General features: G+C 38.3%; 1 pseudogene; it reads left to right on the plus strand.

The window, feature by feature from the left end:
• The first annotated feature begins 33320 nt into the window (after positions 1 to 33320).
• On the plus strand, positions 33321 to 34146 carry LOC103232245 (acidic leucine-rich nuclear phosphoprotein 32 family member D-like; annotated as a pseudogene).
• The last annotated feature ends 37943 nt before the right edge of the window (positions 34147 to 72089 follow it).

The following is a 72089-nucleotide window of genomic DNA, read 5'->3' on the forward strand; positions in this document are numbered from 1 at the left end:
CTGAGAAAGGTTGAAAAACTTACCTGAGATAAAATCCCTAGTAAGTTATAAACCAGAGATTAGATTTGAATTTGAGTCTATTTGGTGAAGGATATTATGGCAATCAATTCATACTGGATTGTTCTAAACTATTCTACTTTTATAACTGAAAGTTCTGTATTCTGAAAATTCTATTGGTCCCAGATAGACTGGGATGGTTGGCTACTGTAAGAGAGGCATGATATTATTTGCTAACTCTGGGAAAGTCACATAGCTTCTTTAAACCTCAGTTTTCTCCCATATGAAATACTGACAGCAATCTCTGCTCTGTGTAACTCAACAAGACTGTTGTAAAAATTCAGTGGATAATGAGTGTAAAAGACATTTGAGTATCATAAAGAACTAGACAAATAAAAGGAATTAATATTCTTTTCTTCCTTACTTTCATCAGATATGAGTAAAAACAACTGTTAAAATTTTAAAGAGGATTCTGAACACATGCACACACACACACACACACACAAACACACAGAGTATCCCTTTTCCTTTTAAAATGTTGGCATTATGAATTAATAATATCCACTTTACAGCCTTGGATGTTGAATCAGGTTTTGCCCATATAAAATGAAGCATATTTAGGGAAATTGAAGCCTATAAAACTAAAGATTCTACTCAATGTGATTTATGATCCAATCTTGGCTCCACACTTTTTTCATTTCTGGACATTTTATTGACATTTTGAACAACTGAACAGAAAGAAATTCACATCCCATAATTTATCTTACTTGAACTTCAAACTTGTATTTATAACTGCCTACTGGGGTTCACCACCTGAAAAATCTACAGGCAATTCAACATTAACAAGCCCCAAGTTGAACTCTCTCTCACTGCTTCCATTTTCTCTCCATTCCAACTCCCTTTCCACCAAACTAAAAGACCTCTTCTGGATTTCTCAGTGCAGTGAATTGCAATCTGCACTTATCTCTCTCCTTTAATTTTCCTAAGATGTGATATCTAATAACTCACCACTATATCCTACAGCTTCAATCTCCATAACATGTGTCATTGCTATCTCTCCTTTTCATCCAGTTCAGGCCTTCAACGTTTCGTTCTGCTGCCAGAATGATTAGAATAAACCACTACTTCCCTGTCCAGGTACCTTCACTGGCTTCCTGTTGATGAAAGCATAAAATTTTTTCTCTTAAAATGGCATTCCCGGCCTTTCATAAGCTGACTCTTGCCCACCTTCAGCCTCATGCTTCTTCAGTTTTTGAAATAAATTATGTTGTTTCATATATCCATTTTATGCATTTATGCCTTGGGTATGCTGTTCCTTCTATCTATAATTCATTTTTCTACTTATTTGCCTGGAAAATCTCTACTTATCCTTCTAAACTCAGCTTTAACATTATCTCCTCTATAAACCTTTCTTGACTCTCTTGATCTGCAAAGCAGATATGATTGGTCGCTCTTCAGTGCTAGCACAGAACGTGGAAGGTCTCACCAACTTTTTGTTGTTTGTATCTATGATGAAACTGTGAATTCCTTGAAAGAAATAATTTTCTTGCTTACCATTAATTCCCAGGGCTGAGCACAGAATCCGAAACAGAATATATGTCTAGTAAATGTTTGTTGCATTAAATTTTAATTAAAAACAATATACAACATTGTTTTATTAGGAAAGTACCTTCTAAATTCCAACTTTAAAAGTCAGAAGCATATCTTCATCCCAACCTTGCCACAGAGTGGAAATTTCTCAGGTCATCCCTCCAGAAATAACAGAGTAGCATTTTTGTTCAATAGGTGCAGGGACTCTATTAAGTGGGCCAAACCAGAAATAGATATCAAGGCACACACCCACATGACCTTTCTCCATCTATAGTGGAAAAATCACTTGCCAAGATCAGTCATTCCTGGAATTCTAATTTGGAAACTTAAAAAACACAGTTTGGGGAACATCCAGTTTCCAGGCTATAGGATCAAAGTGGCTGACACTATAAATATCAGCTGTAAGTAGAAACTGGCTAGGTATCTATATTATTTGATTACGATTGAAATCATGTAAACCCTAGAGTAGTATCACCATATATTCCAACAATAAATATTTATTGAATATCTTTTATTTTCAGGCTGTATTCTAGATGCTGATGATTCAGTAGTGAATAAGACAGAAAAGAAACCTACCTTATATAACTTATATTTTAGAGAGTAAAAAGTAAAGATTGGAGACAAATATAAAAGCTCCCTGGTGGCCAAAATCACCAGGCTATAGCAAAAAGCATGGTGAGATACTTCCATGTTCATTGCAGCATTATTCATAGTAGCCAAGATATGAAGCAGCGCTAATGTTCATGAACAACACAAACAGATGAATGGATAAAGAAAATGTGGTATATACATACAATGGAATATTATTCAGTGTCATAGAAAAAGGAAATCTTGCCATTAGAAACAGCATAGATGAACCTTGAAGGCATTATGCTATGTGAAATAAGCCAGTCACAGAGGGGCAAATAGTGCATGATTCCACTGATTCGAGATACCTGTAAATAGTCAAACTCATAGAAGCAGAGAATACAATAGGGGTTGCTGGGGTCTGGAAGGTGGGGAAAATAAGGGATTCTTGGTCAATTGCTACAACATTTCAGTTATGCTCTATGAATAAATTCCAGAGACCTGCTGCACCCTCATCTACCACTTATTAGCTATGTAACTTTTGTAGTTAGTCACATAACCTCTTTAAAACTTAAATTTCTCTTCAATAAAATACCTACCTAGTTGGATTGTTGTGAGGATTAACTAAAATAATCTGGACTTTTAAAAAGGAAAACGGAGTCTTACATAGGCTTCTAAGATTTGCTATTTTGTCAAGTTGGTCAACTATCATCTATTATAACCATCATTTTATTTAAAAATTACAATTTTGGCACAAAAAATTTGTGAACATAAACCCAGATTTTAAATATTAATTATTTTCTTTCTGTTTCATTTTATTTTTAACATATTAATTAAGGTATAATTGATTTACAAAGAATTGCACAAATTTAATGTATACAATTTTATGAGTTTGGACAACTGCATACACTGTGATGTCGTCACCATGTTTAAGGTAATAAACACATTCAACAACTTCCAAAAGTGTTTGGGTCCCTTTACTTCACTTCATTTTGTTCTGTTTGTAGTAAGAACAGTTAACATATGATCTACCCTCTTAAAAAACTTTGATGTGTGCAATACTGCACTGTTAACTACAAGCGCTATGCTATATAGCAGATCTCTGGAACGTATTCATATAGCGTAAATGAAATGTTGTGGCCATTGATCAAGAACCCCTTATTTCCCCCACCTTCCAAACCCTGGTAACCACTCTTGTATTATCTGCTTTTATGAGTTTGACTATTATAGATACCTCAAATCAGTGGAATCATGACGTATGTTCCCTTCTGTGACTGGCTTATTTCACTTATAATGTCTTAGAAGTTCATGTATGCTGTTTCTAATGACAAGATTTTCTTCTTCTATAAGGCTGAATAATATTCCATTGTATATATACACTACATTTTTTATTCATTCATCTGTTCATGTTGTTCATGAACATTTGGGTAGTTTCATATCTTGGCTATTGTGAATAATGTTGCAATAAACATGGGAGTGTCAATATTTCTTCGAGATTCTGGTTTCAATTCTTTGGGTAAACATCTAGTGGTGGGATTGTTGGATAATACAGTAGTTCTATTCTTAATTTTCTTTGAAGAATCTACATACTGTTTTCCATATTGGCTTCACCACTTTCCATTCCCACCGGCAGTGGACAAGGGTTCCAGTTTCTTCACATCCTCATCAACACTAGTTATCGTTTTAAAATGATAGTCATCCTGACAGGTGTAAAGTGTTATCTTATTGTAGTTTTGATTTGCATTTCCATGATAATTAGATGTTGAGCATGTTTTTATATATCTGTTAAGTATTTGTATGACTGCCTTGGAGAAATGTCTGTTCAAATCATTTCCCTATCTTTAATCAAGGTGTGTGTGTGTGTGTGTGTGTGCGCGCGCGCGCGCATGCATGTGTGTCTGTGTGCTGTTGAGTTGTAGGATTTCTGATAAATTTTGGAAATGAACTCCTTAACAAATATATGATTGGAAAATATTCTCTCTAATTATGTAAATTGCCTTTTCACCCTGTAAATTATTTATTTTGCTGTGCAAAAGCTTTTTAGTTTGGTGTAGCCCCACTTATATATTTTTGTTTTTGTTTTGTGTGGTGTTCATGTTACATTCAAGACATCATTGCTAAGATCAATATGAAGAGAATTTTTGCCTATGTTTACTTCTAGAAGTTGTACAGCTTCAAGTTTTATGTCTTTATTTTGAGTTGATTGTTGTGTATGATGTAAAGTAAAAGTTCAATTTCTTTCTTTCTTTCTTTTTTTTTTTTTTTTTTTTTTTTTTTTTTTGCATGTGAATATCCAGTTTTCTCATCAACATTTATTGAAGAAACTACTCTTTCCCTCTTGGGTATTTTTGGCACTCTTGTCAAAGACCAAATAACCATATACGTATGGATTTATTTCTGTGCTCTCTCTTCTGTTCCATTGGTCTATACATCTGTCTTTAGGTCAAACTAATACTGTTTTGTAATTACTGTAGCTTTGTAATAAAATTTGAAATGAGGAAATACGAAGACTCCAGCTGCATTCTCTTTTCTCTAGTTCACTTTGGCTATTCTCAGTCTTTTGGTTATTGTTGTTCTATACACATTTTAGGATTTTTTTTTTTTTACTATTGCTTTAAAAAATGACATTGAGATTATAATGGGGATAACATTGAATCTGTGGATCACTTTGGATAGTATGGACATTTCAAAATATGAAGTCTTTCCATCCACAAACATTGGATGTCTTTTCTTTGATTGGGTCTCCTTTAATTTCTTTTTTCAATGTTTTGTAGTATTCAGTGTACAGGTATTTTACCTCCTTGGTTATCTTTATTCCTAAGTATTTTTTTATCCTATTGTAAATGAGATTGTTTTCATAATTGCCTTTTCAGATAGTTCACTATTGGTATATAGAAAAGATTCTGATTTTTGCTATTGATTTTTTATCCAGAAACATTACTGAATTTGTTTATTAGCACTAATAGTTTTTCTGTGGAGTCTTTATGGTTTTCTGCATAAAGAAATAAATGAGAGGACAAGAAAGAAAATTACCTTTCTGTTTCGTTTTAGATAATTCCCATTGACCAGAAAGTTGATTGATTATTTCCTCAGCTGTGTCTTATTTGATGGTAAGGCTACTGAAAGAACGAATCTATAATATCATGGAATTTTGTTGTTTTGTTTTTAGCACATTAATTAATTTCTTATAGTTTCCTACTTTCTACTAAAATTCACCATCTGACAATGCATGTGATCCGCTTTTCCACTAAATGCCTTAATATATATTCATCATTTCGTTTCATACAATTTTTAGGTGAAAAATAATTCACATCCCATAAAATTCACTCTTTTAAGATGTGCAATTCAGTAGTTTATATTCACAAAGCTATACACAATTATTACTATCTAATTCCAGTATATTTTCATTATCCCCAAAAGAAACTATGTAATATTTAGTAGTTTCTTCCCAACCCACCCTCCCCTCAGCCCCTCACAGTCTCTAACAGACTTTGACTCTATGAATTAGACTATTCTGGACTTTACACATAAGTGGAATAATGCATTATGTGGTCTTTTGTGTCCAGAATTTTTCACTTAAAATGGATTAGCACTTCATTCTTTCTTATGATTAAATATGATTCTACTATATGCATATACCATATTGTATTTATCAATTCATCTGTTGATGGTAATTTTGATTGTATCTAATTTTGGTCATTATGAATAATATTGCTACAGAAATGTGTGTAAAAGTTTTTTGTTATTGTTGTTTATTTGTTTTCTTCTTCTTTTTTTTTTTTAAAAATTTTGAGACAGAGTCTCACTCTGTCAACCAGGCTGGAGTGCAGTTGCACAATGCCCAGGTTTGAGCAATTCTTCTGTCTCAGCCTCCTGAGTAGCTGGGACTACAGGCACATGCCATGATGTCTGTCTAATTTTTGTATTTTTAGTAGAGATGTAGTTTCACCATATCGGTCAAGCTGGTCTTGAACTCCTGACCTCAGGTGATCCACCTGCTTTGGCCTCCAAAAGTGCTGGGATTACAGGCATGAGCCACCGCGCCGAGCCCTAAAAATTTTTTGGTGGACTAATATATTGAATACCTTGGGTATACACTTAAGAGCAGAATTGCTAATCACAAGATCACTGTATGTTTAACTTTTTGAGGGGCTGAAAAATGTTTTTCCAAAGTAGCTGCACTATTTTACATTTATGTCAGTAATGTAAGAAGGCTCCGATTTCTCCGTATTCTTTCTCTCTTTCTTTCTTTTTTGAGATGGAGTTTTGCTCTGTCACCCAGGTTTGGCTCACTGCAACCTCTACCTCCCAGGTTCAAGCGATTCTCCTGCCTCAGCCTACCGAGTAGTTGGGACTACAGGCTCGTGCCATCACACTCGGCTAATTTTTTGTATTTTTAGTAGAAACGGGGTTTCACTATGTTAGCCAGGATGGTCTCGATCTCCTGACCTCGAGATCTGCCTGCCTCAGCCTCCCAAAGTGCTAGGATTACAGGTGTGAGCCACTGCACCTGGCCTCCATATTCTTTCTAACACTTGATACTGCATGCTTTTCTTATCATAGCTATCCTAATGGGTCTGAAGTAGTATCTCATGGTGCTTTTGGTTTCCATTTCCCTAATGACTAAAAGATACCCTGCATATTTTAATATGCTAATTGGATATTTATATGTAACCTTTAGAGAAATGTCTATGCAAATTATTTTCACATTTTGGGTTTTTATTGTTATATTGGAATAGTTTTTATATATCTTGAATAACAATTTCTTGTCAAATATAGAATTTACAAATATTTCCTCTCATCCTGTGGGTTGTCTTTTTACATTTTCTTAGCATCCCTTTGATAAAAAAAAAAAAATATTATTTTTTTAAGATGGAGTCTCGCTCTGTCCCCTAGGTTGGGGTGCAGTGGCGCCGTCTCTGCTCACTGCAAGCTCCTCCTCCTGGGTTCACGCCATCCTCCTGCCTCAGTCTCCAGAGTAGCTGGGACTACAGGGGCCCGCCACCACGCACGGCTAATTTTTTTTTGTATTTTTAGTAGAGACGGGGTTTCACTATGTTAGCCAGGATGGTCTCGATCTCCTGACCTCGTGATCCGCCCGCCTTGGCCTCCCAAAGTGCTGGGATTACAGGGGTGAGCCACCATGCCCGGCCAAAAAATATAATTTTTATAAAGTTATATTTATATATTATTTTTATTTTGTCATTTCTGCTATCTAACAAACTATTACCTGATCCAATGTAATGAAAACATTATTCCTAGGTTTTCTTCTAAGATTTTTATAGTTTTAGCTTTTATATTTGAATCTTATATCCATTTTCAGTTAATTTTTGTGTAATGAATGAGACTGAGATAAAAATTTATTATTTTGCATATGGACCAATTATTCCAGAATCATTTGTTATAAAGGCTATTTTCCCAATATAATTAACTTGACATTTTTGTCAAAATTAATTTACCATAATCATATAGCGGTATTCTGGACTTTCTTTTTTTATACTTTTATTTTAGGTTCAAGGGTACACGTGCAGGTTTGTTTTATAGGTAAACTTGTGTCACGGGGGTTTGTTTTACAGATTATTTCATCACCCAGGTACTAAGCCTAGTACCCACTAGTTATTTTTTCTGCTCCTCTTTCTCCTCTCTCTCTCTTCATTCTCAAGTATGACCCAGTGTCTGTTGTTCCTCTCTTTGTATCCATATGTTCTCTTCATTTAGCTCCCACTTATAACGGAGAACATGCAATATATGGTTTTCTGTTCCTTTTCTAGCTTGCTAAGGATGATGGCTTCCAGCATCATTCATGTTCCTGCAAAGGACATGATCTCATTTTTTTATGGCTGCACAGTGTTCCACAGTGTGTATGTATCACATTTTGTTTATCCAATAGGCCATGGATGAGCATTTAAGTTGATTTCATTATTTGCAATTGTGAGTAGTGCTGTGATAAATATATGTGGGCATGGGACTTTATGGCAGAAAGATTTATATTCCTTTGGCTCTATACCCAGTAACGGGATTGCTGGGTCAAATGGTAGTTCTGTTTTCACTTCTGTGAATTGCCACTCTGCTTTCCACAGTGGTTGAACTAATTTACACTCCCACCAACAGTGCATAAGTGTTCCCTTTTCTCTGCAACCTCACCAGCATCTATTACTTTTTGACTTTTTCATAATAGCCATTCGGACTGGTGGGAGATAGTATCTCATTGTGGTTTTGATTTGCATTTTTTCCAATGATCAGTGATATTGAGGGTTTTTTTTTCATATGCTTACTGGATGCAGGTATGTCTTCTTCTGGAAAGTGTCTGTTAATATCCTTTTCCCATTTTTTAATGTGATTTTTTTTTTCTGGTAACTTTTTAAAAGTTCCTTTAACTGGATATGAGAACTTTGTCAGATGCATAGTTTACAAATATTTTCTCCCATTCTGTAGGTTGTCTGTTTACTCTGTTGATAGTTTATTTTGCTGAACAGAAGCTCCTAAGTTTAATTAGATTCCATTTGTCAAATTTGCTTTTGTTTCTATTGCTTTTGGTGTCATTGTCATGAAATCTTTGCCAGTTTCTATGTCCAGCATGATATTGCCAAGTTGTCTTTCAGGGTTTTTATATTTTTGGGTTTGCATTTAAGTATGTTTTCCATCTTGAGTTAATTTTTGTATGTGGTGTAAGGAAGGGGCCCAGTTTTAATATTCTGCATATTGCTAACAGTTATTCTAGCACCATTTATTCAATATGGAAGTCTTTCCCTATTGCTTGTTTGTATCAGTCTTGTAAAAGATTGCATGGTTGTCGTTGTAGGTGTGTGGCCTCATTTCTGGACTCTCTATTCAATTCCATTGGTCTATGTGCCTATTTTTGTACTGGTACGATGCTGTTTTGTTTATTGCAGGCCTGTAGTATAGTTTAAAGTAGGGTAATGTGATGTCTTCAGCATTGCTCTGTATGCTTAGGATTACCTTGGCTATTCAAGCTTTTTTTGTCCCATATAAATTTTAAAATAGTTTTTTATACTTTTGTGAAAAAATGTCATTCACACTTTGATAGGAGTAGCACTGAATCTGTAAATTGCTTTGACATATGGCCATTTTAATAAGATTGATTTTTCCTTTTCATTAGCATGGAATGTTTTTCCACTTGTTTGCGTCATCTCTGATTTTTTAAGTAGTGTTTTGGAATTCTCGTTGTAGAGTTATTTCACCTCCTGCTTAGCTGTATTCCTAGGTATTTTGTTCCTTTTGTGGCTATTTTGAATGGGATTACATTCTTGATTTAGCTTTTAGCTTGGGTGTTGTTATTGTATATGAATGCTACTTATTTTTGCACATTGATTTTGTATGCTGAAATTTTGCTGAAGTTATTAATCAGACAAAAACCACATGATTATCTCAATGGATGCAGAAAAGACTTTCAATAAAATTTAACATCCCTTCATGTTAAAAATCCTTAGTAACCTATATATTGAAGGAACATACCTCAAAATAATAAGAACCATCTATGACAAACCCATGGCCAATATCATACCAAATGGGCAAAAGCTGGAAGCATTCCCTTTGAAAACTGGCACAAGACAAGGATGTTCTCTCTCACCACTGATATTCAATATAGTGTTGTAAGTCCTGCCCAGAGTAATCGGGCAAGAGAAAAAAATAAAAGGCATCCAAATAGGAAGAGAGGATGTCCAACTACACATATTTGCATATGACACGATCCTATATCTACAAAATCCCATAGTCTTGGCCCCAAAGCTCCTTTAGCTTATAAGGAGAAGTTCTCAACCAGGTGAGAATTTCCTGGATTACCAGGCAGAGACTATTGCTTTCTTTCCTTACTTTCTCCCAAACAAACTGAGTATATTTTTTTTGTGCTGAGCTGCCTGGGGTTGGGGAAGGGGTGACACAAGCCCCTTATGACCACACCACTTCAACTGTGCTAGGTCATACCTGAAGCCAGCACAGCACTGGATCTTGTCCAAGGCCTGCAGTGACCACACTGGAGGAACATCTTGAGGCAGGGGTTTCCAGGTCATAGGTAGATAAGGTTCCTTGCTATTGCCTATGTTCAATCAATGCACAAGTACTCTACAGTCAGCAGGTGGTGAATCCAGCCAGGCTTGTGTCCTTCCATTCAGGGTAGTGATTTTCCCTTGGACCTTGCCTGATCTATAGATGCCATCTGGGAACAAGGGCCATGAGTCTGAAACCCTAGGAATCTACCTGGCCACAAGTCAAAGTCTTTCCTATTTTCCTTCCTATTTCCTCAAGCATAGAAGTTTCTTCCCTTAGCCACCACCACCCCAGGCTTACAGCAAGTACTGCTCGACTACCACTGATGTTCAATCAAGGCCCAAGAGTTCTCCTGTCAGGTTGGAGTAAATGCTGCCAGCCCTGTGTCTCTCATTTCTGGGCAGTTGGCTCATCTTTGGCCCAAAGCAGGTACAGACATGCCATCCGGGAGCCACAGCCTGGAACTGTGGATTCCAGGAGCTCTCTCAGTGTTCTCTACATAACTATGGCCAATCTGGTATCCCAAATGCAAGACAAAGTCCTCTTTATTTTTCCATCTCCTTTCCTCAAGCAGAAGGAGTCTCCACCATATCTTCCACGGCCATAAATGTGCTGGGTCACACCTGAAGCCTGCATGACTTTGTGTCTCATCCAAGGCCCACAGCAAATACTCCCTGGCTACTACTGGTGATTATTCAGGGCCCAAGGGCTCTTTGGTCAGCAGGTGATGAATTCTGTCATGGGAGGTAAGTCCTGGAATGAAGACCTCAGAACTCTGCCTGGTACTCAATTTTACTGAGACTAAGCTGATTTCCAAGTTGTAAGACAAAGTCCTTCTTACTCTCCCCTCTCCTTTCCTCAAGCTGAGGGAAGGAATCCTGGTGTTTTTGAACCAAAAGCTGTCTGAGTCAGGTCTCAATCAATTTAGAAAGTTTATTTTACCAAAGTTAAGAATGTGCCTATGTCACAGCATCAGGAGGTGCTGATGACATGTGCCCAAGGCGGTCAGGGTAAAACTTGCTTTTATATATCTTAGGGAGAGATGAGATATCGTTCAATAGGTGGAAGATGTACATTCTTTCAGTCCCGTAAGGTGGAACAACTTGAGGCAGGGACTGCCAGGTCATAAGTAGATATGAAATAAATAGTTGAATTCTTTGAGTCCTTGATCAGCCTTCCACTGATTGCACAATTTAGTCTGGCTCAGTCAATCTACATTTTTACATAAACAATTGGGCAGAGGAAGCAATCAGATATGCATTTGTCTCAGGTAAGCCTCAGAGGGATGACTTTGAGTTCTGTCTGTCTGTCGTTTGTCCACAAGGAATTTCCTTGTGGGCAAATTGTGAAGGAGGTGTGCAGCTTTTTATCTTTGTAGCTATCTGATTTAGCAATAAAATGGGAGGCAGATTTGCCTGATGTAGTTCCCAGTTTGACTTTTTCCTTGGTTTAGTGATTTGGTGGTCCTGAGATTTATTTTCCTTTAACAGGTTCAGGAGGGGTGACACAAGCACTCCTTCAGCCTCCTCAGCTGATATCTCACTAGGTTATGTACACTGCAAGTCCATTGGCTCTGAGCCTAGCACAGCACCCAGAATTTGCCTAGAATTTGCAGTCCTTGTGGCCTACCCTGCTTTTCAAGTTTATTTACAACCCAGACCACTTTAGTCTGCAGTAATGGGTCATCTTCTGACCACAGGGATGAATGATTAGCCTCTGGCTACGGCTTAGCTAAATGCTCTCTCTGTAAGTATCAGCTGAGTTCTACCTTGTGCTGCTTTCTCCTATAAGAGGGCAACAGAGTCCCAATGCAGTGTCCCACAATCACTGCACTCTCCCTCCCCAGAGCACACAGATTTTATCTTCCTGTGCCATGCCATACTGCTAGGGAATAGAGAAGTAGTGTAGACAGTTCAAAACTGTCTTTCCTACCCTCTTCAATGCCTTTGTTCTTAATATGATATTAAAGCCTGGTATTGCAATTGCTCACTATTTTTGGTTCTTATGAAGGCACTTTCGTGTGGGTAGTTATTTAATTTGATGCTCTTACAGGGGAAACAATTGCTGTAGTCTTCTATCTGGCCATCTTGCTCCATCTCCAGCATTCTTCAACTATTATTGTTGAACTGCCTATTTCTCCTTTCGATTCTTTCAATTTTTGCTTTATATATTTTGGAACTTTCTTATTAGTCCATTATGTAATCTCAATGGACTAAAATTTTCTCAATATATAATGTCTATTTTTTTTTTTTTTACCTCTGGTAATACATTTTTTTGTCTTAAATTTCTATAACCACTCAAATTCTCTTTTAGTTATGGTTTGAGTCATGTGTATTTTCCCATCATTTTTATTTCATCCTTTTTGTACCTTTTAATCTACAGTGTGTCAATTGCGGACAGCACATATTTGGGTAATGTCTATTTTTTCTTTGTGTTCATTGGCCAATCTCTGCCTTTTCATTGATGTGTTTCTTGAAGTGGAACAAGACCATGGAAAGAGACTCCTTTCATAGCATAGGTATGCAGAGACTAATAAATGCTAAGGGTAGAATAAGAACCATGAGAAAAGCCTTCTTGAACTACAGATCTATGCAATGATACCTAGGATCAGCTCTCACAGAAGTACAGTAAGTGAATTTATAGGATGCGATTAGAGGGGTCAAAAGTTTGGCACCTTAAATAAATGCTCAAACTCTGTTCTGAATTTTACAGGATGGAGCATACTAGTCCCTTGTATACTCTCTGTGATGGGGAGGGGAGTGAGGTACTATTTGCTCATAAACTCTTCTTCAAGTATCCCTCCATTTTTCACCTTTGGATCCTTACTTGCAAGAAGCAGTTATAGTCTGGTTGCAGTGGCTCACACGTATAATCCCAACACTTTGAGAGGCTGAAGTGGGCAGGCAGATTGCTTGAGCTCAGGAGTTTGAGACCAACCTGACCAACATGGTGAAACCCAGTCTCTACCAAAATATGCAAAAAGTAGCCAGGTATGGTGGTGCGTGCCTGTACTCCCAGCTACTCAGGAGGCTAAGGTGGAAGAATCGCTTGAATCCAGGAGGCAGAGGTTTCAGTGAGCCAAGATTGCCACCACTGCACTCCAGTCTAGGTGACATCATGAAACCCTGCCTCAAAAAGAAGAAGAAGAAGAAGAAGAAGAAGAAGAAGAAGAAGAAGAAGAAGAAGAAGAAGAAGAAGAAGAAGAGAAACACTTATATTCCACCACATAGATAAACACTATGTGACTTTAGTTTTAGTTATATCTGATGTGTACTGTGATCCCTTTGCTATTATAATACCAGATAATGATGGAAGACTTAAATAATTAATACAAGTTTTCTTGAGGGTGTGAGACTAGAGGTCTTGCTTTGGGCAGGAAAAGAGGGGTAGTCAAGGGAGGGAAAATAGTGTCATGGACATAGTCATAATTAGAAATTGTTCATATTATAAACAAATTCACTAATTCATTTTATCTTTATTTAGGCTCTAGGAATCCAACTGGGCTTGTATTAGCCCGTATGGTCCTTACTAGATTGAGAGCCTTCCATGGATGGGGATAGCTATTTCTTACCTATCTGTCTCATCTGCATTGCCTTCCCCAGGGCTTGGCATAAAGTATGCAATCAGTAAGGGCTTTCTGAACTGAACTTGTTTGATTCACAAGGAATTTATAATTGAATCAGTCTTCCAATTAATGCATATAGCCTTTATCTTATGTAAGGCTCACCAAATATAAAAAAATAAAAATATGTTTTAAATATCAGATTCATATACTATGTCTTTCATGAAGATACAATAGAAAGAGATCTGAGAGGCTGAACCCGTAACAGATGTATAACTTCTCTCTACCACAAGTGGCTACCAAACTTCTCTTTAATGCCTTCAAGAATGGCCAACTTAGTACTTCTCATAACTCTAATTGTTAGAGACATTTTTGTTCTGTTTGTTTGTTGACTTGCTTGTTTAACTATTTAGGTCAAATGTCTATTTCTGTAATGAAGGCTCACTGGCTTTACTCCTGCCCTTTAGGAACATACAAATTAAGCACTATTATAAAATCATAGTCCAAGAGTGATATTCAGTGCTGAAAGTCAAGGTAGAGAAAGGGCAGTAATACAATCAGCATCCCCAGAGTAAATAAATTCCGTTTAGGGGGCAGCACCCAAGATGGCTGAACAGGAACAGCTCCAGCATCTAGCTCCCAGCCTGAGCAACACAGAAGACAGGTGATTTCTGCATTTTCAACTAAGGTACCAGATTTGTCTCACTGGGGCATGTCAGACAGTTGGTGCTGGTCAGTGGGTACAGCCCAACAAGCGAGAGCTGAAGCAGAGTGAGGCATCACCTCACCTGGGAACTGCAAGGGGGAAGGGAATTCCTTTTCCTAGCCAAGGGAAACTGAGACACACAACACCTGGAAAATCGGGTAACTCTCACCCTAATACTATGCTTTACCAAGGATCTTAGCAAATGGCACACCAGGAGATTATATCCCACACCTGGCCCGTATGGTTCCACACCCATGGAGCCTCCCTCATTGCTAGCACAGCAGTCTGAGATCTAACTGAAAGGTGGCAGCCAGGCTGGGGAAGGGGCGCCTGCCATTGCTGAGGCTTAAGTAGGTAAACAAAGCCCCCAGGAAACTCAAATTAGGTGGAGCCCACCGCAGCTCAACGAGACTTACCTGCCTCTGTAGACTCCACCCCTGGGGACAGGCCATAGCTAAACAAAAAGCAGCAGAAACCTCTGCAAATGTAAATGTCCCTGTCTGAAAGCTTTGAAGAGAGCAGTGGTTCTCCCAGCACAGAGGTTGAGATCTGAGAACGGACAGACTGCCTGCTCAAGTGGGTCCCTGACCCTTGAGTGACCTAACTGGGAGACATCCACCACTAGTGCAGACTGACACCTCACACCTCACATGCCTGGATACACCCCTGAGATAAAGTTTCCAGAGCAAGAATCAGACAGCAACCCTCACTGTTCAGCAATATTCTATCTTCTGCAGCCTCCGCTGCTGATACCCAGGCAAACAGAGTCTAGAGTAGACCTCAAGGAAACTCCAACAGACCTGCAGCTGAGGGTCCTGACTGTCAGAAGGAAAACTAACAAACAGAAAGGACACCCACACCAAAACCCCATCAGTATGTCATCATCAAAGACCAAAAGCAGATAAAACCACAAAGATGGGGAGAAAACAGTGCAGAAAAGCTGGAAATTCAAAAAATCAGAGCACATCTCCCCCTCCAAAGGAATGCAGCTCATCGCCAGCAATGGAACAAAGTTGGATGGAGAATGATTTTGGCGAGTTGAAAGAAGAAGGCTTCAGTCGATTGAACTTCTCAGAGCTAAAGGAGGATCTACATACCCAGCACAAAGAAACTAAAAACCATGAAAAAAGAATGGAAGAATGGATAACTAGAATAATCAATGCAGAGAAGACCACAAACAAAGTGATAGAGATGAAAACCATGACACGAGAACTATGTGACAAATGCACAAGCTTCAGTAACCAATTTGATCAACTGGAAGAAAGAGTATGAGTGATTAAAGATCAAATGAATGAAATGAAGTGAGAAGAGAAACGTAGAGAAAAAAGAATAAAAAGAAATGAACAAAGCCTCGAAAAAATGTGGGATTATATGAAAAGACCAAATCTACGTCTAATTGGGGTGTCTGAAAGTGACGGGGAAAATGGAACCAAGGTGGAAAGCACTCTGCAGGATATCATTCAGAAGGACTTCCCCAACCTAGTAAGGCAGGCCAACATTAAAATTCAGGAAATACAGAGAATACCACAAAGATAATTCTTGAGAAGAGCAACTCCAAGACACATAATTGCCCAATTCACCAAAGTTGAAATGAAGGAAAAAATCTTAAGGGCAGCCAGAGAGAAAGGTCGAGTTACCCACAAAGGGGAGCCCATCAGACTAACAGCAGATCACTCAGCAGAAACTCTACAAGCCAGAAGAGAGTGGGGACCAATATTCAACATTCTTAAAGAAAAGAATTTTCAACCCAGAATTTCATATCCAGCCAAACTAACTTTCATGAGTGAAGGAGAAATAAAATCCTTTACAGACAAGCAAATGCTTAGAGATTTTGTCACCACCAGGCCTGCCTTACAAGAGATCCTGAAGGAAGCACTACACATGGAAAGGAACAACAGGAACCAGCCATTGCAAAAACATGCCACAATGTAATGACCATCGATGTTAGGAAGAAACTGCATCAACTAGCGAGCAAAATAACCAGCTAATACCATAATGACAGGATCAAGTTCACACATAACAATATTAACCTTAACTGTAAATTGACTAAATGGTCCAATTAAAAGACACAGGCTGGCAAATGGGATAAAGAATCAAGACCCATCAGTTTGCTGTATTCAGGAGACCCATCTCACATGCAGAGACACACATAGGTTCAAAATAAAGGGATGGAGGAAGATCTAAAAGCAAATGGAAAACAAAAAAGGAAGGGTTGCAATCCTAGTCTCTGATAAAACAGACTTTAAACCATCAAAGATCAAAAGAGACAAAGAAGGCCATTACATAATGGTAAAGGGATCACTTCAACAGGAAGAGCTAACTATCCTAAACATATATGCACCCAATACAGGAGCACCCAGATTCATAAAGCAAGTCCTTAAAGACTTACAAAGAGACTTAGACTCCCATACAATAATAATGGGAGACTTTAACACCCCACTGTCAACATTAGACCGATCAACGAGACAGAAAGTTAACACGGATATCCAGGAATTGAGCTCAATTATGCATCAAGCGGATCTAATAGACATCTACAGAACTCTCCACCCCAAATGAACAGAATATACATTCTTCTCAGTGCCACATTGCACTTATTCCAAAACTGACCACATAATTGGAAGTAAAACACTCCTCAGCAAATGTACAAGAACAGAAATTGTAACAAACTGTCTCTCAGACCACAGTGCAATCAAACCAGAACTCAGGACTAAGAAACTCAATCAAAACTGCTCAACTACATGGAAACTGAACAACCTGCTCCTGAATGACTACTGGGTACATAACGAAATGAAGGCAGAAATAAAGATGTTTTTTGAAACCACTGAGAACAAAGATACATCATACCAGAATCTCTGGGACACATTTAAAGCAGTGTGTAGAGGGAAATTTATAGCACTAAATGCCCACAAGAGAAAGCTGGAAATATCTAAAATTGACACCCTGACATCACAATTAAAATAACTGGAGAAGCAAAAGCAACCACATTCCAAAGGCAAGAAATAACTAAGATCAGATCAGAACTGAAGGAGACAGAAACACACACAAAAAAAACCTCCAAAAAATCAATGAATCTCAGAGCTGATTTTTTAAAAAGATCAACAAAATTGACAGACCGCTAGCAAGACTAATAAAGAAGAAAAGAGAGAAGAATCAAATAGATGCAATAAAAAAATGATAAAGGTGATATCACCACTGACCCCACAGAAATACAACCTACCATCAGAGAATATTATGAACACCTCTATGAAAATAAACTTGAAAACCTAGAAGAAATGGATAATTTCCTGGACACTTACACTCTACCAAGACTAAACCGGGAAGAAGTCGAATCCCTGAATAGACCAATAGCAGGCTCTGAAATTGAGGCAATAATTAATAGCTTACCAATGAAAAACAGTCCAGGACCAGATGGATTCACAGCCGAATTCTACCTGAGGTACAAGGATGAGTTGGTATCATTCCTTCTGAAACTATTCCAATCAATAGAAAAAGAGGGAATTGTCCCTAACTCATTTTATGAGGCCAACATCATCCTGATACCAAAGCCTGGCAGAGACACAACCAAAAAAAAAAAAAAAAAAAAAAAAAGAGAGAGAGAATTTTAGACCAATATCCCTGATGAACATCGATGCAAAAATCCTCAATAAAATACTGGCAACTTGAATCCAGCAGCACATCAAAAAACTTATCCACCATGATCAAGTGGGCTTCATACCTGGGATGTAAAGCTGGTTCAACATATGCAAGTCAATAAACATAATCCAGCATATAAACAGACCCAAAGACAAAAACCACATGATTATCTCAAAAGATGCAGAAAAGGCCTTTGACAAAATTCAACAACGCTTCATGTTAAAAACTCTCAATAAATTCGGTATTGATGGAATGTATCTCAAAATAATAAGAGCTATTTATGACAAACCCACAGCCAATATCATACTGAATGGGCAAAAACTGGAAGCATTTCTTTTTGAAAACTGGCACAAGACAGGGATGCCCTCTCTCACCACTCCTATTCAACATAGTGTTGGAAGTTCTGGCTAGCGCAATCAGGCAAGAGAAAGAAATCAAGGGTATTCAGTTAGGAAAAGAAGAGATCAAATTGTCCCTGCTTGCAGATGACAAGATTGTGTATTTAGAAAACCACATTGTCTCAGCCCAAAGTCTCCTTAAGCTGGTAAGCAACTTCAGCAAAGTCTCGGGATACAAAATCAATTTGCAAAAATCACAAGCATTCTTAAACACCAGTAACAGACAGAGAGCCAAATCATGAATGAATTCCCATTCACAATAGCTTCAAAGAGAATAAAATACCTAGGAATCCAACTTACAAGGGATCTAAAGGAACTCTTCAAGGAGAACTACAAACCACTGCTCAGTGAAATAAAAGAGGACACAAACAAATGAAAGAACATACCATGCTCATTGATAGGAAAAATTAATATTGTGAAAATGGCCATACTGCCCAAGGTAATTTACAGATTCCATGCCATCCCCATTAAACTGCCAATGACTTTCTTCACAGAATTGGAAAAAACTGCTTTAAAGTTCACATGGAATGAAAAAAGAGTGCGCATTAACCAAACAATTCTAAGCCAAAAGAACAAAGCTGGAGGCATCATGCTACCTGACTTCAAACTATACTACAAGGCTACAGAAACCAAAAGAGCATGGTACTGGTACCAAAACAGAGATATAGACCAATGGAACACAACAGAGCCCTCAGAAATAATACCACACATCTACAGCCATCTATTCTTTGAAAAACCTGGCAAAAACAAGAAATGGGGAAAGGATTCCCTATTTAATAAATGGTGCTGGGAAAATTGGCAAGCCATAAGTAGAAGGCTGAAACTGGATCCTTTCCTTAGTCCTTATACGAAAATTAATTCAACATGGATTAGAGACTTAAATGTTAGACCTAAAACCACAAAAACCCTAGAAGAAAACCTAGGTAATACCATTCAGGACATAGGCATGGGCAAGGACTTCATGTCTAAAACACTAAAAGCATGAAGGGCTGTTGAATTTTGTCAGAGGCCTTTTCTGCATCTATTGAGATAATCACGTGGTTTTTGCCTTTGGTTCTGTTTATATGCTGGATTACGTTTATTGATTTGAGTATGTTGAACCAGCCTTGTATCCCAGGGATGAAGCCCACTTGATCATGGTGGATAAGCTTTTTGATGTGTTAGTGGATTCGGTTCGCCAGTATTTTATTGAGTATTTTTGCATCGATGTTCATCAAAGATATTGGTCTAAAATTCTCTTTTTTTGTTGTATCTCTGCCAGGCTTTGGTATCAGGATGATGTTGGCCTCATAAAATGAGTGAGGGAGGATTCCCTCTTTTTCTATTGATTGGAATAGTTTCAGAAGGAATGGTACCAGCTCCTCCTTGTACCTCTGGTAGATTTCAGCTGTGAATCCATCTGGTCCTGGACATTTTTTCGTTGGTAGGCTATTAATTATTGCCTCAATTTCAGAGCCTGCTATTGGTCTATTCAGTGATTCAACTTCTTCCTTGTTTAGTCTTGGGAGAGTGTAAGTGTCCAGGAACTTATCCATTTCTTCTAGGTTTTCTAGTTTGTTTGCATAGTGGTGTTTATAGTATTCTCTGATGGTAGGTTGTATATCTATGAGGTCGGTGGTGATACCCCCTTTATCATTTTTATTACATCTATTTGATTCTTCTCTCTTTTCTTCTTTATTAGTCTTGCTAGTGGTCTATCAATTTTGTTGATCTTTTCAAAAAACCAACTGCTGGATTCATTGATTTTTGTAGAGGGTTTTTTGTGTCTCTTTCTTCTTCAGTTCTGCTCTGATCTTAGTTATTTCTTGCCTTCTGCTAGCTTTCGAATGTGTTTGCTCTTGCTTCTCTAGTTCTTTTCATTGTGATGTTAGGGTGTCAATTTTAAATCTTTCCAGCTTTCTCTTGTGGGCATTTAGTGCTATAAATTTCCCTCTACACACTGCTTTAAATGTGTCCCAGAGATTCTGGTATGATGTATCTTTGTTCTCATTGGTTTCAAAGAACATCTTTATTTCTGCCTTCATTTCATTATGTACCCAGTAGTCATTCAGGAGCAGGTTGTTCAGTTTCCATGTAGTTGAGCAGTTTTGATTGAGTTTCTTAGTCCTGAGTTCTAGTTTGAGCACCAAAAGCAACGACAACAAAAGCCAAAATTGACAAATGGAATCTAATTAAACTAAAGAACTTCTTCAGAGCAAAAGAAAGTACCATCAGAGTGATCAGGCAACCTACAGAATGGGAGAAAAATTTTGCAATCTACTCACCTGACAAAGAGCTAATATCCAGAACCTACAAAGAACTCAAACAAATTTACAAGAAAAAACAGCCCCATCAAAAAGTGGGCAAACGATATGAACAGACACTTCTGAAAAGAAGACATTCATAGAGCCAACAGACACATGAAAAAATGCCCATCATCACTGGCCATCAGAGAAATGCAAATCAAAACCACAATGAGATACCATCTCACACCAATTAGAATGGCAATCAGTAAAAAGTCAGGAAACAGCAGGTGCTGGAGAGGATGTGGAGTAATAGGAACACTTTTACACTGTTGGTGGGACTGTAAACTAGTTCAACCATTGTGGAAAACAGTGTGATGATTCCTCAAGGATCTAGAACTAGAAATACCATTTGATATTTGATCCAGCCATCCCATTACTGGGTATATACCCAAAACATTATAAATCATGCTGCTATAAGACACATGCACATGTATGTTTATTGCAGCACTATTCACCATAGCAAAGACTTGGAATCAACCTAATGTCCATCAGTGACAGACCAGATTAAGAAAATGTGGCACGTATACACCATGGAATATTATGCAGCCAAAAAAAACGATAAGTTCGTGTCCTTTGTAGGGACATGGATGCAGCTGGAAACCATCCTTCTCAGCAAACTATCACAAGAACAGAAAACCAAACACCGCATGTTCTCACTCTTAGGTGGGAACTGAACAATGAGATCACTTGGACACAGGAAGGGGAACATCACACACCAGGGTCTATTGTGGGGAGGGGCTTGCGGGGAGGGATAGCATTAGGAGATGTTCCTAATGTAAATGACGAGTTAATGGCTGCAGCACACCAACATGGCACATGTATACATATGTAACAAACTCGCACGTTGTGCACATGTAACCTAGAACTTAAAGTACAATAAAAAAATTCCATTTGTATCTCTGATAACTGAGCACAAGCATTTTTCTTACTCTGTCCTTATGTCTTCTTTGAATGTGAATTGGAATGCACAACAGACAAGATTTCTGTTTGATTCCACTCCAGGATGTAGAATGCACAAATATATTTTTATTCATCAGATGATTAACTAGGTCAATAGTCTAATATCTGAAAATACCCACTTCCTTCTTCCTCTTTTTCAGGTCTCTTGAGCACTGAAATACAGAAGTAAACAGGATTGAGTTTCTACCTAGGGGGTGTAAATTATGTCATTTCCTTCTCGGGGAGTCCAGGCAGCCCTCATTTACACACTACATTTTACTGGTGAGTACATATTATTAGTGAAGTTACTGAAGCTCAATGGGTTAAATGAAGTGCTCAGGTCACAAAGCTGGAGTGGTTGTTTTTCCTAAAATCCAGAATTCTTTTTAAGTGGATGGTGTAAATTGAGGAATGGGAAGGCATTGTACAAGACAAGGAAAGAAAATTAAATGGCCAATTTTACAGTAAACCAGCCATAATCAATAAGCTGCTGACCTTGAAAATTTGTCCCAAAAACTTTCCCCAGTCTTTGTTACTCTTTAATTTTTAGACAAATTAAACCTGAGGAAGAGTGGACTCCCAACCACGCTAACATTGGGCAGATAAATCAAATTTGATCTTCTTTCTAGATGCACCATCCTATAGATAGGACCCACTGGCTCTTCCCCACAAAAGTTGTGCATTCTATGTTGTACACCTAACCTTAGCCTGCCAATCTAGTACTTACTTTTCCTCAAGGATTACTATTCCATTAAAGGAATAAAAGGCATGCTCCTTTGGTCCCTTGCTTGCTTTCTTGCAGGCACAGCAACCATCAACAGAGACTTAGTCTATTGGGTCACCAGCTGTTCCATCTATATTAGTCATTCTCTCAAAAAAATGATAATATCGTATAGCAGTACTGTGTTTTCATGACAATTTATAATAATAATCATTTGTGGCTTTAACTGGGTATTCAATAATGTAATCAAGTTTGGTAACTTTTGAACTCAATGCCTGCCTGGGTATCAAATAAAATAACAGATCAAGATTATTTTATTGCTATCCACAGGAAGGAAGACTTAGTTCTTGCTTGCTACTGAAAACCATTCTCCCCTTTCCCTAGTCACATTTCCATTTTATTTATATATTCTTTATGGGTTTTGTCAACACACTATAAAGAAGAAACTTTAAAAAATCAGCATTACATGATTTCTAAGAGACATTTGCCGAATAGTCACAGAGGTCAAGATAAAGTATTCCATAACTTTTACATTTCATTTGAGGTTATATGAAATCCATTTCATGAAATGAGAATACCAGACTGGGGGCATAATCAGAATACTCATCCTCAGAACAATAACACACAAAATTAGGCCATTGAAGCTTCTTTCTACAGGAGGATTCGATGGGACTTCTTGGGGAGGGGAGGAAGTAATTACGAAAATTTTGGCACTAAAAGTTAGACCATAGTACACTAGAATTTTAACTGTAGAACTGAAAGGAGAATAAGATAAACAAAACACCTCAGGAGTTTATTGCTGTCTGGGAAGATCACATTGGGTTGATAGTATGTTGTATTACGCAAATGTTTAGTCCAGGGACTTCTTTTCCTAACTTCCTCAAAAATATTCCTATAATAAATAAAGGTAGCAAAGCCACTTTTTACAAGAGCCCAATAAAAGAATTTATGTAGTTAGATGATATAGCAAACTAGAAGAAAGTCTCTCCTCATTCTTTAGGGAGCCTAGTAAGGTTTTAAATTTGGGTGGAAAGATACTCTTACTCTTTCTATAAGAAAGTAACATCTCTAGTAACACAGCCAGTGACAAGAAGTCATGGACAGGGCCATCAACATGAGTAGCAGTAACAAGGTTAAATCCCCACTAACAATGTCAAGATCCAATCACCAGGTACAAGTATCAGATCCTAGAAAATCCACAAGATAACAAAGCAGAGATGGCAGAAGTAGCCATAACAGGAGAACTTGTCCACACTGAGTTACATTAATCTGTCTGTGGCACTACCATAGAAGGGATGAACTTGAGAGCCTTGGACATGCAAAAAATTATATGTGGAAACTCAGAGATAGAAATTCCTTTTGTTCCTAATAATATGTTTAGTCACATCTCCTTGTTCTTGCCCAGGTCTTCAGTCCATCTAATGAACATATGTGTACAAATTCACTTCTCAAGAACAACCCACATCCTAATGACAGCTCTTTGCCAAGAGACCACTTTGTGATTCTTTATACCAAACGATATAACATCATGGTATAGCACCACCTAAAATCTTTGGCAATTTATCTAGGATGACATCAGAGAAAAAAAGTGAGACGAAATGTCAATTCCATCATTTTTACTTAAAGGCATCTCCATTTGATATATTTTGTACATTTATTTTTAGGCAAAGTTTGTTTCAAGAGAAAAAATCTGCTTCTAAAAGTTTAAGACTACTAGACTAGTAAAACTCTTCTGGGCATCAGTCTCTTTTCTAGTAAAACTGTAATAATAATAATACTTGCCCTACAACCTAAAACATATTACATTATATATTTTTACTAACCTGCCTCTAACCAGGAAAAAAAAAAAAAAAAAAAAGAACTCCCTTAGAGGAGGTAACTGTCATTCATTTATAAGACAAGAACACATTGAATATATTTTTGTATCAGGCACTGGTAAGAGACAATATGGGATTCACATGAGCAGATTAGACATGACCCTTGCCTTCCAGAAGCTTACTCTCCAATCATTCCAAAGACCTTACAGCAGCCTAAAAAATCCTGTATGATAGTCTACTCAATCTTTCTGACCTCATTTCCTGACACTCAACCCATTGTTCTTTGTGTTCTAGCCACACTGGCCTTTTTGCAAACTGAGAATCTCATTCTCATTATCTAGCTGACGGAATCATTAAGTGGAATATTTTCTTTGGCTTGGTCTCCCGTGTTAAATTCTTCAAAATTACTTCAGAGTACATTATAGCCTTCAAATGAGTAACAGCTACAGTGAAACTATGTCCACCTGGTTCTCTAGACAGGCTGCATATCCTCTTAGTGGGCTCTATCTTCCCTCGTCTATAAATTACTACCTGCTTGGATCTCTAATTTACCAAAAAATTGCAAAATTTACCCTTATTTTCTTATAATTAAATTTCATTCATTCACTTACTCATGTAACATACACTTAATAGGCATTATATGCCATGCTGTGGAAATGAAAACACATATGAAGCTCAATGATTTCCAAGTGAAAAAGGAGTAGGAAAGAGCATTCCAGATATAAGCACTAGCAAATGCAAAGGCTCAGAGACATAAAACCTTTAAGTTGTTTTGAAAGGCTGAATGTTGCCGGAGAGCTAGGCAGAGGTTTGTGTAAATCATAATAGGAAGCTGGAACTTGTGGCTATATAAAGTTATCAATGAGCTTTATGTTTGGTTAGATACTGTAGAATTGTTCATTGACAAAGTTACATATAAGATATCATTAGGTTAAAAATAAAATTATGAAATAGTAGATACAGTGTGATCCTATTTTATAATAAGAATGGCTGTGTATTTTGACACGGAGAGATTCCTAAAAGAATCCAAATTGTAAATAGTGGTAGGATAAACCCTGGATTATTGATAATATTGTATTTTCACTGTACATCCATACTATCTGAATTTTTAAAGTAATAGCATTTATTTGATTTATTATTTTCTAAGTAATCATTTTTATTTTAGAAAATATCAAATGGACATTAAAACTACTATTTTTCTGTCACAAAACTTCATTTGAATAACTACTTTTGGCCTATAGTATCCAATTAAAAAGCATTAGAAGCAAACTTGACTTGTAAATGCAAATAAAAATTTTTGTTTATATGCACTTGGATGCTATTTCCAATCATAGTGGGCCGCTAACAAAAATGATTTTAATTATCTTTCATTTCTGTGTCACAATATTTTATTTTTCTGCTCATGGTTGCCTATTAAACTATTATCTCTCCTCTTATTCACTTTCAGACACAAGATACAGAGAATGAAATAATTCTCATTTTTTTCTGTGTTATCCTTTTTTAGCTGAAGGTCAAGAACATTAAAAGGCAGCAGATGTCTGAATGAAAAAAAAAAGTCAGATGTTGATAAATTTAAATACCTATCTTCCTTACATGAAATAAGTTTACTAACGTGTTTCTTTCCAGCAAAACACCAAAATATTACAATTCTAAAAAGTTTGTTCATTATCAACAAACCCCTTTAACGATCTTACTGCTTGTAAAGCTGCAATTATTCTGTATGATTAGCTCATAGGTTTTCTGTTTAAAAAACATTAATTTGTGTAAGATACTTGTTGATGGTCTGTAAATAGTAAGAATATTCTCCAGTATATCTTAAAAGATAAGCATAATTTAACTTATTTTATAAAACAGTTCATGATATTTGGGAAAAATGGGAAATATTATTTTATATAAATTCACTTTCCCTACTAAGAATAGTTGAAAAAAAAGTTTTGTTAAGAGTTAGTTTTAGCTTTTATTTTATATTCAGGGATACAAGTGCAGGTTTGTTACATAGGTAAATTTGTGTCATGGAGGTTTGTTATACAGATTATTTTATGATCAGTTATTAAGCCTAGTACCCATTAGTTATTTTTCCCGATCTTCTCCCTCTACCCACACTCCACCTTCCAAAAACTCCCAGTGTGTGCTGCTCCCCTTTGTGTTCATGTGTTCTCATCGTTTAGCTCCCACTTAAAAGCAAGAACACGTGGTATTTGGTTTTCTGTTCCTGAGCTAATTTGATAAGAATAATGGCCTCGAGCTGCATCTATATCCATGCATAGGACATGATCTCATATTTTTATGGCTGCATAGTATTTCATGGTGTTAGGAATCCACTTTAAAAGGGAGGGAAAAAGCTATATTTCACTAGCTTTTAATAACATTAATTTTGTTACTCTTGCTAGTTTCAATTCATTGACATAGAAACCTCAGTACCATATTAGAAAGTCTAACTCTGACCTATTCAATTTGAAAACCCTTGGAGTATTATTGGACCATCATTCATTTTAAGTAAAAAGTCTAAGACAAGAATGATATTATGAAGTAGAACTTTACAGAATGGGAGAAAATTTTTGCAATCTACTCATCTGACAAAGGGCAAATATCCACAACTTACAAAGAATTCAAACAAATTTACAAGAAAAAAAACAAACAACCCCATCAAAAAGTGGGCAAAGGATATGAACAGACATTTCTCAAAAGAAGACATTCATACAGCCAACAGACACAGGAAAAAATGCTCATCATCACTGGCCATCAGAGAAATGCAAATCAAAACCACAATGAGATACCATCCCACACCGTTAGAATGGCAATCATTAAAAGGTCAGGAAACAACAGGTGCTGGAGAGGCTGTGGAGAAATAGGAACACTTTTACACTGTTGGTGGGACTGTAAACTAGTTCAACCATTATGGAAAACAGTATGGCGATTCCTCAAGGATCTAGAACTAGAAGTACCATATGACCCAGCCATCCCATTACTGGGTATATACCCAAAGGATTATAAATCATGCTGCTAAAGACACATGCACACGTATGTTTAGTGTGGCACTATTCACAACAGCAAAGACTTGGAATCAACCCAAATGTCCATCAGTGACAGACTGGATTAAGAAAATGTGGCACATATACACCATGGAATACTATGCAGCCATCAGCCATAAAAAAGGATGAGTTTGTGTCCTTTGTAGGGACATGGATGCAGCTGGAAACCATCATTCTTAGCAAACTATCACAAGAACAGAAAACCAAACACCGTATGTTCTCACTCATAGGTGGGAACTGAACAATGAGATCACTTGGACTCGGGAAGGGGGACATCACACACTGGGGCCTATCATGGGGAGGGGTGAGGGGGGAGGGATTGCACTGGGAGTTATACCTGATGCAAATGACGAGTTGATGGGTGCTGACGAGTTGATGGGGCAGCACACCAACATGGCACAAGTATACATATGTAACAAACCTGCACGTTATGCACATGTACCCTAGAACTTAAATTATAATTTTAAAAAAAAGAACTTTAATCATAAGATACAAATAATTTATATTATAAATTGTTATAAAAAATCTGTACCTGCATAATTAAATTTTGCATATTCTTTAGAAGACCCCCAAATTCCAGGTGTGTCATCAGTCTTAATTTCAGATATAGTAGCATAGAAGCTGGGTTTTCTAAGTAGGATTTCCACAATTTTGAGAAGTGGGACATTGATGAGCTGACCAATTCGCTTTATCTGTCTGTGCTTTGTATGTTTCCCTTTTCTTGTTAAATCTGAGAAGAGCATTTCAAGAGTCCTAATTGCTACTTCAGTTAGCAATATCACTGGTTTGGCATAGGTAACAACACTCAATTCAATGTTTAACAGTTTAAATGGAACAATCTGGTCATTTAGTGCAGTAGTTACTTTTAACAACTAATGTGAATATCTATACTTGAATGAAAGATAGCTGAATAAACACACACATTTTGACTCTAAAACATGAATACTGCTGCATACAGTCAGCCCTCCCTACCTTCCAGTTCCACATATGTGTATTCAACAAATTGCAAATCAAAAATATTCAAAAATAAAAGCAATAAAAAATAACAATGCAACAATTGAAATAATACAAATTAAGAAACAATACAGTATAACAACTGTTTACATAGCATTTACATTATATTAGGCATGACAAATGATCAAGAGATAATTTAAAGTGTACAGGAGGATGTGCATAGGTTATATGCAAATACTACACCATTTTATAAAAGGGACTGGAGCCTCTGAGGATTTTAGTGTGTGCAGGGCTCCTGGAACGAATTCCCCACAGATACTAAGGAACCAGTGTATTTGAAAATAACTGATACGAATGAGTTGCTACAGCTCCAGCTTCTCATCACTTGCACTTCATCCGGAAGCTTTAAACAAAGAAACAGTAAGGACAAATTTGCCATCTCTCATTGGAGTTGCCTAGGAACTAAACAGAATTTATATCCAACTCTCCTTTTACCTCTGCACACTTGATTTTGGTATCCTATTTAGATTCTCAAGAACCTCATCTAAGCCTTTCTGTTTGAGACTATGTATGCTTCCATCTCAGAATTGACAGCTTGTCAGGTTTATGCCCAGCTATAAGGCCAGATAAGAATCTGTTCTTCTAGACCACATCTGCTTCCAGGATGCCAGAGAGCACCAGGGAAATCACAGAGCTGTTTTACACTATAGGCAGAAAACCCCACCTTCCAACAGGAGAACAGGGAGTATTGTCCCAGGTGCAGAACTAAGCAGATAAAAATGCTGCAGGCCAAAGTCACTCAGTTAGCAGGCACACCCACTGCCCCACCTGGTATTTTCCTTGGTGTTTATGGAGCCCCAAAATCACTGGAAAGGATCCCAATAGTTATATGACACGTTTAAGGTATCCTTTCTTCTCTTTTCTTTCTTTCTTTTTTTTTTTTTTTTTTTTTTTTTTTTTTTTTTTTTGACAGAGTCTCACTCTGTCACCCAGGCTGGAGTGCAGTGGCGCGATCTCAGCTCACTGCAAGCTCCGCCTTCCGGGTTCACGCCATTCTCCTGCCTCAGCTTCCCAAGTAGCTGGGACTACAGGAGCCCACCACTACGCCCTGCTAGTTTTTTGTATCTTTGGTAGAGACGGGGTTTCACCGTGTTAGCCAGGATGGTCTCGATCTGACCTCGTGATCCGCCGGTCTCGGCCTCCCAAAGTGCTGGGATTACAGGCGTGAGCCACCGTGCCCAGCCAGGCATCCTTTCAAACAAGTGGTCTCTCAGATAACTGGAAGAAATAGTCAGCTTTATATATATTTAAACTGTGGAAGTCTTCTAAGCAGGCCAAAAAGAAAGTCAGGAATAATGGACAAAATATCTCTGCTTATCATGGACATGATTCTAGCTGCACATACTCCATAGTATTACTCAGACTCAGAATAGAGCATAGCTGCGTTCTGCGGCCAATTGCATGCCACCATTCCTAAGCATGCCCTTAAATCACAACTGTCTTTTCCTTTGTCTATCCTTCTCTATGTCTCCATGAATTTGAAGGCCTCTGCAAACTTCACCTAGTGATTTGATCTTTTAAAGCATGTGACTTCTGGGGTTAAGGCTGTTTTTGTCTCTAGGATATTAAAATACTATCACTGGAATTTCTCATTGGTAGAGTCCATAACCTTCAACTCCCAAGTATGGAAAGTCGGGATGCATGTAAGACACTATTGAAACTCTCCAATTTAACTTCTTGCTTTTCCTTTATCTCCCCTTTTGTTTTCAGGATTTGGGCTGGAAACATATGTAGAACACTTGGGCTGTAGCATTTGCATATTACTAATGCAATCATAATGCCTGTATACAGTCTAAATTGGGACAACTAAGGGGAAGCCTTCCAGTATCCCCTTTTTTCTGGTCTGCTCTACAAGAATGTACATTTCAGTGATGCTTTCAGCAAGTGAGAACATGATTTTCATTGCACCATCATCGTGACTCCCTGAGTATAGATCTTTGCCAAACTGGTTTGATTCTTTTCCAAAGCCAAAACACAAGCATTTTCAAATTTTCCTAAGTATGCACTCCAGGGAGCAACATTTTGAGAAAGAAAATATTACAAACACCTAGGGCCATGGATAGCAGAACCTTCTTTCCTACTGTCAGAACCCCAGAAACTTCATGCTATCTGTATTTTTTCTACTTATCATGAAAATTGCTTTCCTAGTACCATTCCTCATAGCTGGCATTATTGATCTAGGTGACCTCTGATTTTGGCACTACTCCTCATTCCTAGAAGGAACCCTCCTTTTCCCAAATAAGCAGGATCTTGATGAACAGTGGGCAGCTTTGTGCTCTGTTTCTATCATGGTGGAGATGTGATGATTACCTGTTGGCTATAGGGAATTTTAGTAAAATATATTCAATGGGAAGGAGCAACCTCTGCATTCCTCAGTTATCATGGCATTCTTCACCCATGCTATCTTCTCAGATCTCAAGCTATGCTTCAGTGGAGACAGAGAAAGGTAAAATTTGTCATAGGCAAAATTTTATAAAATTTTACATTCAGTGTTAGCAGAGGAACCTCACTACCACTATCACTATCAGCACCACAGCAGGATTCCATCTACAGATACTTGTAACTGTTCCAAATTCTTTTGTTGAGCTCCCTCCGAAACCCCTGCTGACTTGGGCCACAGGCTTGCCCACAACCTTTGACTCTTTGACCACACTGCAGTTTGTCATCTCCTTCTCTGCTAGACTGGTAGCTGAGACGGACCAATCTTCAGAAGCAAAAAGCAAATGATCTTTTACAGACCCTCTTAGAACAAAGAGTATTTTAGGAGAGAGAGAGATTAAACTATTACATATTTACAGTAAATCCAAAAGTTTGAAAACACCTTATTTGTTGTCAGAACCCCTGTACTTAATGCAGTCTGCTATGGATTTATAGAATGTTTTCTGACTGCTTTGTCTATTCTAAAACTCACAAAATCCATGAAGGCAGGGGTCATGGTGGCCCACATTTATCTTACTAATTTTAGTATTTGGATCCATTATTGTACAATTCTCAATCTCACGCATAATTACTTTAGAGTAATTAACACAAATTATCACACCCTCCTCCTGGGAATTGTTACTTTGATTTCTGTGATATCAATCCCTTTGGTTCTTTGCATCTCATTCTGAAAAGTCCTTCTTTATCTCCTTTAATGGCTCTTCTTCCCTTGCATATCCCTGAAACATTTTGTTCTTTTCACTCTCGTTTTTTAGTACTGTACTATTGCTCTAGGTGTTCTAATTTATGCTATGGTTTTAAATACCACCAACACACAACTACCTCCTATATGCAGCCAAGAGCTCATTTCCAAACTTCAGATCTGTTAAACTGTCTACTGGACATCCCCAATTGTTTGCTCCACAAAAATATCCAAGTAAGTCAACATGTCTGAAGTTGAATCCATCAGCTCTTGTTCCCATTCCAAATTAATCCCCTTTTGGGCTTTTCTTTAATATGAAGTAGCAACTGCCATTAATAAACACAAGCCAGAAACCAATGATTCATTCTAAGATTTCTGTTTTAGTACAGTGTAGAATTTGCTTCCTTCCTTCCTTCATTCCTTCCTTCCTTCTTTCCTTCCTTCATCTCTCTCTTTCTCTCTTCCTTCCTTCATTTCTTTCTCCTTCCTTCCTTCCTTTCTTCCTTCCTTCCTTCCTTCATCTTTCTTTCTTTCTTTCTTTCTTTCTCTTTCTTTCTCTCTTTCTTTCTTTCTTTCTTTCTTTCTTTCTTTCTTTCTTTCTTTCTTTCTTTCTTTCTTTCTTTCTTTCTTTCTTTCTTTCTTTCCTGCTTTCTTTCTTTCTCTTTCTTGAGACAGAGTATCTCTCTTTCACCCTGGATAGAGTACAATGGCACAATCCCAGCTTGTTCACTGCAGCCTCCAACTCTCAGGTTCAAGAGATTCTCCCACCTCAGCTTCCCAAGTAGCTGGGACTACAACCATGGACCAGGACGGCTGGCTAATTTTTGTACTTTTTGTAGAGATGGGCTTTTGCCACATTTCCCAGGCTGGTCTCAGACTCCTGAGCTCAAGTAGTCTGCCCACCTCAGCCTCCCAAAGTGCTGGGACTACAGGCATGAGCCATTGCACCCAGTGGGATTTTCTCAAACAGTTTTATTGAGCTCCAATGGACATATAATAAGCTGCACATATTTAAAGTGTATAACTGATTACATTTTTTATGTATAATACACCAGTTGAAATATTACCATAATAAAAATAATGAACATGTCCACCAGTCCCAAGTTTTCTCATGCCACTTTCTTCCCACTCCTTTCCACATGCCCACAGTCCTACCACTAATTTACTTTCTGTTATGATACATTAGTGTCATGGGTTAAACTGTGTCCCCCCAAAAATGTATATATCAAATTCCTAATTCTAGAACCTCAGAATGTGACCCTGTTTGGAAATCTGATCTTCACAGAGACAATCAATTTAAGATTATGGTGGCCCTTAATCCACTATGACTTACATTACAAAAACGGAAATTTGGACACAGAAGCACACGAAGGAAAATGCTATGTGACAATTAAGGCAGAGATCAGGGTAACCCTTCTACACCCAAAGGAACACAAAGATTGCCAGAAAACTGCCAGAAACTAGTGAAGAAACATGTAACCAATGCTTCCTCACATACCCCAGAATGAACCAACCTGCCCACACCTGAATCTCATATTACTAATCTCCAGAACTGTAAGACAATACATTTCTGTTGTTTAAGCCAGTCACTTTATGGTACTTCATTATGGTAGCCCTAGAAAATTAATACATTTAGTTTGCATTTCCTAGGCTTTTATATAAATGGACTCATACAAACATGTATGCTTTTTTTCTGGTTTCTTTCACAGAAAAATTATTTAGAAATTCTACTATGTTTTGCGCTCCCGTGAGTAACTTGGCTCCGGGGGCTCTGCTCGCCTGCCCATAGGCTGCCAGCCACGCAGGACCACGCTGCCGGCCTCCGCCGCAAGCAAACCCTTCAGACGACCTTCGCTGCACAGGCAGGGACGCCTCTCCCCTCTCTGCCCCGCCGCGGAAAGGTAAGTTTGAAGAGTGGGGAAGAGGGGAACATGGGCATGAAGAGGAGGATCCACCTGGAGCTGAGGAATCAGACCCCGGCAGCTGTTGAGAACTTGTCTTGGACAATTGCAAATCAAATGATGGAAAAATTGAAGGCTTAACAGCTGAATTTGTGAACTTAGAGTTCCTCAGTTTAATAAATGTAGGCTTGATCTCAGTTTCAAATCTCCCCAAGCTGCCTAAATTGAGAAAGCTTGAACTCAGTGAAAATAGAATCTTTGGAGGTCTGGACATGTTAGCTGAAAAACTTCCAAATCTCACACATCTAAACTTAAGTGGAAATAAACTGAAAGATATCAGCACCTTGGAACTTTTGAAAAAGTTAGAATGTCTGAAAAGCCTGGACCTCTTTAACTGTGAGGTTACTAACCTGAGTGACTACCGAGAGAGTATCTTCAAGCTCCTGCCCCAGTTTACCTACTTGGATGGCTATGACCAAGAGGACCAGGAAGCACCTGACTCAGATGCCGAGGTGGATGGTGTGGATGAAGAGGAGGATGAAGAAGGAGAAGATGAGGAAGATGAGGAGGATGAGAATGGTGAAGAAGAGGAGTTTGATGAAGAAGATGATGAAGATGAAGATGTAGAAGGGGATGAGGATGACGATGAGGTCAGTGAGGAGGAAGAAGAATTTGGACTTGATGAAGAAGATGCAAGATAAGGATGAAGAAGAAGAGGAGGAAGAAGGTGGGAAAGGTGAAAAGAGGAAGAGAGAAACAGATGATGAAGGAGAAGATGATTAAGACCCCAGATGACCTGCAGAAACAGAACTGTTCAGTGTTGGTTAGACTGCTCATGGATTTGGTAGTTGGTTTTTTTTTTTTTTTTTTTTTTTTCTTCCAAAAAAGGTAGCTGTGATAGAAACCCCAGGACATCCACCCACCCAAAGAGCCAAAGAATAGTTCTTGTGACATTCTGACTTCCTTCCATGTAGTCCCTCTTGGTAATCTACCACCAAACTTGTGGACTTCACCCCAACAAAATTGTAAGCATTGTTAGGTTTTTGTGTAAGAGTCTTGCTGTATCGTGGATAGCTGTGACTGATGAGTCTACCATCTGTGGCTACCAGTTACACTGGGATTGTAACAGCATTTTTACTTTCTGTACAACAAAAAAGCTTTGTAAATAAAATCTTAACATTTTGGGAAAAAAAAAAAAAGAAATTCAACTATGTTTTTAGGATATAAATAATTCATTCTGTTTTATTGCTGAGTGGTATTCCATTGTATAGACATGCCACAATTTGGTTATCCATTCACGTGCTGATAGAATCTAGGGTTGTTTCCAGTTGGGATTATTAAAAATAAAGGTGCTATGAGCATTCACATACAAGTCTTTTATCAACATATGCTTTCATTTCTTGGGTAAATACAAATGAGTGGAATGACTTGATCATATGGTAGGTATCTTTAACTTTCTAAGAAGCTAACATATTATTTTCCAGAGTATTTTGCAAAGTACCATTTTACACTCCCACCATCAGTGTATGAAAATGTCAGTTATGCCACATGTTTTTCAATACTTAGTAAGGTCAGGCTTTTAAATTTTAACCACTCTAATAAATGTACAGTGCTATCTTATTCTATCTGTAATTTGCATTTCTCTAATGACTAGTTACATCAAACATTATTTCCTTGTTTATTGGCCATTTATATTTCTTATTTCATGATGTGTCTGTTCAAATATTTTCCCTTTGTTTTTAATGCCAGTTTGTTTCTTAATTATTGAGATTTGAGAATTATTTAGAAATTGTAGATTTAATTCCTTTATCAACTATTTATTTTGCAAATGTTCTATTCCAGCCTTTGGCTTATATTCTCATTGTCTTAACAGCACCTTTGGGAAAACCAAAGTTTTTAACTTTGATACAATCCAATTTATCAATTTATTTTTTATAGATAATGCTTTCCACCATGCATGTGACCATCTAGAAATAGTTTTTCTAAACCTAAATCACAGTGATATTCTTTTATATTTCATTCTGGAAGATTTTACAGTTTTAGGTTTTATATTTAGCTCTATAACCCATTTTGAGGTAATTTTTGTACATAATGCAATGAATGGATAAAAGTTCTTTTTTGCAGGTTTTGATATTCCGTTGCTTCAGTGCTTTTTGTTGAAGACAACCTTTCTCTATTAAGTCGTCTTTTCATGTTTGTAGAAAATCAATTGTTCATATATATTTGGGACCACTTCTGGATTCTCTATTCTGTTCCTTTGATCTACTTTATATCAACATCACTGTTTTGATTGATGTAGCTTTACAATAAATCTTGAAATCAGATAGTGTTAGTTCTGTAGCTTTGTTTTTTATATTCAGACTTCTTTTGCCTATTCCTATGTCCTTGACATTTCCACATCAAATTTAGAAACAGCTCATACATTTTTACAAAAAAAAAAAAAAAAAAAAAAAAAAAAGCCTGCTGGAAATTTTATCTGAATTACTTTAAATATATAACTCAATGTAGAGAAAATTGGCACGTTAATAATATTGTGTCTTCTGACCTATCAGCAGGTTATAGCTCTCTATTTTTTAGATCTTTTATTTATCTTAGAAAGTTTTGAAATTTTCAATATGCAATTCTTTTTTTAACACGCTGCCATGTTCTAATTCACGTATTCTTCAAGTTTTTCAGTATACAACCCCTTTGTCAGATTTATCCCTAAGTTTCCCTTTTGTTTTGTTTTGTTTGTTTGTTTGTTTTTGTTTTTTTTCTTGAGATGGAGTCCCGCTGTGTCATCCAGGCTGGAGTGCAGTGGGGCCATCTCGACTCACTGCAAGCTCCGCCTCCCGGTTTCACGCCATTCTCCTGCCTCAACCTCCTGAGTAGCTGAGACTACAGATGACCGCTCCCACGCCCGGCTAATTTTTTTTTTTTTTTTTTTTTTTTTTTTTAAATTTTTGGTAGAGACGGGGATTCACCATGTTAGCCAGGATGGTCTCAATCTCCTGACCTCGTGATCCACCCCCCTCGACCTCCCAAAGTGCTGGGATTACAGGTGTGAGCCAATGCACCCAGCCTATCCCTAAGTATTTAATATTTTCGAAGCTATTGTAAATTTTCTTTTTATTACCATTTGTTACAGTTCATTACTAGCATATGGAAATACAATTGATTTCTACATATTGATCTTATATCCTGTAATCTTGATAAGTTTATGAAATAATACCAGTTGTTTTCTTGCACTTTCCTTTGCATGATTGCACTCTCTACATATAGTGGCATGCGTCTGTGAATAAAGATACTTTTTCTTCCTTATTTTTAATGTAAGTGCCTTCTATATTTTTATCTTGCCTTATTTAATTGGCTAGAACCTCCTGTTGAAGGTTGAAGATAAGTGGGGAGAATATACATCCTTGTCTTCTTTTCTGATCTCAAGTAGAAAGCACTTACTCTTTCTCCATTAATTGTTACATCAGTTATTGAGTACTTTTAATCTTTATGGGTACATAGTAGGTATACATATTTATGGGGTACATGTGATCTTTTGATGCAGGCATATAATGGATATTAATCACATCAGGGTAAGTGGGGTATACATCACCTCAAGTATTTATCTTTCTTTATGTTGCAAATATTCTAATTATACACTTTTAGTTATTTTTAAATATACAGTAAATTATCGTTGACTATAGTCATCTTGTTGTGCTATCAAATACTAGATCTAATTTATTCTATCTAACCCTGTTGATTTTTTATAGATACCCTTTATTTGTAATTTTTGGTAGTTTCAAATGCATGGGTAAATTCAATTGCTATTACTCCAGTTTGGTAAGAAATGAAAGTATATCCCCTTGCCACCATTTTTGTTGTTGTTGTTGTTTTGAGACGGAATTTCACTCTTGTTGCCCAGGCTGGAATGCAATGGTGTCATCTCCACTCACTGCAACCTCCGCTCACTGCAACCTCCGCCTCCCGGGTTCAAGCAATTCTCCTGTCTCAGCCTCCTGAGTAGCTGGGATTACAGGCGTGCACCACCATGCCTGGCTAATTTTTTGTATTTTCAGTAGAGACGGGGTTTCACTATGTTGGCCAGGCTGGTCACGAACTCCTAATCTCAAGTGATCCACCCGCCTCTGTTTCCCAAGTGCTGGGATTACAGGCGTGATCCACCGCGCCCGGCCAACACCAGCATTATTTCTTATCTGAACTTATTTCTTACCTGAACCAGCCTTCTGACAAGTTTCCTTACTTCCAGTCTTGCCCTAATGTAATTCAATCTCTATACTAGAATAAGTTTTAAATATGTAAATGTGATCATGGTGTACCTCTAAGTAAATTCTTTAATTATCCATGGCCTTCTCAACATGTTCTGCATCTCACTGACATGGCACCAAAGTCCCTTCCCAACCTGGTCCCTGCCTCCTTTTCAGCCTCACCTCTGCTCCTCTCCACCGCTCCAATATTATATGTTCCAACAACCTCAAACTTCAGGTTATTATCCACAAAAAAACACATACTTTTCCACAGGGTACAACTTTTCACCCACTTATACTACTCCTTCTGCCTTCTTCTTTGACTATTTAAAATCATTCATTTTTCAAGAATCAACTCAAACAACAATTACTCTATGACGTTTTCCCAGTTCCCACAAGTGTTGGTCTTCCTTTTAGTTTCTCTGAGACAATTTGTTCAACGCACTTTCGTAGAATTTCCTGTGTTTTATTATAAATATTTGTTTACATATCCTTGATGTACTAAAGTGAGGGTTGTGAGTGTCAAGATGAATTGTGTTTCTATTTGCACACCTAACCTCTGGCGCTTGTACCTAACACAATGCCTGATGCAAAGCATCTGCTCAGTAAATAGGTGTTGAGTGGATAAGTGAATAGTTAACTAGATTCTAAGTTTCCTTCTAGGTTTAGAAATATTTCTCAATATTCAGCTATTTCATGGCCACTTTCACAATTTTCTCATGTCAGCGTACTATCGCTATGATTGCTTACTTTATGTTTTATTTTAAGTCAATATACACTTTTACTTCAATACCGAGGCCAGCCTGTTCTAAGCAACTCTATCTGTGAATTCAGAAGCATTGTTTTAGTTATAGTTTTTTATAAAGTGTTCAGACTTCTACTCTTGGTGATAATTGGCAACAGATGCTCCTTGCTTAAAAAGATAGCTATTCACAATAGCAAAGACTTGGAATCAACCCAAATGTCCATCAGTGACAGACTGGATTAAGAAAATATGGCACATATACACCATGGAATACTATACAGCCATAAAAAAGGATGAGTTTGAGTCCTTTGTAGAGACATGGATGCAGCTAGAAACCATCATTCTCAGCAAACTATCGCAAGAACAGAAAACCAAACACCGCATGTTCTCACTCATGGGTGGGAACTGAACAATGAGATCACTTGGACTCGGGAAGGGGAATATCATACACCAGGGCCTATCATGAGGAGGGGGGAGGGGGGATGGATTGCATTGGGAGTTATACCTGATGTAAATGATGAGTTCATGGGTGCTGACGAGTTGATGGGTGCAGCACACCAACATGGCACAAGTATACATATGTAACAAACGTGCACATTATGCACATGTACCCTAGAACTTAAAGTATAATAATAATAATATTAATAATATTAATAATAATAATAATAATAATAAAGAAAAGGGGCTAGGTCTGAGGAGAAGAAACCAAAAAAAAAAAAAAAAGATAGCTACTATTAATAAGTATTCTTGTATGAGCCTTTTTTGATAAATAATACTTGTACATATTATTGGGCATATGTGTTATTTTGATACATGCATACAATGTGTAATGATAATATTGGGGTATTTAGGATATCAATCACCTCAAAAATTTATCATTTATTTGTGTTGGGAGTATTTTAACTCTTTTCTAGCTATTTTGATGTATACAGTCAATACTACTTAACTATAGTCACCTTACTGTGCTACTGAACACTAGAAAACTTATACTCATTTTGAGTTTGGTTTGTTATTAATTTTGTGGGTCCTTTAAGCACATCAGTAGGTTTTTAATTTAAAATATTTCTATTTTGATGTAAGTGTTCAGTCCTATAAACTTCCCTCTTAGCAATGCTTTTGCTGTATTTTATGTATGTTGTGTTTTAGTTTTAGTATGTTGTGTTTCCATTTTCATTTGTTTTGTCAAAGTTTTTTATTTCCTTCTTAATTTTTCATTAACTCAGTGAACATTCAGGAGTTTGCTGTTTAAGTTTTTTTTTTTTGTTGCACAGTTTCTGAAGTTCCTCCGGTTATTAATTTTTAGTTTTACTCCGTTGTGGTTTGAGAATATACTGAATATAATTTTAACTGTTTTTTAAAAAAATTGAGACTTGTTTTGTGTTCTAAGATATAATCTATCCTGAAGAATGTTCCATGTGCTGAGGAGAAAAATGCACATTTCTCAGCTTTTGGATAAAAGTTTTGGATGAATGTCTGTTAGGTCCTTTTGTTTTAAAATAAAAATTTGACTTCAAAGTTTCTTTGATGGCTTTTGGTCTAGGTGATCTGTCCAATGGTGAGAGTGGGAGGGTAAAGTCTCTGTTATTGTATTGTAATTTATATCTTCCTTTTTAGGTAATAATATTTGCTTTATACATCTGGGTGCACCAGTTTTGAATACATATTTGTTTCAAATTCTTATATTCTCTTGCTGATCTGATCACTCTATATAATGACCTATTTTTTTCTCCTTTTACTGTTTTTGAGTTAACATCCATTTTATCTAAGTATAGTTACTCCTACTCACTTTTGGTTTTCATTTGCATGAAATATCTTCTTTTCATCCCTTTATTTTTAGTCTTTATGTGTCCTTAGAGGTGAGATGAGTTTATTTTAGGTAGCATATAGTTGAGTTATGGCTTTTTTATTTATTCGGTCAGTCTATATCTTTTAAGTGTAAAGTGTAATCTATTTACATTCAATGTTATTATTGATATGTGAGGGCTTATTCCTGCCATTTTACTAATTTCTGTTTGTTTATGTGACCTTCAGTCCTTTCTTTTTCTTTTGCTTTTAATCATTGTAATTTGGTGGTTTTCTGTAGTGGGAACATTTGAGTTTTTTCTCTCTCTTATTTATGTGTTTGCCATACCAGTGGATTTTATACTTCCATGTGTTTTCATGATGGTAAATATTATCCTTTCATTTCCAGGTGTAGGGCTCCACTTAGTATTTCTTGTAGGGTTGGTTTAGTGGTTATAAATTCCTTCAGATTTTGCTCATCTGGCAAGAACTTTATTTCTCCTTCATTTTTGAAGGGTAGTTTTGCTGGCTGTGGTATTCTTGGCAAAATGATTTTTTTTTCTTTCAGCAACTTAAATATATCATACCTTTCGCTCCTAGCCTGTGAGGTTTTTGCTGAAAAATACACTGTTAGTCTAATGGGAATTCCTTCATATGTAACTTCATGCTTTTCACTTGCTGTTTTTAGAATTCTCTCTTTGTCTTTGACTTTTGACAGTTTGACTATAATGTGACTTAGAAAAGATCTTTTTAGGTTGAATCTATTTGTGAGTATACTTTGAGCCTCCTATATCTGGATTTCTATAATTCTTGCAAGATTTAGAAGTTTTCAGCCATTATTTCATTAAATAGGTTTTTATGCTTTGTCCATCTCTTCTCCTAGGAATTCCAGAATGTAAATATTTGGTCACTATATGATGTCCCATTGATGGCAGTGGCAGCCTGACTTAAGTAGCTCCTGCAATGACACTGTTCCAGCAGGGAAGGTGTAGCTGGGGATGCACACTCCACAAAGCTGGTGGGAGCCAGGAACAGGCAGGAGCCCTGCCCCTTTCTGAGATGACAGGGTGGGAGCCCTGCTCTCCTGGGTACAGCTGCAGCTGCAGAGCCATGGTTATGGACCCATGCATCCCTGTGATCTCAGGGGCCCAGCAAGCCCCCTTCCCCCACAGGTTCAGAAGTGCCTGCTCCGGGTGATTGGCCTCTCCCTGCTCCTGGTGCCTGCTCCAGGGTGGAGCAAAGTTGTGGTCAAGCCTGGGTGCTGTCACAATCCAGCTGGGTGTGCACACACTCAGGGTGGTACTGATACACCAATCTCCTGCTGCCTTGGCCCCATTCTAGCTGACAGGCATGGGAGGGAGACCAAAGGAGGGCTAAGAGTGGTTCCATGCAGGCCTGCAGGTGCCCTTAAACACAAACAGCCTGGGCATGGTGGATGACATGCAGATGGCAGCACTATGCAGACAGGCTCCTTGGTGGAAAGGGACAGGTTCCCAGTGAAGCCCCTCCTTCAAGTCAGCAATGGCCTGAAGTCTGGGGTCTGGGCTGTCTGTTCCAGGTGGAGTCCATGGCCCAAAATAAGAACTTAGAGTGCTTTTGCCGGGCCCACACATGGCTGCCCATGGACCAACCAGCATGCACTTCCTCCCTTCTAAAGCCCATAAAACTTTCAGATTCAGGCAGGCTCACAGAGAGGTCAGGACTACCAGATGTGGGAAAGAGCTACTCACTTTGGGTCTCCTTGACTCATCAGGATGACCTGCCTGTAGAAAGGAGCTACTTACTATGGGTATCCTCTCTTCTGAGAACTGGACACTCCTCCGGGACACTCATCAGGAGACTTTGGGTCTCCTGAGAGCTGTTCTGTCACTCAACATAGCTCCTCTCTGCCTTGCTCACACTCCAGTTGTCCACCTACCTTATTCTTCCTGGACATGGGACAAGAACTCATGACCCACTAAATGGCATGACTGAAAGAGCAGTAACACAAACAGGGCTGAAACACACTGCTCACTTGCCACATTGTGGGCAATGAGAAGGAGAGACAAGCTGCAGCCTTTCACAGAGCCCAGACCTAGGGGTTCCCCAGGCCAGGGCTGTAACACATTTTCTGGAACTTCGCAGGTCCTGACATCTCCAAACTTCCAGCTTCTACCGCATTCCCTGGCACCAATGGTGGAAGCCGCTTGTGGTGTGACTGGTCCAGCCACAGCCTTGCATGAAGCGAGTGTCTGTACTGGCTCCAGGAGCAGCCCACTCCACTGCAGCTGGCATGCCTGGATGTGTGCAGTGGCAGGACTCCATGCTCACTCACACACCCCTTGCCACTCTATGTCTGGCTCACCCTTGGCAGGCATGGGATCCAGGCCAGTAGTGCAAGTTGATTGCAACTTGCTGGGCTGAGTGTGTGGAGCAAGCCCAGTGAGACCGAGCAAACCTTAGGCAAAGGCACCACTGGCCACAGAAGTTTCCAGCTGGAATAGCAACACACTAAGGATTCTGTGACACTATATTTTACATAGACTCTTCATTTTAAAATAATTTTACCTTGTTTAGAGATGGTGTCTCACTTTGTTACCCCAGCTGGAGTCCACTGGTGGGATTAAAGCTAACTGGCACCTTGAATTTCTGACTCAAGCAATCCTTCAACCCCAGCCTCCTGAGTAGCTGGGACTACAGGCACCAAGAACCACATCCAAATATTTCATTTTAATTTTATGTAGAGATAAGGGTCTCTCCATCTTGCCCAGGCTGGTCTTGAACTCCTGGGCTCAGGTGATCCTCCTGCCTCAGCCTCCCAAAGTGCTGGGATAACAGGTGCCAGCCACTGCACCTGACCCACACAGGCTTTTTACATTAGTTTAATCTTTTCTCTACTTTTCTTGTCCAACTGAGTAGTTTCAGAGGACATGTCTTGAAATTCAGAAATTCTTCTGGATTATCTAATTTATTGTTTAAGGTCTTGAGTGTGTTTTTCTTTTCATCCATTGCAGTCTTCAGTTTTAGAATTTCTATTTGATTCTTTCTTAAATTTCTCATTCAAATCATGAATTGTTTCCCGATTTTAATTTCTTTGTATTTCTGTGTTCTATCCTATCCTATAGAGTTTCTTTAGTACTAGATATTTTTAATTCTTGTTTTCAAGCATTTTATAAATTTTCTTTTCTTTGGAGTCTATTACCAGAGAATTATTGTGTTCCTTTGGAGAGAAAATCTTTCTTTGCTTTTCCTTATTTCTTTTGTTCTTGGTTTCATATCTATGCATCTGGAGTAATACTTCTTCCAATTTTATGTATTGGCTTTCATAGGGAAATATTTTTTTCTATAGATGTATCTTTCATGTTGGTTGGGTAAAAATATATTTGACTCTGATCCTGAGTGGGTAAAACAGTGTACTGTCTGTATGATTTCTTCAGCTGTAATCAACATCAGTTGTGTTTTTAAGTTCTGAAATATCTTAGACTGTGGTTTTTAATGGATGCTGCTGTAAGGCTTTGCTGGGGACAGGGACATTAGGTGGGCTGATCCTTGGGCACTGCTGGTGGTGGCATCAGGCAACACAGACCTGTCTTTAGTCCCCCTGATGGTATGCACAGGCACCAGCTGGGGCAGATAGGGTAGGCTCCCAGATTGTGTGTTTGGGTGCTGGGTGCCAGGAAAAGTGGTGGTGGGTGGAACAGGTCTGTCGTCAGGCTCTTGATAATGTATTTGAGCACCAGCACTCGTGGGTGGAGTCAGTCAATCCCCAGACTCCAAAATGATGTGCACAGGCACCAATGATAGGGGTGAGAAGTGGGTAAGTCTTGTCCTCAGTCCCCCAGATGGTGCACTCAGCTACCATTGGCAGTGTGCAGGACAGTTCAGTTCCCAAACCCTAGACTACATGTTTGGGTATTGGTTTCAGGCAGGGGGAGCCCTGTTTATTCATCCATGTATCAACTATAATCAACTTACAAACCTATCAGTGATACACATTACACACTTTAGGAGTCACTGAGTCATATAATTGTGCAATTCTTTCTCTTTCTCAGGGTCTCACAGCTAGTGGCAATACTAGTACTGGAACCCTAGTCTTCTGGCCACCTGTCCAAAAAATGCTCTACTAGATTGAACTACATCTTCAAAAATACACATCCCATAAAGAAATGAATGGATAGATGTGTACCAAGGAAAAAGATGGAGAAAATAGGGAAGCTTAGTTTAGTGCAAAGTACTGAAGGTATTGTCTGTTCCAAACAAATATATGCAAGATACAGAAAATGGAAGGTAAAACATGAGGAGATTATTGGCTCAGTAAGGTGATTCATATTATCTTTCAGAGGGTCCTAACGCCAGGTGACTAAGGAAGTCACAGAAGCATTCATGTCTAGCTCCAGAGAATTCTCTCTCTGTAGTTTATCTCTGGATTCTTTCTATTAGTAGAGCTTATGCCTGGCGGTATAGCCTAAGGCTGTTTTCCATTTGTCTTACCCTATGCACAGACTGGTCATCAAGCATAAACTCCCAAAAGGCTAAATTTCTGACTTATCGATTTATATCAGGAAATGTGAAGATTACTTTTTCCAAAAAGGGAGAAAATAAAGGTGGTGAGAAAAACATTAATGTACTGAGTACAAACCTGGGAGTCAAAGTTTCCAAATCCCCATCATTGTCCTCTCACTGATTCAGTTTTAGAAAAACAAGTATGTTTAAGAAGTTTCCAGAATAAACGTTTACCTTGGTTTAATTCAGGAATAGATTCATCATTAAGATCTATTTTGACAAGCAAAAGAGTAAATATGTTGGCATTCATACAGAATGGATACCCTTTAATGAGTCCTTTTAATTGATCAGCTCAGCAGAAACACTGGTTCTGGACCAATTTCTTTACAGAATCTATCCTGTAGAAGTTTTTTCCTTGAACTAAGTGACTGCATATTTATAATGTAGTTTTTATGGGTGCTATTGTTTCCACCAGAGCTGTGATGTCCCATCTAGAAGTATAGCAATCTAAATTATAGAGTGCAAGACTGAACACTGCTGAGGAAATTCCACCAGAGCAGTTATAAATCCACCATTGTAAATCTACCAGAAAAAGGAGAATCCGTACATGTTTTTACTAATTTATCCAAAATACTTTGGAAAACTTAGGATTGAGGCCTGATTGACCTGCTAAGTCATGTTATTTCACCACCATCACCAAGCATACACTTGCACATTTTCTACCTAACATTGGCACGTCTAATTTGAAGAAATGGCAGCTACAAAAATATGTTTGGATACTGACAGATTTGACAGTCCCATAGGCAGCCTTCTTTAATCTTTTAGATTTTCATTGTGGTTAAAAAACAATGGCAAGTTATTGTATTTGTTTCAAGGTTCTCTGAATTAGATCAGTTATTCTCAATGTGCGGCACCCACCTCATCAGCAGCATCAGAGTCTCTTGGTAATTGAAAATGCAAAATTTCTAGCTCTACACAGACCACCTAAATTGAAACTCTGGGAGTGGGGTTCAGCAGTCTGTATTTTAACAAGCTTTATAGATATTTCTATTCATCTCATTTTATCCAATGTAGAATGTATCATTGTAATTTAAGTAAGACTGTCACCTCAGTACTTTTTATCCTTCTAGGGTGTTCTCCTCATAGTCCTATACACATCTGTTTGTATACCTTCTTGTTTTTGCTCATGTTATGAACCTTTCCCTATTGCTACCTAATTTCATCATCACTTATTTATCCAACTTCTACCCATACTTAAGATATCATTACCTTACACTATTAAGCATTTTTGTATTACTCCATTCTCATGTGTCTAATAAAGACATATCTGAGAATGGGTAATTTATATAGGAAGGAGGTTTAATTGACTCGCAGTTCAGCATGACTGGGGAGACCTCAGGAAAGTTACAATCATAGTGAAAGAAAAAGCAAACATCTTTCTTTACATAGTGGCAGCAAGCAGAGTACTGAGCAAAAGAGGGGAAAGTCCATTATAAAACAATCAGATCTCATGAGAACTCACTCACTATCACCAGACAGCATGAAGCAAACTGACCCCATGATTCACTTACTGCCCACCAGGTCCCTCCCTCAACACAACCACGTGGGGATTATGGGAACTACAATTCAAGCATGAGATTTGAGTAGGGACACAGCCAAACCATATAATTCTGCCCCTGACCCCTCCCAAATCTCATTTCCTCACATTTCAAAACACAATCATGCTCTTCCAACAATCCCACAAAGTCTTAATCCTTTTCAGCATTAACCCAAAAGTCCAAGTCCAAAGTCTCATGTGACACAAGGCAAGTCCTTTCCACCTACGAGCCTGCAAAATCAAAAGCAACTTAGATACTTCCTAGATACAATGTGGGTATAGGCACTGGGAAAATGCACCTGTTCAAAATGTGAGAAATTGGCCAAATGAAGGAACTACAGGCTCCATGCAAGTCAGAAATTCAAAAGGGCAGTCATTAAACCTTAAAGTTCCAAAATGATCTTCTTTTATTTTATGTCTCAAATCCAGGTCGCAATGATGCAAGAAGTGGGCTCCCACAGCCTTGAGCAGCTTCATCCTTGTGGCTTTGCAGTATATAGCCACCCTCTCCTCTGTTTTCCTGGGCTGGTGTTGAGTGTCTGCAGCTTTTCCAGGTGCACAGTGCAACTGGTGTCTGGAGGATGGTGGTCTTCTTCTCACAGCTCCACCAGGCAGTGCCCCAGTGGGGACTGTGTGTGAGGGCTCCAACCCCACATTTCCCTTCTGCACTGCCCTAGCAGAGATTCTCCATGAGGGGTCTGCCCCCGAAGTAAATTTCTGCCTGGACATCTGGGCTTTTCCATATATATTCTTAAATCTAGGTGGAGGTTTCCAAACCTCAGTTCTTGACCTCTGTGCAGCTACAGACTTAGCACCACTTAAAAGCTGCCAAGGCTTGAGGCTTGCACCCTCTGAAGCCACAGCCCAAGCTGTACCTTCTCCCCTTTTAGCCATGGCTGAAGTGACTAGGATGCAGGGCACCAAGTCCCTAGGCTTCACACAGCAGGGGGTCCCCCGGGCCTGGCCCACAAAACCATTTTTTCCTCCTAGGCCTCTGGGCCTGTGATGGGAGGGGCTGCCACAAAGGTGTCTGACATGCCCTAGAGACATTTTCCCCATTGTCTTGGTGATTCATATTCACCTTCTCATTGCTTATGCAAATATCTGCAGTGGGCTTGAACTTCTCCCCAGAAAATGTGCTTTTTTCAGGGGGAGGGGGTCACATCATCTGTCTGAAAATTTTCCGGTTTTACTCTACTTTCTCTTGAATGCTTTGCTGCTTAGAAATTTCTTCCACCAGATACCCTAAATTGTCTCTCTCAAGTTCAAATTTCCACAGATCTCTAGAGCAGGAGCAAAATACCACCAGTCTCTTTGGATAGTAAGAGTGACTTTTACTCCAGTTCCCAACAAGTTTCTTATCTCCATCTGAGACCAACTCAGCCTGGACTTCATCATCCATATCACTATCAGCATTTTCGTCAAAGCCATCTAAGAAGTTCCAAACTTTCCCATATTTTTCTCTCTTTTTTTAAGCCCTCAAAACTGTTACAATCTCTGCCTGTTACCCAGTTTCAATGCTGCCTCCCCATTTTGGGGGTATCTGTACAGCAACACCCCATTCTCTGTAGTACTGATTTACTATATAAGTCCATTCTCACACTACTAATAAGACTGGATTCTTTATAAAGGAAAGATATTTAATTGACTCACAGTTCTGCATGACTGGGAAGGCCTCAGGAAACGTACAATTATGACAAAAAGGGAAGCAAACACATCTTTCTTTACACGGTGGCACCAAGCTGAAGTGCCAAGCAAAAGGGGGAAAATCCCCTTATAAAACCATCAGATCTCATGAGAACTCACTCACTATTACAATAACAGCATGGAGGTAACGGCTCCATGATTCAATTACCTCCTACCAGGTCCCTCACACAACACATGGGGATTATGGGAATTATAATTCAAGATGTGATTTGAGTGGGGACACAGACCAACAATATCACTTCTGTAACTATTCTAAATTGAACTCTCCCTTCACTTCATTCCAACCAACTCTACCAATACATAATTAATGTTTTAATGATTTACTGCCTGATTTATGTAAGTCTATGTGTCTGTCTCATTTTTCCCAATTTGATTGTAAGAAACAGAACAAAGATATTCTTTCTTCTCAGACCCTATGACAGTGCTGACCCTGTGAGGAGTAAAAATTTAATCTGCTCTAATGACTCTGAGAATGACCTAATGATTTCTGTTCAAGAAATGCAGTGAAATGTAGAATAATAATAGATAAAACAACCTTCTTGATTCTCTTTCCCTGCAACTTAGATTTAAAAATACATGGTAGAGGAGGAGGAGTGCATTTAACTTTAATATTTCCTTTACCTCTGTACTGTCTAGATCTAAAGTGGATTATGAGGAGAAGCAGCAGAAATCAGAGGGTAGAATAAGACAGGCCTGTCTGTCTACCTGACTAGAAGAAATAGAGTGCTACTCTTGTTCCATGGAATCCCTCCTAAACACTGTGGGGTTGATTCAAATTGTCCCTAGTTAGCAACTACTGCTTTTAATTAATAAATGTCTAGAAAGGTGTGAAATGGAAATAAACATTCAGCTTCACACCTGTGGAACTTCTTGCCCACTCAAACAAAAAAAAAAAAAATGGGGATATACAGATCTTAGTTTCTATGAGGAATCAGTTCTGAGAAGAAGCAAGATTAATGAGGTCAGTAAACCCTTGGTCAATTGAATATAAATCCAACATCAAAGGCACCAAAATGAAAGGTAAACACACTGAGCCTTTAAAGTTTTTCTGTTAAAATCCTGCCTTGTCTCATTGAGCATGTAACTCAGATCACAAGCCAACACTGGAAAAATCTGGGAGGTTCAGCACACTCAGTTTAGAGGCAGAAGTTTGTTTTCACATGAAAAGGGGAATTCTCTTACTCTCAGGAATCTTTGAGAACTCTCTGAAGAGCTCAGAAGAAATCAAACCAATAGAATCTCAATTTCAGTAGAATTAAAGTGCCTCCTTTCTTTCCTTTCCAGGACATATTGCAATTAGTCCTTTCTAAAGTTACTAGAAAGTAAATAACAGTAAATGGAAACATTTTGGGGGATAAGCCTTCATGGTGAAAAGCTGTCTGGATGACAAGTGAAAATGTTAACAGAATTGGTCTACTGAAGATCGTTTTTCTGGTATTTAAAATGAACCTAGTGCTACATTTGTAGGTTAGCAGTTCAACTGTTTTCTTTTTTAATTATCAGGCCTGTAATTTGACTGAATTTATCATTTAATATGATCAGTAAGACAAAAGGCACATAGATTTTTATTGGTTCTGTCTATTGTAATAAAAAACAAGAACCACAATTTTAATGTTTAAGAAGGTTTAGATAAAAAGGCTTCTTAAAATAAAGCACTCATTGATAATTGACACCCACAATTTTATATAAGAATTGACTCAAATCACAATTGTTAAGTGGAAAAATATTCTCCTGGGGCCCATTACATTTTAGTCACTTAAAATGTAAATGTTTCTTGGGATCTGGTTCTTTTATTAGTTAATATTTATTATGATGATTTAGTGTTTTATATTTATTGTGCCCCCAAATTTACGTAGACTAACACATTTAATTCTAACTATAACCCCTTGAAATTGATATTAACTTTACAATGTCATGAATGAAGAAACTGAGTGCCAAAGAATTTGAATGACTTGCCTGCTTGCATCACGAATTCCACTTCAGGTAATCTGACCCCAGACTCCATACTCTGAACTGTTACTCTATTCTGATTCCACATATAACTCTATTTCTTCTATCTCTATTTCATACCTAATAATGCAGAGTTGCAGTTTAGAAAAAGATTAAAATGGGTTTTGGATTCAGGCAGACCTGAATTTGAACCCCAGCTCTACCACATACTAGCTGCATGAACATGGGTATTTTACTTAACTTTTCTCATCCTTTGTTTTGTCCTTTTGTAAAATAAGCCTAATAACAACAATTTAACAGGATTATTCTGAGGATCAAATTGGCACGATGAATGCCACATACCTTGCACACAGAAGATGCTCAGTTCATTATTACTTTTCTATTGAGGAAGCTTTCTAAATAACCACCTACTTCTTGCCATAGATAGCCCATAGATATTTCACCTCTATGCTTTCACATTTTTACCCTTACCACAATCACCAAAACTGCCAAACTAGGCGCATTCTAAATTGTCCATCCAGCCTGGTAACACCTTGTGTTCATGCTCATATTTGTGTTCAAGCTTAATAATTTTTCTTACCTCCTCCTAAACCTCAAGTCATACATTTCTGTACCCCATGAATGATAATGACTATAAATATGTTACTCTTTGTACTTCAATTCTTTTTTTTTTAATTTATTTATTATTATTATACTTTAAGTTGTAGGGTACATGTGCATAACGTGCAGGTTTGTTACATATGTATACTTGTGCCATGTTGGTGTGCTGCACCCATCAACTCGTCATTTACATCAGGTATAACTCCCAATGCAATCCCTCCCTCCTCCCCCCTCCCCATGATACGCCCCGGTGTGTGATGTTCCCCTTCCCGAGTCCAAGTGATCTCATTGTTCAGTTCCCACCTATGAGTGAGAACATGCGGTGTTTGGTTTTCTGTTCTTGTGATAATTTGCTAAGAATGATGGTTTCCAGCTGCATCCATGTCCCTACAAAGGACACAAACTCATCCTTTTTTATGGCTGCATAGTATTCCATGGTGTATATGTGCCACACTTTCTTAATCCAGTCTGTCACTGATGGACATTTGGGTTGATTCCAAGTCTTTGCTATTGTGAATAGTGCTGCGATAAACATACGTGTGCATGTGTCTTTATAGCAGCATAATTTATAATCCTTTGGGTATATACCCAGTAATGGGATGGCTGGGTCATATGGTACATCTAGTTCTAGGTCCTTGAGGAATCTCCATACTGTTTTCCATAATGGTTGAACTAGTTTACAATCCCACCAACAGTGTAAAAGTGTTCCTATTTCTCCACATCCTCTCCAGCACCTGTTGTTTCCTGACTTTTTAATTATCGCCATTCTAACTGGTGTGAGATGGTATCTCATTGTGGTTTTGATTTGCATTTCTCTGATGGCCAGTGATGATGAGCATTTTTTCATGTGTCTGTTGACTGTATGAATGTCTTCTTTTGAGAAATGTCTGTTCATATCCTTTGCCCACTTTTTGATGGGGTTGTTTGTTTTTTTCTTGTAAATTTGTTTGAGTTCTATTTTACTAGAGCCACCTGAAGACATTCCACCTTATCCACATTATCCAAAGGGGTGCATCTGGGTTTTTTTTTTTTGGTGGTTTTTTTTTTGTTTTTTTTTTTTTTTTTTCCCTGCCCAGAACAATGGGCTGACAGATCAGAATAATCGGAATATTATAAGTAAAATTAAGAACGGGGAAAAAAAAAGAGTCATTGCACTAGCTTCACAGTGACAGAGCTGGAAGAGACATTACAGGTATTCTAGTCTAAATTTCTCAGATAATGGATGAGGGTTTTGTAAGAACACACAATCCAAGACTAAAGAGGCATTCTAGACATTAGAGGCATTCTAGACATTAGAGGCATTCTAGTCTAAATTCCTATCTCTGAATCCTGGTCAAATTTTCTTTCCAAAATCTCACACTGCCTCAAAGTGGTTGGGTTTGTTTGTTTTGAAGAACAAAGTAAAACTTTATTTTACCTACATGTGAAAATAAAAACAGAGAAAAACAAAACTGTCATCAACAAACCCAATAGACAATAAAAGGTCAATAGCAAATCTCTATTACTGAGGCAATTAGCAAATCCTGAGTTAACTTATTCCCTTGCTGCCTCATCAAAGAGTGACTCTGGCTGTGGGCAAAGCAAAGTGGCCAAATAGAAGCCTCCATCAGTTGCTCCCCTTGTAGGAACACCAAATTTAACAGCTATCTACAAAAAATAAAGCAAATTCATAAGAATAAAAAAATTAAATACCAGCTTGGGCAGAGTGGGGTAGAACACCAAGCAGGCTCTTGGGATGACCTATTATAGGCCTTGGTTATTTGACAGCATTTCTGGACTTACGCTGGGCCAGAGGGGAGCCCACCACCCTGATGGGTGACTCTTAAGTCCAAGCAGCATTCACAACAATCTAACTTAAGAGACCTTGAATGTTAAGTGAACTTTGGCAGTACTCTGCATGGCCCTGTAGTTGTGGTGGCCATGAAGTGAGGTTCCTCTGCTTGTGGAAAGGGGTGAGAAGAGTGGGACAAATTTAATCTCTATGACAGAGCTAGAGGAGACATTAGAGGCATTCTACTCTAAATTCCTCAGAGAACAAATGAGAGTTTCATAAGGTTCAGTCCAGCAACAGTACAGTAGAGCACCAAGTAGACTTTTATTATTATTATTATTATACTTTAAGTTCTAGGGTACATGTGCATAGCGTGCAGGTTTGTTATATATGTATACTTGTGCCATGTTGGTGTGCTGCACCCATCAACTCGTCAGCACCCATCAACTCGTCATTTACATCAGGTATAACTCCCAATGCAATCCCTGCCCCCTCCCCCCTCCCCATGATAGGCCCCGGTGTGTGATGTTCCCCTTCCCGAGTCCAAGTGATCTCATTGTTCAGTTCCCACCTATGAGTGAGAACATGCGGTGCTTGGTTTTCTGTTCTTGTGATAGTTTGCTAAGAATGATGGTTTCCAGCTGCATCCATGTCCCTACAAAGGACACAAACTCATCCTTTTTATGGCTGCATAGTGTGAAGACTACAATAAATACCTAACTCTTCAATGCCCAGACACAAACTAATGCCCACAAGCATCAAAACCATCCATAAAAACATGACCTCACCAAATGAACTAAATAAGTCACCAGTAACCAATCCTGGAGAGACAGAAGCATGTGATATTTCAGACAGAGAATTCAAAATAGCTGCATTGAGAAAATTCAACAAAATTAAAGATAACACAGAGAAAAAAATCAGAATTTATCAGATAAAGTTAACAAAGGGATTGAAGTAATTAAAAATAAACAGGAATTCTGGAGTTGAAATGTGTAATTGACACACTGAAGAATGCATCATAGTGTCTTAAAGAATAATTAATCAAGCAGAAGAAAGAATTTATGAGCTTGAAAACAGGTTGTTTGAAAATACACAGTCAGAGGAGACAAAAGCAAAAATAATGTAACAAGAACACCTAGAGGATTTGGAAAAATAGTCTCAAAAGGGAAAATCTGAGAGCTATTCACCTTAAAGAGAAGAAAGAGAAAAAGATAGAAGTAAAACATTTACTCAAAGTCGTAACGAACTAACTTGAACTACTTAAATCCAGATAAAAATATGAACATTGAAACACAAGAAGGTTATAGAACTTTAAGCCAAATGAGACCACATCAAGGCATTTAGTAATCAAACTTCCAAAGGTCAAAGATAAAGAAAAAATCCTAAAAGCAGCAAGAGAAAAGAAACAAATAACATACAATTGAGCTCCAATACAACTGGCAGCAGTCATATAAGTGGAAACCTTACAGGCCAGGAGAGAGAGAAATGACAGATTTATAATGCTGAAGGAAAAAAAAACATTTTCCTTGAAGAGTGTATCCAGTGAAAATATACTTCAAACATAAAGGACAAGCAAAGACTTCCGATAAAACAAAGGTGAGAGATTTTCTCAATATCAAAACTGTCCTAAAAGAAATGCAAAAGGAAAATCTTTAGAGAGAAAAGGACGGTAATGAGCAATAATAAATCATCTGAAGTTTAAAAACTCACTTGTAAGAGTAAGTACACTGAAAAACACAGAGTATTAAAACACTGTAATTATGATGTCTAAACTACTCTTCTCTAAGCAGAAAAACTAAAAGATAAACTATTCAAAAATGATAACTACAACTTCTCAAGCTATAGACAGTAAAATAAGATATAAATAGAAACCACAAAATGTTAAAAAGCAGAGTGATAAAGTTAAAATAGAGGTTTTATCAGTTTTATTTTTGCTTTTGTGTTCATGCAATCAGCATTTAAGTTGTCATCAGTTTACGTTGGGCATGATGATTAAGTTGTCATCATCATTAAGTTGTCATCAGTTTAGGCTGGGCAGTTAGGCTGGGCATGATGGCTCACGCCTGTAATTCCAGCACTTTGAGAGGTCGAAGCAGCTGGATCACCTGAGATCAAAAGTTCAAGACCAACCTGGACAACATGTCAACATGGTGAAACACCGTTTGTATTAAAAATACAAAAACTAGCAGGGCGTGGTGGCATACAACCATAGTCCCAGCTACTTGGGAGACTGAGGCAGGAGAATTGCCTGAACCTGTAAAGCAGAGGCTGCAGTGAGCTGATATCACACCACTGCACTCCAGCTTGGGTGACAGAGCAAGACTCTGTCTCAAAAAAAAAAAAAAAAAGTTATTATCTATTTAAAATAATGAGTTATAAGATAGTATTTGCAGGCCGGGCGCGGTGGCTCAAGCCTGTAATCCCAGCACTTTGGGAGGCTGAGACGGGCGGATCACGAGGTCAGGAGATCAAGACCATCCTGGCGAACACGGTGAAACCCCGTCTCTACTAAAAAATGCAAAAAACTAGCCAGGCGAGGCGGCAGGCGCCTGTAGTCCCAGCTACTCGGGAGGCTGAGGCAGGAGAATGGCGGGAACCCGGGAGGCGGAGCTTGCAGTGAGCTGTGATCCGGCCACTGCACTCCAGCCTGGGCGACAGAGCGAGACTCCATCTCAAAAAAAAAAAAAAAAAAAAAAAAAAAAAAAAAAAAAAGATAGTATTTGCAAACATCATGATAACCTCAAATCAAAAAAACATAAAATGGATATACAAAAAATGAAAAGCTGGAAATGATATCATGCCACTAGAGAAAATCACCTTACTAAAACAAATACAGAAAGGAAAGAAAGAAAGAAGAGAAGATAAAAATACAACCAGAAAACAAATAAAATGGAAAGAGTAAGTTTTTACTTGTAAATAGTAACATTGAATGTAAGTGAACTAAACTCTCCAATCAAAAGATATAGAGTGGTTGTATAGATAAAACAACAAGACCCAACAGCCTGTTGCCTGCAAGAAAAACACTTCATGTAATGACACACACAGAATGAAAATACAGAGATGAAAAAATATTCCAAGCAAATGGAAACCAAAAAAATAATAGGAGTTGCTATACCTGTATTAGACAAAATAGATTTCAAACATAAAGCATAAAGAGAGAATTTTTGCCATTTTATAATGATATAGGGGTAAATTCAGTAAGAGGATATAACTATTTTAAAGATACATGCACCCAGATATATAATGTTAATATTATTAGAGGTAAAGAGAGAGTTGGATCCCAATACAATAATGACTGGAGACCTCAACAGCCCACTTTCAGCATTGAAAAGATCACACAAACAAAAAATCAAGGAAGAAACATGGAATTTAATCTGTAATATTAACCAAATGAACTTAATTGATATTTACAGAACATTCCATCCAACAGCTGCAATACACACATTCTTCTTCTCGACACATAAGTCACTCTCAAGAATAGTGTTAGGTCATAAAACAAGTCTCAAAACATTCAAAAAACTGAAAGAATATTAAGCATCTTCTATTACCACAATGGAATAAAACTAAAAATAAATAAGAGAAATTTTGGGAACTACACAAATAGAAATAAAACCACATGCTCCTAAATGATTAATAGGTCCATAAATTAAGAAGGAAATTCAAAAACTTTTTCAAAGAAGTGATAATGGAAACACAGCATACGAAAACCTTTTTAATAAGGTGAGAGCAGTACTAAGAGTGACATTTATACCTATAAGCACTTACATAAAATAAGAAGAAAATCTTCGAGCAAGATGGCTGAATAGGAACAGCTCCAGTCTCCAACTCCCAGCACCAGTGACATGGAAGACCAGTGATTTCTGCATTTTCAACTGAGGTACTGGGTTCATCTCACTAGGGAGTGCCAGACAATCGGTGCTGGTCAGCTGCTGCAGCCTGACCAGCGAGAGCTGAAGCAGGGCGAGGCATCGCCTCACATGGGAAGCACAAGGGGGAAGGGAATCCCTTTTCCTAGCCAGGAGAACTGAGACACACAACACCTGGAAAATTGGGTAACTCCCACCCCAATACTGCGCTTTAAGGAAACAGGCACACCAGGAGATTATATCCCACACCTGGCCGGGAGGGTCCCACGCCCATGGAGCCTCCCACATTGCTAGCACAGCAATCTGTGATCTACCAGCAAGGCAGCAGCGAGGCTGGGGGAGGGGCGCCCGCCATTGCTGAGGCTTAAGTAGGTAAACAAAGCCAATGGGAAGCTCGAACTGGGTGGAGCTCACAGCAGCTCAAGGAAACCTGCCTGTCTCTGTAGACTCCACCTCTGGGGAAAGGGCACAGTAAACAATAATAAACGCAGCAGAAACTTCTGCAGACGCAAACGACTCTGTCTGACAGCTTTGAAGAGAGCAGTGGATCTCCCAGCACGGAGGTTGAGATCTGAGAAGGGACAGACTCCCTGCTCAAGTGGGTCCCTGACCCCTGATTAGCCTAACTGGGAGACATCTCCCACTAGGGGCAGTCTGACAAGTCACACCTCACAGGGTGGAGTACCCCCCTGAGAGGAAGCTTCCAAAGCAAGAATCAGACAGGTACATTCGCGGTTCAGCAATATTCTATCTTCTGCAGCCTCTGCTGCTGATACCCAGGCAAACAGGGTCTGGAGTGGACCTCAAGCAATCTCCAACAGACCTACAGCTGAGGGTCCTGACTGTTAGAAGAAAAACTATCAAACAGGAAGGACACCTACACCAAAACCCCATCAGTACGTCACCATCATCAAAGACCAGAGGCAAATAAAACCACAAAGATGGGGAAAAAGCAGGGCAGAAAAGCTGGAAATTCAAAAAATAAGACCACATCTCCCCCGGCAAAGGAGCGCAGCTCATCGCCAGCAACGGATCAAAGCTGGACGGAGAATGACTTTGACGAGATGAGAGAAGAAGGCTTCAGTCCATCAAACTTCTCAGAGCTAAAGGAGGAATTAAGTACCAAGCACAAAGAAACTAAAAATCTTGAAAAAAACGTGGAAGAATTGATGACTAGAGTAATTAATGCAGAGACGATCATAAACGAATGAAAGAGATGAAAACCATGACATGAGAAATACGTGACAAATGCACAAGCTTCATTAACCGACTCAATCAACTGGAAGAAAGAGTATCAGCGATTGATGATCAAATGAATGAAATGAAGCAAGAAGAGAAACCAAAAGAAAAAAGAAGAAAAAGAAATGAACAAAGCCTGCAAGAAGTATGGGATTATGTAAAAAGACGAAATCTACGTCTGATTGGGGTGCCTGAAAGTGAGGGGGGAAATGGAACCAAGTTGGAAAACACTCTTCAGGATATAATCCAGGAGAACTTCCCCAACCTAGTAGGGCAGGCCAACATTCAAATCCAGGAAATACAGAGAACGCCACAAAGATACTCCTCCAGAAGCGCAACTGCAAGACACATAATTGCCAGATTCACCAAAGTTGAAATGAAGGAAAAAACCTTAAGGGCAGCCAGAGAGAAAGGTCGGGTTACCCACAAAGGGAAGCCCATCAGACTAACAGCAGATCTCTCAGCAGAAAATCTCCAAGCCAGAAGAGAATGGGGGCCAATATTCAACATTCTTGAAGAAAAGAATTTTAAACCCAGAATTTCATATCCAGCCAAACTAAGTTTCATAAGTGAAGGAGAAATAAAATCCTTTACAAATAAGCAAATGCTTAGAGATTTTGTCACCACCAGGCTTGCCTTACAAGAGACCCTGAAGGAAGCACTAAACATGGAAAGGCACAACCGGTACCAGCCATTGCAAAAACATGCCAAAATGTAAAGACCATCAAGGCTAGGAAGAAACTGCATCAACTAACGAGCAAAAGGACCAGTTAATATCATAATGGCAGGATCAAATTCACACATAACACTATTAACGTTAAATGTAAATGGACTAAATGCTCCAATTAAAAGACACAGACTGGCAAACTGGATAAAGAGACAAGACCCATCAGTCTGCTGTATTCAGGAGACCCATCTCACATGCAGAGACATATATAGGCTCAAAATAAAGGGAAGGAGGAAGATTTACCAAGCAAATGGAGAACAAATAAAAGCAGGGGTTGCAATCCTAGTCTCTGATAAAACAGACTTTAAACCATCAAAGATCAAAAGAGACAAAGAAGGCCATTACATAATGGTAAAGGGATCAATTCAACAGGAAGAGCTAACTATCCTAAATATATATGCACCCAATACAGGAGCACCCAGATTCATAAAGCAAGTCCTTAGAGACTTACAAAGAGACTTAGACTCCCATACAATAATAATGGGAGACTTCAACACTCCACTGTCAACATTAGACAGATCAATGAGACAGAAAGTTAACAAGAATATCCAGGAATTGAACTCATCTCTGCAGCAAGCAGACCTAATACACATCTACAGAACTCTCCACCCGAAATGAACAGAATATACATTCTTCTCAGGACCACATCGCACTTTCTCCAAAATTGACCACATAATTGGAAGTAAAGCACTCCTCAGCAAATGTACAAGAACAGAAATTATAACAAACTGTCTCTCAGACCACAGTGCAATCAAACTAGAACTCAGGACTAAGAAACTCAATCAAAACTGCTCAACTACATGGAAACTGAACAACCTGCTCCTGAATGACTACTGGGTACATAATGAAATGAAGGCAGAAATAAAGATGTTCTTTGAAACCAATGAGAACAAAGATACAACATAACAGAATCTCTGGGACACATTTAAAGCAGTGTGTAGAGGGAAATTTATAGCACTAAATGCCCACAAGAGAAAGCAGGAAAGATCTAAAATTGACACTCTAACATCGCAATTAAAAGAACTAGAGAAGCAAGAGCAAACACAATCGAAAGTTAGCAGAAGGCAAGAAATAACTAAGATCAAAGCAGAACTGAAGGAGATAGAGACACAAAAAACCCTCCAAAAAAATCAATGAATCCAGGAGTTGGTTTTTTGAAAAGATCAACAAAGTTGACAGACCGCTAGCAAGACTAATAAAGAAGAAAAGAGAGAAGAATCAAATTGACGCAATAAAAAATGATAAAGGGGATATCACGACCGACCCCACAGAAATGCAAACTACCATCAGAGAATACTATAAACACCTTTATGCAAATAAAATGGAAAATCTAGAAGAAATGGATAATTTCCTGGACACTTACACTCTTCCAAGACTAAACCAGGAAGAAGTTGAATCCCTGAATAGACCAATAGCAGGCTCTGAAATTGAGGCAATAATTAATAGCCTACCAACCAAAAAAAGTCCAGGACCAGATGGATTCACAGCTGAATTCTACCAGAGGTACAAGGAGGAGCTGGTACCATTCCTTCTGAAACTATTCCAATCAATAGAAAAAGAGGGAATTCTCCCTCACTCATTTTATGAGGCCAACATCATCCTGATACCAAAGCCTGGCAGAGACACAACAGAAAAAGAGAATTTTAGACCAACATCCCTGATGAACATCGATGCAAAAATCCTCAATAAAATACTGGCAAACCGGATCCAGCAGCACATCAAAAAGCTTATCCACCATGATCAAGTGGGCTTCATCCATGGGATGCAAGGCTGGTTCAACATTCGCAAATCAATAAACGTAATCCAGCATACAAACAGAACCAAAAACAAGAACCACATGATTATCTCAATAGATGCAGAAAAGGCTTTTGACAAAATTCAACAGCCCTTCATGCTAAAAATGCTCAATAAATTCGGTATTGTTGGAACGTACCTCAAAATAATAAGAGCTATTTATGACAAACCCACAGCCAATATCATACTGAATGGGCAAAAACTGGAAAAATTCCCTTTGAAAACTGGCACAAGACAGGGATGCCCTCTCTCACCACTCCTATTCAACATAGTGTTGGAAGTTCTGGCTAGGGCAATCAGGCAAGAGAAAGAAATAACGGGTATTCAGTTAGGAAAAGAAGAAGTCAAATTGTCCCTCTTTGCAGATGACATGATTGTATATTTAAAAAACCCCATTGTCTCAGCCCAAAATCTCCTTAAGTTGATAAACAACTTCAGCAAAGTCTCAGGATACAAAATTAATGTGCAAAAATCACAAGCATTCTTATACACCAGTAACAGACAAACAGAGAGCCAAATCAGGAATGAACTTCCATTCACAATTGCTTCAAAGAGAATAGAATACCTAGGAATCCAACTTACAAGGGATGTAAAGGACCTCTTCAAGGAGAACTACAAACCACTGCTCAGTGAAATAAAAGAGGACACAAACAAATGGAAGAACATACCATGCTCATGGATAGGAAGAATCAATATCGTGAAAATGGCCACACTGCCCAAGATTATTTATAGATTCAATGCCATCCCCATCAAGCTACCAATGAGTTTCTTCCCAGAATTGGAAAAAACTGCTTTAAAGTTCATATGGAACCAAAAAAGAGCCTGCATCTCCAAGAAAATCCTAAGTCAAAAGAACAAAGCTGGAGGCATCACGCTACTTGACTTCAAACTATACTACAAGGCTACAGTAACCAAAACAGCATGGTACTGGTACCAAAACAGAGATAGAGACCAATGGAACAGACCAGAGTCCCCAGAAATAATACCACACATCTACAGCCATCTGATCTTTGACAAACCTGAGAAAAACAAGAAATGGGGAAAGGATTCCCTATTTAATAAATGGTGCTGGGAAAATTGGCTAGCCATAAGTAGAAAGCTGAAACTGGATCCTTTCCTTACTCCTTATACAAAAATTAATTCAAGATGGATTAGAGACTTAAATGTTAGACCTAATACCATAAAAATCCTAGAGGAAAATCTAGGTAGTACCATTCAGGACATAGGCATGGGCAAATACTTCATGTCTAAAACACCAAAAGCAACGGCAACAAAAGCCAAAATTGACAAATGGGATCTCATTAAACTGAAGAGCTTCTGCACAGTAAAAGAAACTGCCATCAGAGTGAACAGGCAACCTACAGAATGGGAGAAAATTTTTGCAATCTACTCATCTGACAAAGGGCTAATATCCAGAACCTACAAAGAACTCAAAGAAATTTACAAGAAAAAAACAAACAACCCCATCAAAAAGTGGGCAAAGGATATGAACAGACATTTCTCAAAAGAAGACATTCATACAGCAACAGACACATGAAAAAATGCTCATCATCACTGGCCATCAGAGAAATGCAAATCAAAACCACAATGAGATACCATCTCACACCAGTTAGAATGGCGATCATTCAAAAGTCAGGAAACAACAGGTGCTGGAGAGGATGTGGAGAAATAGGAACACTTTTACACTGTTGGTGGGATTGTAAACTAGTTCAACTATTATGGAAAACAGTATGGCGATTCCTCAAGGATCTAGAACTAGAAGTACCATATGACCCAGCCATCCCATTACTGGGTATATACCCAAAGGATTATAAATCATGCTGCTATAAAGTCACATACACATATATGTTTATTGTGGCACTATTCACAATAGCAAAGACTTGGAATCAACCCAAATGTCCATCAGTGACAGGCTGGATTAAGAAAATGTGGCACATATACACCATGGAATACTATGCAGCCATAAAAAAGGATGAGTTTGTGTCCTTTGTAGGGACATGGATGCAGCTGGAAACCATCATTCTTAGCAAACTATCACAAGAACAGAAAACCAAACACCGCATGTTCTCACTCATAGGTGGGAACTGAACAATGAGATCACCTGGACTCGGGAAGGGGAACAGGGAACATCACACACCGGGGCCTATCATGGGGAGGGGGCAGGGGGGAGGGATTGCATTGGGAGTTATACCTGATGTAAATGACGAGTTGATGGGTGCTGACGAGTTGATGGGTACAGCACACCAACATGGCACAAGTATACATATGTAACAAACCTGCACGTTATGCACATGTACCCTAGAACTCAAAGTATAATAATAAAAAAAAGAAGAAAATATTCAAATAAATTGCCTTAAGATGATGCATCTTTTAAAAAAAAGTCTTCATTTTAAGATAAAAAAAAAAGTTTTTCTTTTCTTTTTTTTTTTTTTTTTTTTGAGGCGGAGTGTAGCTCTGTCGCCCAGGCTGGAGTGCAGTGGCGGGATCTCAGCTCACTGCAAGCTCCGCCTCCCGGGTTCACGCCATTTTCCGGCCTCAGCCTCCCGAGTAGCTGGGACTACAGGCACCCGCCACCTCGCCCGGCTGGTTTTTTGTATTTTTTAGTAGAGACGGTGTTTCACCGTGTGAACCAGGATGGTCTCGATCTCCTGACCTCGTGATCCGCCCGTCTCGGCCTCCCAAAGTGCTGGGATTACAGGCTTGCGCCACCGCGCCCGGCCAAAAGTTTTTCTTTATTTTCTTTTAATTTCTATTTTTAGTCCTGGGATACATGTGCAGGATGTGTAGGTTTTTTTACATAGGGAAACGTGTACCATGGTGATTTTCTGAACCTATTATCCCATTACTTAGATATTAAGCCCACCATGCATTTGCTATTTTTCCTAATGCTCTCTCACTCCCCACAACCACATCCCACAAACAGGCCCCAGTGTGTGTTATTCTCCTCATTGTGTCCATGTTTCTCATTGTTCAACTCCCACTTTTGAGTGAGAACAAGCAGTGTTTGATATTCTGTTTGTAAATTACTTTGCTGGGGATAATGACTTCAAGCTTCATCCACATCCCTGAAAAAGACATGATCTTGTTCCTTTTTAGGCTGCATGGTATTACATGGTGTGTGTGTGTGTGTGTGTGTGTGTGTGTGTGTGTGTATCAATTTTCTTTATCCAGTCTGTTTTTGATGAATATTTGAGTTGATTCCATGTCTTTGTTATTGTGAATAATGCTGCAATAAATATAAGCACACATGTATCTTTGTAATAGAATGATTTATATTCCTTTGGGTAAATACCCAGTACTGGAATTGCTGGGTCCAGTGGTATCTGTGGTTCTAGATCTTTGAGGAATACCACCTCATCTTCCACAATGGTTTAACAAATTTATGTTCCACCAACAGCATAAAAGCATTCCTATTTCTCTGCAATCTCACTGGCATCTGTTGTTTTTGGCTGTTTAATAATTGTCATTCTGACTGGCGTGAGATGGTATCTCATTGTGGTTTTTATTTGCATTTCTCTAATAATCAGTGATGTTGAGCTTTTTTTCAATGCTTTTTGGGTGCATGAATGTCTTCATTTGAGAAATGTCTGTTCATGTCCTTTGCCCAATTTTTAATAGGGTTGTTTGTTTTTTATTGTAAATTTGTTTAAATTCCTTGTAGATTCTTGATATTCGAACTTTGTCAGATGAATAGATTGCAAAAACTTTTTCCCACTTTGTAGGTTGCCTGCTTGCTCTGATGATAGTTTATTTTGCTGTGCAGGAGCTCTTTAATTAGATCCTATTGATCAATTTTTGCTTTTGTTGCAATTCTTTTGGTGATTTAATCATGAAATCTTTTCCCATGCCTATGTGCGTGTTTTTGTACCAGTACTGTGCTGCTTTGGTTACCATAGCCTTTTAGTATAGTTTGAAGTTAAGTAGCATTATGCTTCCAGCTTTGTTCTTTTTGCTTGGGATTATCTTGGATATACAAGCCCTTTGGGGGTTCCATTTGAATTTTAAAAATAACTTTTTTTCCAGTTCTGTTAGGAATGTCAATGGTAGGTTAAAGGGAATAGCATTGAATCTATAAATTATTTTGGACATTACAGCCATTTTCATGATATTGATTCTTCCTATCCATGAGGATGAAGTGTATTTACATTTGTTTGTGTTCTCTCTGGTTTCCTTGAGCCGTGGTTTGTAGTTCTCCTTGAAGAGGTCCTTTACTTCCCTTGTTAGCTGTATTTCTAGGTATTTTATTCTCTTTGTAGCAATTGTGAATGGCAGTTTATTTTTGATTTGGCTCTCTGCTTGCCTGTTGTTGATGTGTAGGAATGATGGTGACTTCTGCACATTGATTTTGTATCCTGAGACTTTGCTGAAGTTGCTTATCAGCTTAAAAAGCTTTGGTGCTGAGACGATGAGGTTTTCTGGACATAGAATTAGGTCATCTGTAAGCAAAGACACTTTTACTTCCCCTCTTGCTATTTGAATATGCTTTATTTCTTTCTCTTGCATGATTGCCTTAGCCAGAATTTCCAATACTATGTTGAATAGGAGTGGTGAGGGAGGGCATCCTTGTCTTGTGCCAGTTTTCAAGGGGAATGCTTCCAGCTTTTGCCCATTCAGTATATTGGCTGTGGGTCCTTCCTAAATGGCTCTTATTATTTTGAGGTATGTTTCTTCAATACCCAATTTATTGACAGTTTTTAACATGAAGAGAGGTTTTATTTTGTCAAAGGCCTTTTCTGCATCTATTAACGTATTTATGTGTTTTTGTCTTTAGATCTGTTTATGTGACAAATGATACTTATTGATTTGCTTAGGTTTAACCAGCCTTCCATCCCGGAAATAAAGCCAACTTGATCATAGCGGATAAGCGTTTTTTTTGTTGTTTTTTTGTGTTTTTTTTTTTTAATTATTATTATACTTTAAGTTCTAGGGTACATGTGCATAACGTGCAGGTTTGTTACGTATGTATACTTGTGCCATGTTGGTGTGCTGCACCCATCAACTTGTCAGTACCCATCAACTCGTCATTTACATCAGGTATAACTCCCAATGCAATCCCTCCCCCCTCCCCCCCTCCCCATAATAGGCCCCGATGTATGATGTTCCCCTTCCCGAGTCCAAGTGCTTTTTAATGTGGTACTGTATTCTGTTAGCCAGTATTTTATTGAGAATTTTTGCATTGCTGTTCTTCAGGGATATTGACGTAAAGTTTTCTTTTTTTGTTGTATCTCTTCTAGGTTTTGGTATCATGATGATGCTGGCCTTATAGAATGAATTAGGAAGGAATCCTTCCATTTTAATTGCTTGGAGTAGTTTCAGAAGAAATGGTGCCAGCTTCCCTTTTTACCTCTGATAGAATTCAGCTGTAAACCCATCTGGTCCTGGGCTGTTTTGGGTTGTTAAGCTATTTATTACTTCCTTAATTTCAGAACTTGTTATTGGTATATGTAGGGATTCAACTTCTTCCTGGTTAAGCCTTGGGAGAGTGTATGTGTTCAGGAATTTATCGATTTCTTCTAGCTTTTCTAGTTTATTTGAACAGAGTTTTTTATAGTATTCTCTGATTGATGCTTGTATTTCTGTGGGGTCAGTGGTGATAACACCTTTTATCATTTTTTATTGTGACTACTTGATTCTTCTCTTTTTTCTTTATTAGTCTAGCTAGCAAACTATCTTTTTGTTATTTTTTTTAAAAAAATCTGTTCCTGGATTCTTTGATTATTTGAAGGGTTTTTCGTGTCTCTATCTGCTTTAGTTCTGCTCTGAGCTTGGTTATTTATTTGTTTTTTGCTAGCTTTGGGGTTTGTTTGCTCTTGGTTTTCTTTTTTTATTATTTTTTAAATTTATTGTATTTTTTTATTATACTTTAAGTTCTAGGGTACATGCGCACAATGTGCAGGTTTGTTACATATGTATACATGTGCCATGTTGGTGTGCTGTACCCATCAACTCCTCATTTACATCAGGTATAACTCCCAATGCCATCCCTCCCCCTCCCCCTCCCCATAATAGGCCCCGGTGTGTGATGTTCCCCTTTCAGAGTCCAAGTGTTCTCATTGTTCAATTCCCACCTATGAGTGAGAGTATGGATTGGATGCAGCTGGAAACAATCATTCTCAGCTCTTGGTTTTCTAGTTATTTTAGTTGTGATGCTAGACTATCAATCTGAGATCTTTCTAACTTTTAGATGTGGGCATTTAGTGCTATAAATTTCTTTTTTAACACTGCCTTAGCTGTGTCCCTGAGATTCTGGTATGTTGTCTCTTTGTTCTCACTGGCTTCAAAGAACTTCCTTATTTCCACCTTAATTTTGTTATTTACCCAGGAATCGTTCAGGAGCAGTTCGTTCAATTTTCATGTAGCTGTGTGGTTTTGAGTGAGTTTCTCAATCTTGAGTTCTAATTTTATTGTGATGTCACCTGAGAGACTGTTTGTTATGACTTCAGTTCTTTTGCATTTGCTGAGGAGTGATGTACTTCCAACTATTTCATCCATTTTAGAGTAAGTGCCATGAGGTACTGAGAAGAATGTATATTCTGTTGTTTTGGGATGTAGAGTTCTGTAGATATATATCAGGTCTACTTGATCCAGAGCTGAGTTCAAGTCCTAAATATTTTTGTTAATTTTCTGTCTCAATAATCTGTCTAATATTGACAGTGGGGTGTTAAAGTCTTCCACTATTATTGTGTGGGATTCTGAGTCTCTTTGTAGGTCTCTAAGACCTTGTTTTATGAATCTGGGTGCTCCTGTATTGGTTGCATATATATTTAGGATAGTTAGATCTTCTTGTTGCATTGACCCCTTTACCATTATGCAATGCCTTTTTTTTTTTTTTTTTTTTTTGCCTTTTTAAAAAAATCCTTGTTGGTCTAATGTCTGTTTTTGTTTGTTTGTTTGTTTGTTTGTTTGTTTGTTTTTTTCAGAAACTAGGATTGCAACCTCTGCTTTTTTCTGTTTTCCATTTTGCTTGATAAATTTTCCTCCATTCTTTTATTTTGAGTCTATGTGTGTCTTTGCATGTGAGATGGGCCTCTTGAATACAGCATACTGAAGGATTTTGAGTCTTTATCCAGTTTTTTCCCACTCTGTGTCTTTTAGTTGGGGCATTTAGCCCATTTACATTTAAGATTAATATTGTTATGTGTGAATCTGATTCTGACATCATGATACTAGTTGGTTAGTTCGTAGATTTGTTTATGTATGTATTTGCTTCATAGTGTAATTGGTCTTGTGTACCTCAGTGTGTTTTTGTAGTAGCTGGTAGCATTTTCTCATTTCCATATTTAGTGCTTCTTTCAGGTGCTCTTGCAAGGCACCTGGCAGTGATGAAATGTATCAACATTTGCTTGTCTGAAAAAGATTTTATTTCTCCTTCTTGTATGAAGCTTAGTTTGGCTAGAAATGAAATTCCGGGTTGGAAATTCTTCTTTTTTTAAAAGAATGTTGAATATCAGCCACCAATCTCTTCTGGTTTTTAGGGTTTCCACTGAGAGGTTTGCTGTTAGTCAGATGGGCTTCCTTTTATAGGTGACCTGGTCTTTCCCTCTGACTGTCCTTAACATTTTTTCCTTCATTTTGACCTTGGAGAATCTGATGATCATTTGGCTTGGGTTGATCTTCTTATGGCAGATGGGTATCTTACCTCACAGGAGTTCCCAGAGCCAGAGTATGCAAATACTCCTGCATCTTAGTGCCTGCTCCAGAGGACACCCACCCAAAGAGCCACCATGAGTCTCCACAACTTTGTGCTTGAGACCCAAGGCTCTGATGCTGTGGGCTTAGAAGGGGACCTCCTGATCCATTAGTTGCAAACATCTGTGGGGAAAATGTAGTTTTCAGGGAGGGGAATCACAATCGCTTGCCACCTCCCTTGGCTGGGGAAGAGAGTTCTTTTTGCCCCATGCAGCTCTCATGTGGACCCTCACACCACCTGTTTTTCCTTGCTCTCTGTTGGTCATGCCAACCAACTAGTCAGTCCCAGTGAGAGAACCTTGGTTCCTCAATTGAAGATGCACAATTCACTCACTGTTTTCATCCTTCTAAGTGGGAACCACAGAGTGGAGTAGTTTCTATTCAGTCATCTTGGTTTCCTTCCAAGATGCATCTTAAGGAAATAGAAAAGCAAGAGCAAAACAAATGTGCAATTAGTAGAAGAAAAGAAATAATCAAGATCAGAGCAGAAATAAATGAAACTGAAATGAAAGAATCAGTACAAATTTTAACAAAACCAAAAGTTGGTTTCATGAAAAAATAAACAAAATTGGCAAACCTCTGGGTAAAACAACTGAGAAAAAAAGGGAAGATGACTGAAATAAACAAAATAAGAGGTGAAAAAGTAGACATTACAACTGATACTGCCAAAGGATCATCAGTGACTACTATGAGCAACTATATGCCAAACAATTGGAAAACCTAGAAGAAAAGGATAAATTCCTAGACATCTACAAACTATAAAGAAATCCAAAACCTGAACAAACCAATAACAAGTAACAAGGTTGAAGTCACAGTAAATGTTCTCCCAGAAAATAAAATAAAAATAAAAGCCTGGGACCTGATGACTTCCCTGCTGAATTCTATGAAACACTTAAGACATAATATCAAGCCTATTCAAGCTATTTTGAAAAATACAGGAGTAGGCAATAATTGCTACATGGTTTCTAATAGCTAAGATTTGAATGCAACTTAAGTGTTCATCGACAAAGGAACGGATAAAGAAAATGTGGTACATATACACATCATGGAATACTATTCAGCCACAATAAATCATAAGGTCCTGTCATTTGTAACAACATGGATGGACCTGTTGGTCATTAAGTGAAATAAGCCAAACACGAAAAGACAAACCTTGCATTTTCTCAGTTATATGTGTGAGCTATAAATTAAAATAAAAATAATGAAACTCATAGAGGTAGATATTACAAGAGCCTGTTACCAGAACTTGTGAAAGGTAGTGGAGGGTGAAGAGATGGAAGTGGGGATGAGGAATAGACACACATTAGTAGTTAGAAAGTATGAATAAGATCAAGTATTTGATAGCATAACAGGGTGACTATAGTCAATAATTGAATTGTACATTAAAAAACTAAGACTATCATTATACTTTTTGTAACACAAAGGAGATACTTTTGAGGTAATAGACCCCATTTACCTTGATGTGACTCATTGCAAGCCTGTTTCAAAATATGCCATGTGCCCCAGAAATATATACACTTACTAGGTGCCCACAAAAATTACAAATTAAAAATGTAAAAGAAAATGTGGCTTTGGTTTTCCTCTGCTCTCCATATCCTCAGTGGTGGCATTGGCATTCTCTTTGCTTTCATCACCACTTTGATATGAAAACTCTCCTTTCCTCGTGTACAAAAATCTTTGTCCTCTTAGATTCATGCCACCTAGCTGTATTATTCTTTCCCCCCACTTTGGTACTATCTGTTGACCACTGTCCAATTTTTTACATGATAGCTCTATCTCCACTTTGATTTACCACTTCATATCTTGAAGTCTCCAAAGAGACTTCAATGTCCATTTTACTATTTCACCTACTACTTTAACCTAACAATTCCTTGACTTTTGAAACTACAATGAATTTATTTACAAACTCAGCTTCGGTTACATACTCCTCTGGCCACATATAAGTGTTGTCATAAGGCAAAGCAGTTTTATAATTAAAAAACAAATTCAGGCATCTCACTAATGAACTCTATGACAATGAACCTTCAAATCTCTCACTTTTTTCTCTGACAATGCTTATTTTGTGACCTACAGTCATTCAACACCTCTCTTTATCTCGGCGCAAAATTTGTCTCTTGCTTTACTTCCTTCTCTATTTAGTCTGGACACCAGAGACCTCATCTGAACTCCTCTTTTTCTAAGACTCCCAACAACCTTTTCCTTTTATCATTGAATCATATCTGCCCTACAAAACCCTAGTCCTGATGCAATCTAAGCATCTTCTTTTTTTTTTTTTTTCTGTTGTACCCAAGCACCCGAGTGCTGCAAAAGGAGAAAAATGTATAATCATGAAAAGAATGACCGCAAGTTCCATCTAACAGAGCTTCAGTGTAGCTCAGAAAGTTTTCTAGTAAACACCTTTTCCCATCCTCAGGAGCAATTCTAAACCTCTCTTCAGAATCCTTGCCACAATTCCCCCTCCCTTTGAGCAGATGACATTGCCGAGACCAGCTTGGTCAGGGAGGCCCTATCTCAACAGTACTAGAGAAATTAAAGACACACACACAGAGAAATATAGCATTTGGAGTGGGAAATCAGGGGACTCACAGCCTTCAGAGCTGAGAGCCACAAGCAGATTTACCCACATATTTATTGACAGCAAACTAGTGATAAGCATTATTTCTATAGATTACAAATTAACTAAAAGTATTCCTTACAGGAAACAAAGGGATGGACCGAAAAAAAAGGGATGGGCTCTGGCTAGTTATCTGCAGCAGGAACAAGTCCTTAAGGCATGGATCACTCATGCTATTGTTTGTGGTTCATGAATGCCTTTAAGTGGTTTTCTGCCTTGGGTGGGCCAGGTGTTCCTTGCCTTCATTCTGGTAAACCCACAGCCTTCCGTGTGGGCATCATGGCCATCACGAACATGTCACAGCACTGCAAAGATTTTGTTTATGGCCAGTTTGGGGGCCAGTTTATGGCCCAATTTTGGGGTCTATCCCCAGCTTGTCCCCCTTCTTGTGTTTGCAGGGCAATAAAAGCAAAAGAGGCTTTATCACATTGAGCTACTTCTTGCAGGAGTCAGGATCAGCATCTTCAGACTACACAAAGACAAACAACACAGATTAATAACACAATCATCATGGAAATCACAGATCCTCCAAGTGTCTTTGTCTATTTTAATGAGCTAATAGCCCCTAATCTGTCTGCAACTCCTTCAAGCACTCCAGTTCCTGGCATTAAGGTCAAGTGTGCCCGAGATGCTTTAAATATTCGTTCTTTTAATTTTGCGATATCCAAAGACACATTTGTAGAGTGTCCTTCTAGATGCTTTTTTATTCTTTCCTAAATTTTGATCTTATTTCAGAGTCATTAATAGTTTCCACAAATCCTTGTGTTTAACTCCTACAGTGGCCATATCATTTGAGGTTGAGTTGCCATTATACTGCCATGTTTCCAGATAATAGGAACTCTTGCTGTATTTCTTACTATTTCTACAATCTGACCATTTTCTTTAGACCAGCTGAACATAGTGTGGCTGTGGCATGCAGACTGAGAGGTGCGATTCAAGCTAAACATCCCCTTAGGGGACCAATCAATAATGATTCCATAGGAATCATTGTGCAGCACCTCTGCCAGTTCTGCAATGCATTCTTCCCAAACAAATTCGTTCATTATTTCTGGCCAGGTCCAATTCTGTTCACAAATAGGTTTTTGAGGGTGATTTGCCTCAATTATAGGAGCAGATTTATTATGGTAAATACTGAGACCAGAAACCATGTGTAACTGTGTCATGGAGTGGTTACTTTCAGGCATTATTGCCAGCCAAGATTGATAAATATGCCCAATAAGTATAATTTTTCTCTGTGTCAGTCTTTGTTGAAGGAATGTTCATGGCAATGGTGAACAACACTATCATAGCTATCATTAAATTACTCATTGTGACTAGCAACCCCACTCTCCTCATGTTTTCTTCCACCATCTGTGACAGCTTCTTGATCTGTCCCCAGGTAGGTGTTTGTTTATGACAGGTGTTACTTGTAATAGTTGGGGTCCTTCTCAGCATCAGTCTAGACATGGCTGCAACTGGGAGGTCCTTGGGATCCTCCCAGAATCTCTTCCTCGGCATCTGGCTCATGATAAGGTTTCAGGTGTCTTGATGGTATCCAAATCGGCTGGAGAAACACAAGCATAACCTCTACCTCAAGTTATTATTTTACCTATTTCCCAACTTTTCGTTATTGGATCTCTCCACCAAACCAGTTGTTCTGCTTCTGTCTTTGCGGTTGGCTTCTGTTGATACTGTTCAGCTGCTGATAGCATCTGGTCTTTAGGCAGGCTCAAAAAAACTAAGTCAATAGTGCTAGATTCAATTGCATATGGGGTGTTCTGTAGTCCCTGTTTTCCCCCTTTTGCTTTTTCAACTGCTGTTTCAGGGAGAGATTCATTCTTTCTACTATGGCTTGTCCTTGAGAAGTATATGGGATGCCAGTAATGCGTTTAATATTCCATATAGAGAAAAATGTAGCTAGAGTTTGGCTCATATAGCCTGGAGCATTTTCTGTTTTAATAGAAGCTGGAATGCCCATCACTGCAAAACACTGCAAAAGGTGATGTTTAACACCTGCAG

This window comes from Chlorocebus sabaeus, chromosome X (genome assembly GCF_047675955.1).
Source record: "Chlorocebus sabaeus isolate Y175 chromosome X, mChlSab1.0.hap1, whole genome shotgun sequence".
NCBI classification, from domain to species: domain Eukaryota; kingdom Metazoa; phylum Chordata; class Mammalia; order Primates; family Cercopithecidae; genus Chlorocebus; species Chlorocebus sabaeus.